Source organism: Polypterus senegalus, chromosome 4 (genome assembly GCF_016835505.1).
Source record: "Polypterus senegalus isolate Bchr_013 chromosome 4, ASM1683550v1, whole genome shotgun sequence".
In the NCBI taxonomy this organism is placed as follows: domain Eukaryota; kingdom Metazoa; phylum Chordata; class Cladistia; order Polypteriformes; family Polypteridae; genus Polypterus; species Polypterus senegalus.
The window spans coordinates 247,748,449-247,803,768 of NC_053157.1; the positions used below are offsets into that span (position 1 = coordinate 247,748,449).

General features: G+C 42.3%; 1 protein-coding gene across 1 annotated transcript; it reads right to left on the reverse strand.

Annotated features, from left to right (window-relative positions):
* Positions 1-218: 218 nt before the first annotated feature.
* LOC120529012 (tripartite motif-containing protein 16-like) lies at positions 219-43,408 on the reverse strand. The gene is made up of 6 exons (XM_039753072.1): positions 42,830-43,408; positions 36,298-36,393; positions 30,091-30,182; positions 26,377-26,501; positions 9,636-9,701; positions 219-754 (listed from the first exon to the last, which is right to left on the reverse strand). The coding sequence occupies exons 1-6, from the start codon at positions 43,406-43,408 to the stop codon at positions 219-221; spliced, it is 1,494 nt and encodes a 497-aa protein (XP_039609006.1).
* Between the last annotated feature and the right edge of the window lie 11,912 nt (positions 43,409-55,320).

Genomic DNA, 55,320 nt, shown 5'->3' on the forward strand with positions numbered 1-55,320 from the left:
GACAAATCTGGGGATAAGGAGGAGGTGCAGTTTAAAGTTTAATGTGACATCAACTAAAACACCAAACTCTGTCAGTATGGCTGACATCTGACTGACCAGTGAGTTCTTGTCTTCAGACATTCACAGAGAAATAACTCTGAAGTGAAGGACCATTTGAGTGACCAATGGAGGGTCACAACATGTCTGGTGAGGAGACAACAAGTGACCGGTGGAGGGTACTAGTCAGTGATCACATGGCTGATTGTTACACTGCAGTGAAGATCAAGATAAAACCCTGGATAGAGCGGCTCAGTGAAGGAGGTGTTGAACCTGTGCAGGAGGGTCATTGTGTGTGAGACGCTATAAAATGACAGAGAGCCAGCAGGCCAGTCCAGATACACACCTATTCTGGGGCTGTAGGGGGCGCTGATTTCCGTCTCAATGTTATTGTGACACACAATGTACTGGGAATGAGAACACAGCAAACTCCAGGACTTGTCGTTGTTTCCAAGGCCGCACTCCATGCCCACTCCTTTCCTGCCCAGTCCTTTATATGCGACTCCAATTTCCATGAAGTCTCCACTGCACTTCACCTCCCAGTAACAGTGAGTCCCAGTCAGAGCCTCCCTGCACAGAACTTGAGGCCACCAGTTAAATCTCTCAGGATGATCAGGATATTCAGCCACTGTCCACTCATGTGTCACCTTCTTGTTCTCTTCAGACAGATGAAGGTCTCTGTGTGCCGTGTTGATGTCAAGTGTGAGGGGACAGAAGTCTGAAAGGAGAGAAAAGAAAATGAGTGAGGAAATCTTGGAGTGTGTAACGGGACTTTGCACAACACAGACAATTAACAGAAATAGCTGAAGTCAAAAAGACAAACTTCAAACCAAGTGGTAGAATAATCCAATTACAAAGGAGATGTGCTGATAGTGATGTGCCAGTGAGAGTGTGAGTGTGTAGTGTGTATTCCCGTGTCACACACACACATGTCCTCACACTGTACACACACACATACCGTCACACAGTCTCTGACAGAACACATGAATACACATAGAAGACGGCTAAGTCACTGCTGGGAGAGGCTGTCACTCTGGCTAAGAAACTCTGGAGGTGTCTGTTAGTTTGAGTTTCAATTGACTGAAGCGTTTGGGAGTTTGTGTGAAGAAGTGATGAGCTGATGAGATGAGTCCGTGGTGGTCCTTATGACACGGTTAATGACACGAGATGTCTACAGGTCTGCACAGATGAAGAGCACAGCAGACCTCACACACACTCTCATTTATTTATGGAGTGTGACATTGGTGAGCCAAACCAGACACCAATGGAGAATGTGATTACACTTTCAATTATGGCTTTGTGAAACTGAACGAGGATTGGTTCTGAAATATTTAATTTCTTTATCTGGCGTAAGAAGTCCAATCACCGCTGTGCCTTCTTAGTGATGTGGTGGTGTTCATGTCCCAGCTGAGAGTGTTTGTGATTGTTGTGCTTAGAACTCTGAAGAAGTCCACATGATTGACTACTGAATCCTTCATTTCTATTGTTAGAGGTTGTGACTGCTGTTTGTGAGCAGCAGGGTGTTGAAGCTCACCAAGACACAAGACGAGACCCCTCTTGCGTAGAAGGTGTTTCATTGCTGTTAGAAATTAGACCAATAGTGGTGGTGTCATCAGTGAACTTAATGATTTAACTGAAGGATCAGTGGACCTGCAGTCATTGGGGTACAAGGAGTAAAGTATGGGGGCCGTCCACAGCCTTGAGGGACACCTGTGCTGATACAGAGACAGTCTGAGAGGTGGGAGTCCACACAAACATACTAATGTAGTAGCAGACTCCTGCGCCTTTGACTTGGTGTGATGATCAGCATCTCTAACTGCTCTGTAAAGCAGAATCCCCAGCAGTTCTAATGTGGAGTCAGGAACTGATGCAGTAAGCCAGGTGTCCACACAGCAGTACACTGACCAGAGAGAATAATCCTTACTGGGGCCGAGAAGAAGATGAAGTTCATCTGTTTTGGGCCTCAGTGGTCTGACGTTGATAAAACTAGTAAGGGAAGGGGCACTCGACAAGCGTAGCTCCTGAACCCCACCAGAGATCCTGTGCGTGTCCCCCTTCTCCTCTTCAGGTGGGAGTTACCTGGCTGGGAATCCGAGTCTTCATTCAGGGGTTCATAAGTGCTAAATCTGTATGAAAGTGTCCTTAAATCAGTGGAGGAGAAATGAAGTCCAATCCCAACAGACAGGAGCTGATCTCATGTGTATGTAATCCTCATATTGTTACAAAAGGCAAAGTTAACAGAGAAAAACAACACATCAGCAGCGAGGAAACAACTGTGGCTGCGCTGATCAGCTCCATCATTATGCTCACAAGGTCACCATCGAGGTCCGAGTTCTAATGGACTGTCCACACGGACCACTGGCTTTATTAAATGACACTTTTATTGTCACAGTCCACCTCAATAATTTAAAATCAATCCACTGTCACACTTCATCACAAACTGACAGCTCAATGATTTACTCATTATGGAGTGAACTGAAGCTTCTTAGTCATTAAATGAGATGATTCATTCAGTAGAAATTAACTTTAAAATCAAAAGATTTGGGATTAAAATAATAAGAAATGTGAAGAAGAGAAACAGAACTGGCAAAACTCGATTCAGGACAGCATGATGGCCCGAGGGGTTGGAGCTGCGGCCTCACAGATTGAGCTTCACGACTTTGAATTTGGCGCCCAGTTGTTGTCTTTGTCAGGACAGCGTGTTCTCCTCGTGTCACTCTTGGATTTCTTCATAAAATCCACAGACATGCATGTTGGGTGAATTGGCGACTCTGAATTGGCCTTGTGAGGTTGTGAGCACCTGACTTAACACAATGTGGCCTGAACTGGATTAAACTGGTTTGACAATGTTGTGTTAAAAATCACTTCAATGTAAACCCACAACGGCCATGATGGTCTGCTGACTTGAATGAATCCTATTTATATCTTTATATGTCACCTGTCACGTCTGTCTCTCTACTGTTTGTGTCACCGACATGCCCCCAGTAGTTTTGTCTCTTTCCACTTTTTAAACAAGAATCCTGATTTTCTGTCAAATAAGTTTAAACTGACCGCAGTGATTGTCATCCGCCATTCTTTATTCCAAAGAGCAGACTCTTTGCTTTTAATTTAGAATAAAAACAATAAAATAAATGACAATGGCATGAACACAATTATTGGGACCCTCACCTAATCTTCTCTAACCCAGCGGTTCTCAAACTTTCGTATTTCGCGACACCCCTTTTCAACCTGGAATAATTCTGCACTACCTGCATAATATAAGATAGATGAGAATAACCCATGATACAACTAACAAAGGTATGATACTCGTGCAGTGTCGCAATATCCTATAATTTTTTTTTATGTAAGATTTGCATGTTTTTGGCTAACTTTGATGAAATATCCATCCATCCATCCATCCTCTTCCGCTTATCCCAGGTCGGGTCGCGGCGGCAGCAGGTTAAGCAGAGAGGCCCAGACGTCCCTCTCCCCGTCCACTTCTTCTATCTCTTCCGGGGGAATCCCGAGGCATTCCCAAGGCCAGCCCGAGAGACATTGTCCTGCCAGTGTGTCCTGGGTATTCCCCGGGGCCTCCTCCAAATTGGACGTGCCCAGAACACCTCACCAGGGAGGCGTCCAGGAGGCATCCTGATCAGATGCCCGAGCCACCTCTTCTGACTCCTCTCGATGCGGAGGAGCAGCGGCTCTACTCTGAGCCCCTTCCAGATGACTGAGCTTCTCGCCATATCTTTGAGGGAAAGTCTAGACACCCTGCGGAGGAAACTCATTTCAGCCCCTTGTATTCGCGATCTCGTTCTTTCGGTCACTACCCATTGCTCATGACCATAGGTGAGGGTAGAAACGTAGATTGACTAGTACATTGAGAGCTTTGCCTTACGGCTCAGCTCTTTTTTCACCACGACAGACCAATGCAGAGCCCGCATCACTGCGGAAGCCGCACCGATCCGCCTGTTGATCTCACTCTCCATTCTTCCCTCACTCGTGAACAAGATCCCAAGATACTTGAAATCCTCAACTTGGGGCAGGATCTCGCTCCCATCCCTGAGAGGGCACTCCACCCTTTTCCGGCTGAGGACCATGGTCTCGGATTTGGAGGCTTCACACTCAGCTGCGAACCAATCCAGAGAGAGCTGAAGATCACGGCCTGATGAAACAAACAGGACAACATCATCTGCAAAAATCAGTGACCCAATCCTGAGTCCACCAAACCGGACCCCTTCAACACCCTGGCTGCGCCTAGAAATTCTGTCCATAAAAGTTAGGAACAGAATCGGTGACAAAGGGCAGCCCTGGCAGAGTCCAACTCTCACTGGAAACGGGCTCGATTTACTGCCAGCAATGCGGACCAAGCTCTGACACCGATTGTACAGGGACTGAACAGCCCTTATCAGGGGGTCCGGTACCCCATATTCCCGGAACAACCCCCACAGGATTCCCCAAAGGACACGGTCGAATGCCTTTTCCAAGTCCACAAAACACATGTAGACTGATTGGGCAAACTCCCATGCACCCTCCAGGATCCTGCTAAGGGTGTAGAGCTGGTCCATTGTTCCGTGACTAGGACGAAAACCACACTGGTCCTCCTAAATCCGAGGTTCGACTATCTGACGGACCCTCCTCTCCAGGACCCCGGAATAGACTTTTCCAGAGAGGCTGAGGAGTGTGATCCCTCTGTAGTTGGAACACACCCTCCTGTCCCCCTTCTTAAAGAGGGGGACCACCACCCCGGTCTGCCAATCCAGAGGCACTGTCCCTGATGTCCATGTGATGTCGCAGAGATGTGTCAAACAAGACAGTCCTACAACATCCAGAGTCTTGAGGAACTCCGGGCGTATCTCATCCACCCCCGGAGCCCTGCCGCCAAGGAGTTTTTTGACCACCTCCGAGTCCCGAGGCTCTGCTTCCTCATAAGAAGGCATGTTGGTGGGATTGAGGAGGTCTTCGAAGTACTCCCCCCACCGACCCACAACGTCCCGAGTCGAGGTCAGCAGCGCACCATCCCCACCATATACGGTGTTAACACTGCACTGCTTCCCCTTCCTGAGACGCCGGACGGTGGACCAGAATCTCCTCGAAGCCTTCTGAAAGTCGTTCTCCATGGCCTCTCCATACTCCTCCCATGCCCGAGTTTTTGCCTCAACAACAACTAAAGCCGCATTCCGCTTGGCCTGCCGGTACCTATCAGCTGCCTCCAGAGACCCACAGAACAAAAAGGTCCTATAGGACTCCTTCTTCAGCTTGATGGCATCCCTCACCGCCGGTGTCCACCAACGGGTTTGGGATTGCTGCCGCGACAGGCACCGACCACCTTATGGCCACAGCTCCGGTCAGCCGCCTCAACAATAGAGGCACGGAACATGGCCCATTCGGACTCAATGTCCTCCACCTCCCTCGGGACGTGGTTGAAGTTCTGCCAAACGTGGGAGTTGAGGCTATTTCTGACAGGGGACTGTGCCAGACGTTCCCAGCAGACCCTCACAACACATTTGGGCCTACCAGGCTTGACCGGCATCCTCCCCCACCATCGAAACCTACTCATCACCAACCAGGTGGTGATCAGTTGACAGCTCTGCCCTTCTCTTCACCCGAGTGTCCAAGACATGTGGCTGCAGGTCCGACGACATGACCACAAAGTCGATCATTGAACTGAGGCCTAGGGTGCCCTGGTGCCACGTGCACATATGAACACCCCTATGCTTGAACATGGTGTTTGTTATGGACAATCCGTGATGAGCACAGTAGTCCAATATCAGAACACCGCTCGGGTTCAGATCGGGGGGGCCATTCCTCCCAATCACGCCCTTCCAGGTCTCACTGTCATTGTCCACGTGAGCATTGAAGTCTCCCAGCAGAACGAGGGAGTCCCCAGAAGGTATGCCCTCTAGCACCCCGTCCAGGGACTCCAAAAATTGTGGGTACTCCAAACTGCTGTTCGGCGCATACGCACAAACAGTAAGGACCCGTCCACCCACCTGAAGGCGGAGGGAGGCCACCCTCTTGTCCACTGGGGTAAACCCCAATGTACAGGCTCCAAGTCGGGGGGAAATAAGTATGCCCACACCCGCTCTGTGCATCTCACTGGGGGCAACTCTAAAGTGGTAGAGAGTCCAGCCCCTCTCAAGCAGATTGGCTCCAGAGTCCAAGCTGTGTGTCGAGGTGAGCCCGACTATATCTAGCCGGAACCTGTCAACCTCACGCACTAGCTCAGGCTCCTTCCCCTTCAGAGAGGTGACATTCCCAAGAGCCAGTTTCTGTAGCCGAGGATCGGACCGCCAAGGTCCCCACCTTCGGCCACCACCCAACTCACACTGCACCTGACCTCCTTGGCCCCTCCCATAGGTGGTGAGCTCATGGGAATTCGATGAAATATTTGCAATTTATTTTTTTTTAAAGTGCTTTAATAACTGTTAAAATGCCTTGTGTGGTTTTTGGTAGTAAGTCGAATCCCAAAAACAAAGAATAAATTATTTATTCTTATTTAATTATGTTTTTATGTAAAGAAATGATTAAATAGGTTTTAATTTTAAAAAATCTCATAAATGAGGACACCGATGAAGTCAATCTGCACGAGACAAACGTATTTTCATCCAACAAATATTATACCGCTGTTAGTTGTATCATGAAAATAACCCAATACGCAGTAAATTATTTAACTCAATTTGGCAATATTGGCTACGCTGCCAATGTGGTGCAGTCACGCCGCTTAATCACCTCATCTACTGTTACCCGAATGTTCGCGACAGATACCAATACAGTGGGATGCAAAAGTTTGGGCAACCTTGTTAATAGTCATTATTTTCCTGTATAAATCGTTGGTTGTTACGATAAAAATGTCAGTTAAATATATCATATAGGAGACACACACAGTGATATTTGAGAAGTGAAATGAAGTTTATTGGATTTACAGAAAGTGTGCAATAATTGTTCAAACAAAATCAGGTAGGTGCATAAATTTGGGCACCACAAAAAAGAAATGAAATCAATATTTAGTAGATCTGCCTTTTCAGAAATTACAGCCTCTAAACGCTTCCTGTAGGTTCCAATGAGAGTCTGGATTGTGGTTGAAGGTATTTTAGACCATTCCTCTTTACAAAACATCTCTAGTTCATTCAGGTTTGATGGCTTCCGAGCATGGACAGCTCTCTTTAACTCACACCACAGATTTTCAATTATATTCAGGTCTGGGGACTGAGATGGCCATTCCAGAACGTTGTACTTGTTCCTCTGCATGAATGCCTTAGTGGGTTTTGAGCAGTGTTTCGGGTCGTTGTCTTGTTGAAAGATCCAGCCCCGGCGCAGCTTCAGCTTTGTCACTGATTCCTGGACATTGGTTTCCAGAATCTGCTGATACTGAGTGGAATCCATGCATCCCTCAGCTTTGACAAGATTCCCAGTCCCTGCACTGGCCACACAGCCCACAGTATGATGGGACCACCACCATATTTTACTGTAGGTAGCAGGTATTTTTCTTGGAATGCTGTGTTCTTTTTCCTCCATGCATAACGCTCCTTGTTATGCCCAAATAACCCAATTTTAGTTTCATTAGTCCACAGCACCTTATTCCAAAATGAAGCTGGCTTGTCTAAATGTGCTTGAGCATACCTCAAGCGGCTCTGTTTGTGCTGTGGGTGGAGAAAAGGCTTCCTCTGCATCACTCTCGCATACAGCATCTCCTTGTGTAAAGTGCTCCGAATGGTTTAACGATGCACAGTGACTCCATCTACTGCAAGATGTTGTTTTAGGTCTTTGGTGCTGGTCTGTGGGTTGACTGACTGTTCTCACCATTCGTAAACTTCTGTCTATCCGAAATCTTTCTTGGTCTGCCACTTCGAGCCTTAACTTGAACTGAGCCTGTGGTCTTCCATTTCCTCAATATGTTCCTAACTGTGGAAACAGACAGCTTAAATCTCTGGGACAGCTTTCTGTATCCTTCCCCTGAACCATGATGGTGAACAATCTTTGTCTTCAGGTCATTTGAGAGTTGTTTTGTGACCCCCATGTTGCTACTCTTCAGAGAAAATTAAAGGAGGAGGAAACTTACAATTGACCCCTTAAATACTCTTTCTCATTATAGGATTCACCTGTGTATGTAGGTCAGGGGTCACTGAGCTTACCAAGCCAATTTGAGTTCCAATAATTAGTTTTAAAAGTTTTGGAATCAATAAAATGACAACGGTGCCCAAATTTATGCACCTGCCTGATTTTGTTTGAACAATTATTGCACACTTTCTGTAAATCCAATAAACTTCATTGCACTTCTCAGATATTACTGTGTGTGTCTCCTATATGATAGATTTAACTGACATTTTTATCGTAACAACCAACGATCTATACAGGAAAATAATGACTATTAACAAGGTTGCCCAAACTTTTGCATCCCACTGTACGTCTCCAACTTTCTGGATTGAAAATACGTGACTATAAAAGCAGCAGCACCGCTCGTCAGTTAGTCATTAGATCTATGCCTTAGAATTGTTTTATTTTAATTTTAGTTATAATGCATTTGTTGTGAAAATGTTGAAATATGAAATAAAAATGTAAAAAATTAATTTTGATGTCTTGCTCATTTATTCGACACCCCCTTGTACAGCTTCAGTGCCCCCCCAGGGGGTGCACCCCACAGTTTGAGAACCGCTGCTCTTACCAACTGTTTTCAGGTGAGACCTGCCATCAAGCACTTCCTGCAGCTCTGGATGAGACTTCTACTCCTCTCACTGACCACTCTTCCCACTCTTCTTCAGCTTTGACAGACTTCTTCTCCCAACTGTAACTTCTAGCTCTTCCCATGGATGTTGACTTGAATTCATTTTAGGGTGTGTGACTGAAGACCCCTGTGATTCTCAGAGTGGACTGATTTTTATTCAGTGATGTCTTTTAACATCTAATGGCTTCCACAAAGTTTTACATGCTATTTTCTTTGGGTTTCATTCCTACAATGTGTTAAGCCATGAATAAATAACAAAGTTTATTTTTATGGAGAAAAGAATGGAGGATGTCGAGTAATTTTGTCAGCTTTAACTTATTTCACTTAAATTTGTGATTCTTTTTTAATCCAATGCTTGCTGCTGAGTCTGTATATCCATATACTGTACATGTACAGTATATGTTAATGGTGGTGGACATTGTGTTTTTATATGAAATACACTGAGCTGTTTTCATTGAATGCCATTTGCTGTATAAATGGATTATTAATATCAATATTATAAGGGAATGACTGAAGAAGAAAAGCATCAGAAATAAGACAGTGGAATACAGAAAGAGAAAACAGGAAGTGCTAAGAAAAAAAAAAATAAGAGAATAGAAAAAGGACAAAGGACTCTGGAGGTTAGACTATTGTTAGAGGTGGATATGGCATAGTCAGCTGGATATCATTTTTATTTCCCATGATTCCACTTGACACTTAAGTCTAACAGACTTCTTTGGTGCTTCCCTGTCCTGAATCTAAATATACCGTAATGCACCAGTCACAGGACCCCTGTCATTTTCAGCTCACATCAAACTCACATAATGCTTTCTGCTGGCTACACTTTCATATCATAAGCCTGGCATGAGATATTAAAAGTGAAATGATTATAAATTTAATGAATTGACAGACTCACATTGTAAAAACTCCTCTCTGTTCTGAGGTTCAGGAGGCCGTAGGGTGAAGATTGGAGCTTCATGACCTGAAAATACAAAGAAAAAAGAAGAATGGAGAATGTAAAGATTACGGTTGTCAGTAGATTAATATTTTATACTAGCCAACTCATGGCGTAGTATACGCTGCATAATTATTTATTGATGGGTGAACACTTCCTGAAAGACACAGTTGTCCAAATGTGGTGGGTTTGAGGATACAACTGTGAGTGAATGAAAAGACGGAACTCTGGAGAGAGCAATATACAATTGTCTGTGACTGAAAACTGGTTTTGGCAGATACAGGCATATCTTTTTGAAAGTTTGGCCCTGTGCCTTATTAATTGTCATTGCAAAGGCCAATCTAACAGGAAATTGCCTGCGTGTAAAAGTAAAAGGCAAATTTGAATCTGATGGGGTCAGGGAAATCCGGGGAATAAGGACAGTTTGTGAGGTAGCAGCAGTGATAGTTTTATACTCCAATACATTGCGGTGAATGCTGGTAACAGTCAGACTTAAAAGCCGTGTGCAGCACCTGTCAGATTTGGTATTGACTTGTTTTGCTTTCTCTCTCTCTCAGACTGCCTCTGCTCCTGACACGTATTCATTTGAAGAAGAAGAAACTTACGAAACCCTTAATTGAAAGATGAAACTGTCATCTTTGTCAAGGAGCAAGTTTGAAGTGACAAATGTTTGTTTGCAGTGTTTGAATAAAAATCCTCCTTGTTTCCACGATCTTGAGTGTCTCTGTGCAAATCTGTGACCCAAGCGTGACAAGTGGTACCAGAAGTGGTTGCACAGATGGATGCCGGTGAAGATTTATATCAATTGGCTCAAAATATTCCACTCCCTGATGATCCGGAAGATGACATGCCTACAATTCCTGATATGGAAAATCAATGATATATTCATGATCCGAATGTTCCAATTATTATCCCTCGGCCGTACATCCCTTTACCACCTCTACCTGAAAATGCGAAGAATATACTAAAGAAAATGTGCCCTAACGATGAAACAGAGATGTTCCTAATAGCCTTTGAACAAGTCACAACCATGCTGGGATGGGACAGACGACAGTGGGCCATTATAATCACACCCTTTTTATCTGGAGATGCCCTTTACTCTTTCCGTAATGTGCCCAGAGATAAGCTGGGTGATTATGAGTTCCTGAAGGAACAAGTGGTTTTACGTAAAACTAAGACTTTTTTGGCAAAAGGGTTCGAATTAAACGACTGGAAGCTCAATATGGATGGCCCGATCCATGCGCAAATTCAAGATTTAATACATAAAGTGCACTGCTGGTTTGAAGGAAATGAGATGGAGCGAGTCGTAGAGAAGGTGGTTGTTATGTTGCGTGATACTTTATTTCATAAATACGCACAAACTTTTTCTGTAATGGTGTGGAGTATCCAAACACTCATTTCTTTATTGCATTCACCAACAACAACTCCAGGGTGCACCACATATACTATATCTTGCTTGGTGCCACCTACTGGTTACTATCGGCATTTCGAAACATGTAGTTTAATACAATACATAACATATCTCCTCCCTGTTAAGATTGATTGTCAATAACACAAAGAATTTTTTTTTTTTTTATAACAAATATATCTCAGAACTCTGAAAAAGAATACGCCTCTGAACTTGAACAGTCACACACTTATATGTTCTCCATCTCAGTGAGTGTTCACTCAGCACGGTAGCGTAGTGGTGGTTTAGTGATCCTCACAGGATACCGTCTGACAGTCTCTGTTACCAGAGTATGCTCCGTGTGTCGTGAATCAGTGGACTTGGGTATTCCCGGTGGTATATCTATCTCTGGAACTTGATCATTCTTGTCCTGATGAGATGTACTAGGGTGATGTGTGATACTACTATCACTCTGGGGTAGTAACACGAGGGGGTCCACAGGAGGGTTCACTGCAGCCTGCTGAAGCTCTGGATCAGGACGTGTCAGCATCTGGTCCACATGGCGTTTCCATTCCTCTTGTAGTCCCACATTTATCTTGTATGACACTGGTCCAGTCTTCTCCATAACAACTCTTGGGTCCACTTCTCCTCACTATTCCTATAGTCACGCACGAGGACAGGCTCTCCTACATCAAACTGTCTGTCCTTGGAGCATGGTTGGCGGTGCTCTTGTTGAGCATCTTGTGACCTGTGCACTACACCAGCAACACTGGGTTTCAGGAAGTCCAGCCGTGATCGCAGCTTGCGTCCAAGGAACAACATAGCTGGTGTCTCCTTTGTTGTTGCATGAGGGGTATTGCGGTATGTTAACAGAAATTTATCCAGGCGTTGTTGCACAAGTGCTGTGCCTCTAGAAGATTTTAAGGAATGTTTGAATGTCTGCACAAAATGCTCAACCAAGTCATTGGTGGCAGGATGGTACGGAGCTGAGTGGATGTGTTTTACTCCGTTGGACTTCAAGAATGTATTAAACTTTTCAGAACAGAACTGAGGTCCATTATCACTCACAAGGATGTGTGGAATGCCATATCGACTAAAAAGGCTTCTGAGCACTTGAATGGTCTTACCGGCGGTGGTGTTGTCCATAATATGCACCTCAGGCCACTTGGAATGTGCATCTATCACGACAAGGTACATATTTCCTTCAAATGAACCCACAAAGTCCACATGTATCCTTTCCCAGGGACTAGAGGGCCACATCCAAGGGTGTAAAGGTGCTAGCCCAGGCTCTTTTTGCATACTCTGACAAGAGTGGCAGGGTTTAGCTTGGAGCTCAATTTGAAAGTCAATGCCAGGCCACCATACGTAACTACGTGCCAAGCTTTTCATTCGCACTATACCTGGATATGCTATATGGAGCTCTTTGAGAACCCGGGGGCGGAGTTTTGGTGGAACAATCACTCTCACAACCCAAATGAGGCATCCCAGTTGTATTGTAAGATCATGCCGGTGCAGTAAGTAGGGTGACAGTTCTTTATCTGCATCCTTTGCAGCTGGATAATGCCCAGTGGTGACCATTTCCACACACGAGATAAAATGAGGTCAGACATGGTGTGCCGTTTGATCTCGGTGTTACTAACTGGTAGGGTGTCCAACTGAGACGTGTAAAATACATCTACTATGCTTAAGTTCTCTTTGTGAGCATGGGGGAGTGATAAGCGTGAAAGACCGTCAGCATTTGCATGTAATGCACCTTTCTGATATTGAATGGTGTAATCATGCGCAGACAGGAGGAGTGCCCAACGGTGCATTTGGGCGGCAGCCATTGACGGCGTACTTTTTGATGGGCTCAAGATGGAGGTTAATGGGCGATGGTCCATGAGCAGCGTGAACTTGTTACCATAGAGGTACTGGTGGAACTTGCGTACTCCAAAGACTATCGCGAGCACCTCCCTCTCGATCTGAGCATAATTTTGTTCTGCTTTACTAAGAGTTTGTGATGCATAGGCTATCGGTTTTTCGTTGCCATCAGGCATAACGTGCGAGAGCACAGCTCCGACCCCATAAGGTGAAGCATCGCACACAAGTCGAAGGGGCAATTCTGAATGGTAATGGGTCAATACCTCTTGTGATACTGTAATTTAGCATCCTGGAATGCGGACTCACAGGCTGATGTCCACTGCCATTGCTTCTCCTTATTTAGCAGTTCATTCAGTGGTTTCAAGATAGTCGACAGGTCAGGGATGAAACGTCCGTAGTAGTTTAACATTCCCAGAAAAGAACGTAGTTGACTAACCTTTTGTGGTGCTGGGGCCTCCACAATGGCACGCACCTTTTCTGGTGATTTGTGAAGTCCTGCTGCATCAATTATGTGACCCAAGTATTCCACAGACTCCTGGAAGGACAAGCACTTCTCTTGTTTGAGATGCAGGCCATACTCCTCTAGCCTACCCAGAACTGCATCCAGAGTTTTAAGGTGGGGCTGCTCATCAGGGCCACTCACAAGGATATCGTCCAGGTAACAGTGAGTATATGGCAGTCCAAGGAGCACTTGGTCCATAGCCTTTTGAAATAAAGCGGGTGATGACGCTACACCAAAAGGTAAGCGATTAAAACAGAATAGCCCTTTTTGCGTTGAGATAGTCAGCAGCTCCCTAGGCTTCTCTTCCACCTCCATCTGTAGATAGGCATTTGACAAGTCTAACTTACTGAAGCGTTGACCACCTAGAGATGCAAAAAGGTCCTCAATGCGTGGAATTGGGTACTTATCCACACAAAGAGCTGGGTTGAGTGTGACCTTGAAATCCCCACAAAGTCTAATTGTGCCATCCTTTTTACTTACGGGCACCACGGGTGTGGCCCAGTCACTGTGCTCCACTGGTGAGATCACTCCAAGCGCAGTCAGGCGTTTCAGTTCGGCCTCCACTCGAGGTCGAAGAGCATAAGGGACGTTCCGTGATGGACAGAATTTGGGTGTAGTGTTAGGTCTGAGAGTCAGTCTGGCTGTAATTCCTTTCATTGTGCCTAGCTTTTTAGAGAAAACAGCTGAGTGTCTCCTTAACACAGACTCCAAGTTTTCTTTTTCTCTTTGCTCAATGGCATGCACCATTTTTAAGTCTTTCCAGTTCAGTTTAATAACTCTCAGCCATTCTCTACCAAACAGTGGGGGTGCGTCTACTTTCACTACATACAAAGGCAACTTAGCACACTGATTATTTAATTTGACTTGCACTTTGTCTTTAGCATGACATCCGTGGGTTGCAGAGCCACTTGGCTCAGTGTGCTTCTGTACTGCTCCCAGGGAATCAAAGACACTGCAGCCCCTGAATCCAATGCCATTTCCATTTTCTTCCCGTTTACTATAGGCAGCACGGAAATTTCGTGAATATTTGCCTTTTTGAGACAAAGAATACAGTCCTAACTAATTGTCAGTATCAAATTTATTTTCTTCATTCTCACTTTCATCTTTCCCTGCCTCGACATGATGAATTCTCTTCTTATTTTGCATTCTTCGCTTAATTGCATTATCCTTCTGAGTAAGATTTCCCTCTTTCCATTTCTTTTCTCTGTCCTGATAGCTTTTGGTTTTGTTCCTACGCATGTTCTTGGTGTGTCCTTTTTTTCCACACTGGTGGCAGTCACGGTCTTTATACCAGCAGTCATCATCAGTATGATTCATTTTCCCGCAACAGCGGCATTTGTCACAGTTTTTAGAAAGCACCGCATTCACTTTAAGGGAGGCACTTAACTGCTGCACGTTGCACGCTCTTGTCTCCGCAGAAACTGTGTAATCAACTGCTTTCTGAAACATGAGATCTTTCTCAGTCAACAAGCGCTTCAGAACAGTTTCACACTTTAGTCCACACACAGACCTGTCTCGTAGTGCGTCTTCCAAATATGCACCAAACTCACAATATGTTCCGAAAGACTTTTCAGCACCGCTACGTACTGTGCTATCGTTTCCCCTTCACCTTATTATGCTTGTGGAACCGGTGACTCTCCGCTATCACGAGTGGTTTCGGGGCGAAATGGGCTTGTAAAACCTCCACAACACGGTGATACTCAATCTCCCCTGGCTTCGTAGGCGCTACCAAACTACGTAGCAGTCCGTACGTTTTAGGTCCCATTACACTAAACAACACAGGCAATTTCTTCGTGGCTGTAATGTCATTAGCCAGTATGTAATGTTCAAAACGTTTAATATACGTCGTCCATTGCTCACCAGCGTCCTCGAAGGGACCCATCCGTCCGATTACTCCAGCCATGTCATCAGCACCTTGCACTCCACGTTAGACTCAGAGGCGGAAAAAGAGGGTCCTTTAAACAGTCTACACCAGCTCACTAGCTAGCCACTACACAGTGCGGTCGGTTCTTCTTGTTCACACAGCTCGTTGCCAATTTATGTTATGTTGCGTGATACTTCATTTCATAAATACACACAAACTTTTTCTGTAATGGTGTGGAGTATCCAGACACTCATTTCTTTATTGCATTCACCAACAACAACTCCAGGGTGCACCACCTATACTATATCTTGCTTGGTGTCACCTACTGGTTACTATCGGCATTGCAAAACATGTAGTTTAATACAATACATAACAGTGGTAATGAATATACTGTTGAACGGTATACCTACAGTCATTCAAGATGAATTTCTACGTCATGATATTGAGTCGTTAACGATTATGTCAAGACGACTGGAAGGTTCACAAACCACCTGGAGGAAAAGCGGTGGATTTGGCAATTCTTCGTAAACAGGGAATGAACGTCCTGGACATCCTCGTCACTTCAATCGGCGACAACAACATCGACAAGCTGGTGGACCGGAAAATCGAATGGGGTCAGGTAGGCCTCCGGGGAACCCGGTCGTAACAGAGATGCCAGTTTCTGGGGAAGCTGCACCAGCTGGCTGAGGAAACCGAGGACGTCGCAGAGGATATTTTGGCAGCGGCGCCGACCGTAGATGTTTCCGGTGTGATAAACTCGGTCATTTGGCAAGAGAATGTCGTTTGTCTCCAGCTCAGTCGATGGAAGTTGGACTGGCTGAGGTTTGTTGATCGAATATTACATGTTCGTCGGAAGGAAAAGATGGATTATTTGTCCCGGTTAAACTGGCGGGGAAGAGAAATCTTAGCATTGTTAGATTCGGGGAGTGAACTTTGTATTGTGAGACGAGACTGTCTTGATGAAAGATCCCTTAGAAACTGTGAGACTGTAAAAATACGATGTGTGCATGGTGATGTTAAAGTTTATCAGACATTACTTCTTCCTTTAACTTACAGGGGTCATCATTTTAAAGTCTGGACTGCAGTCTCAGATTCCTGCCCATGGCCATTACTCATAGGACGGAGAAATGCCCTTTTTCCTAAACTGTTTAATAAATGTCAGGGACCAGTAGCCCAGTCCAATATAGAACTTTGTGGGGGGTGAGAAGAAGAAAACCAAGATGAAGATCTCTCCAGCGAGACGGAGGAGGTCACCCCCGAAAATCTTCCAGAATGGGCTAGTCCTTCTACATCTTCCCAGATTGCAAACGCCTCCGAACACAAACCGAGTGTTAACGAACAATCAGATTTTGTGCGTTTGCAGCATACTGATAGCTCATTAGAATATGTATTTAAACAGACTCGCTCTGCTAATGACTCTTATTACCAAGAGCGTAATTCCGGGGGTGTGAAAACTCCACACTTTATAGAAAAGGACGGTTGCCTTTTCAGAGTGATCTTAGATCATTTAAAGGGGGAATTTATTGAACAACTGGTGGTACCTGAAGCACATAGGGAAACTGTTTTGCATCTGGCACATTCACACATCTTGGGGGGGCACCGCAGTGCCAACAAAACTAGAGACCGGTTATCAAAACGATTTTATTGGCTTAATATGGGAAAAGATGTTGAATGGTTTTGCACCTCATGTCCAGACTGCCAGATCATCTCTACTTATAAGTCTCCTCGGGCTCCCCTTTGTCCTATGCCCATATTGGAAGTTCCCTTTCAGCATGTGGGATTAGATATTGTGGGACCTTTACCTAAGACTAAGGATGGGTACCAATATTTGCTGGTGTTGGTTGATTATGCGACTCGATATCCAGAAAGCTATGCAATATATGCAATCATCAGACACTCCCCATCTGCCTGTGTCGCTCAAACACAGGAACATATGTTGGTGTAAAAGTATAACAAAAGTGCACTTTTATTCAAGTGCACTTTTTCCATCGCCTTTTTCTGTAAGAAGCAATGTACACACTTCTCTCTATGCTGTGGTTTCTATTACACACCTGAAATTTTCTGATGTGGAGCCTTCCCCCAGGGAAGAAAGTACAGTGTCAGGTGCTCATTCAGTGTAATAGGAACCATAGCACAGAGAGGTGTGTGCACTGCAACAAGTACACGTGTCGTAAATGTAGGAAGGACGGTCCTTGGGTGTGTGGGAACTGTTAATATTTGAATGTGATGATTTTATATAGCACGGAATGAAAATCAGCACTTCTTAGCATTGCACCATGCAAGCTGTCGTATCAGTCACCTACAGTAACTTGCTTTCTTTTTTCTTCGGTTATACAGGTAGTCTTGAATAAAATTGCACTTGTTTTGTTTGCGAAATGAAGTGTCTGTGTGCACTTTTCGTGGCATTACACGTGTATTTTTTGAGCATGCCCGTTTGATGTAAAAGTATAACAAAACAACGGGCAGATGGGGAGTGTGTGATTATTGTATATAGCGCCGAAGTTACTGCTTTTTACCATTCTGTCCTCTGCATGTCCTGGAGTACAAAAGAAACAGCATACAGCAACATGCGGGGACTGGCAGGGACACTCAATAAAACTGAATAAAAAGAAAAGCAAGTGACGGTGAGATATGAAGAAGGCAGCTTCGCCAGCGTTTGTGTGTCAGAACCCTTTGGGTTGGGGGGCGTTAGTATGCATCGTGGTACATTGCAGAGCTATAGCACATCTTTATGTGAAAACAGCCGTGTCAGATGGGGTTGTATGGATTGATTCTGAACGCGACTGAGAGAATGAAAAGTGAATAAAAAAAAAAAACAAAGCTAACCTTTACAAGGATCATAAATTGCACCGGCTGTTACAGATTGAAATCAAATGTATGCTTTTGTTCTAAAATAGTAAGACTAAGAGCAGTTTACTTTTCAAAACGGAAAGGTACAGGATCGAACTCGCAACCTTTTGATTCCCAGGCAGGAACTGATTCTATTGCACCACGGAGGCAGTTACAATAAATGGCTGTCAATGTCGTATGTTAAGTCGGCTTTTTGTTTCTGCAGTAATATTTTTGAATAAAAGTGCAATTGTTGTGTTATATCTGTACCTTTTGTGAAAATGTTTCTTTGATATTTGGACTTCAGGCTTCATACATTATATAGTTTATGCCTACATTTTGTCATCTACTACTACACTATAAAAAACGTTTCTGTTTTAACAATGTGTTTACACAGATTACTGTAGAAACGGAACAGACATGAAATGCGTGTGTTCCAAATAACGATCTATTATTTCTACTCTAAAACTCCACTTCACTCCCAGATACTCAATCAAGGCATGAGCTGAGAGAAGTTCGTGCATGTTCTAAATTGGTGGGGGGATGGAATAGCCGGCTGCGCCTAGCTTCTCTTTATCAGCACATTTAGAGGACAAAGGACGCTGGCAGAGAGGTGTGAAGGGATTTAAGAAGCGATTTAAGGTGGGACAGAATTACGAGTTTTTTCGTAGGCTCTGGTAATTCTAGTGTTGACCGTGCGATTTAACAAAACTTTGAAACAGATGATCAGACGAGTTGCTCATAATGATCCCACAACCTGAAACACCGTCCTACCTTTTGTTTTGTACGTGGTGCGAGAATCACCAGAGGCGTCCACTGGCTTGAGTCCCTTCGAGATGTTATTCGGCAGGCGGCCGCGAGGCGTCCTGGATGTGGTACGTGAGGAATGGATAGGGAACGAGAGAGCAGCTAAAGGTCCAAGTTCGTTGCAAGACAAAATTTCTATGCTTTCCTCTATTGCTGTGGAACACCAACAACGAGAACAGGAAACTCAGAAGCATTTTTACGATAGGTGCAATAAGCTCTGTGAATTCAAACCTGGCGATCGTGTTTTGGTACTGGTTCCCTCGGATCCACACAAATTCTTAGCTAAATGGCAGGGCCCGCCATTATTGAGGAGCGTGTGAGTCCGGTAAATTACAAGGTTAGAATACCAGGCCGGTGCAAACCATTCCAGATTTTACACATTAACCTCTTGAAGGAATGGCACGACCGACAAAAGGTTAACACTTCCTTGGCTGCTGTTTCTCAGACCGATGTTGCCATTGGTAACGATCTTACTGACACGCAAAAGACGGAACTATTAACATTGATAGAACGGAACACTGATGTCTTTTCAGACTTACCAGGCAAAACCAACATCACAAAACATATTATTACCACTGAACCTGGCGTTCGCGTACAGATGCGGCCATTCCGAAGCAAGACGGTTCGGTTCAGTTCTGTATCGATTTCAGACGCTTGAATAAGGTCTCTAAATTCAATGCTTATCTGATGCCCCGTGTCAATGAACTGTTGAAAAAATTGGGTCAGGCGAGCTATATCTCTACGCTAGATCTCATGAAAGGCTATTGGCAGGTGCCTTTGGAGGCTAGCAGTTGTGAGAAAACAGCATTCGCGGCCCCGGAAGGACTTTATGAATTTACAAGACTCCCGTTTGGTCTTCACGGGGCACCTCTGACTTTTCAACGCATGATGGATCAGATCCTGCATCCTCACTCTGAATATGCTGGGGCATATCTTGACGATGTCGTGATTTTCAGCAATGATTGGCGAACACACTTAGAGCGGCTTCAAGCCATTCTTGAAAGCTTGAAACAGGTTTGCCTTACTGCTAACCCAAAAAAATGTAAACTGGGCATGTCTGAGACACATTACCTAGGCTATTCTATGGGCAAGGGTTTACTTAGGCCACAGTTAAGGAAAATAGAAGAAATGCTTGCTTATCCGAGACCTGGGACACAAAAGCAGGTGCACGCTTTTCTGGGGCTTGCTGGTTACTACAGAAGATTCATCCCAAATAGAAAAGCAGCCGGAACCAAAAAGATTAATGAAAAGTCAAAGTGGCTCAGAGATGCATGTGGACTGTAGGAGAGACGAAAGAGACTGAGGCTGTGTTTGGTGAGGTGTTGCGTGTCTGCAAATGAGCAGGCAGTGTGCATGCCTCGAGAGAGAAGGTGGAAGCGGGAGGAGGGTTAGAGTTGGTGGGCGGGGCTCTGTCATGCGTATCCCATGACGCGGGAAGAGGGTTAGAGTTGGCAGGCAGGGCTCTGTCATGCGTATCCCATGGTCTTAGAGTTGATGGGCGGGGCTCTGTGAGTTGGTGGGCGTGGCTCTGTCGTGCATATCCCATGGTCAGGCGACTTAGCCTATTATATATATAGATTGTGTTTAATCAAACTTTGTTTCTGAAATTAAATCGTGATTAATCACACATTATGTTGCAGGTGTTAAAATGTTTATTAGTATCAGTTTAGATTAGGTGTCCATAATTACGTTGTATTTTACCATGTAACCACCTGTATAATTACAAAGTTACTAGGTGTTATTACCTGTACTTACTATGTAATCCTGTGGTTAAGCACTTAACTGTAATTGTCATTCCACAATTTATGTGCAAACCTCTTTAGAAAAATAGAAAAATTGTGGAATAACAATTACAATTTAGTACTTAATTATAGTGTTACACTGTATTACAAGGTAAGCACAAGGTAATAACACCTATTACTTTGTAATTATACAAGTAAATTCAATGGTACATACAAGATAATTATGAACACATAATCTAAAGTGATTCTGGTTTATTATTCATTTTATATCCTATTAACTACATCATCAGATCAGCTATAAATATAATAATGTCAGTATTATGATATACTTGAAATAATTCTCAGAAGATTTCAGAAATTCCATTTACTGTATTGTTAAAATTATGACAAACAACAGACAGTATTTTGGACATGTCTGTAACAGTGCTCAAGGCCACTTTCATCATTATTTCAACCTTCTTAACCAGTTGCTAAGGCACACAAGTTTGTTCACATTTTCAGATTCCACAGTAAATCTCATTTTGTGCACAATATGAAAAACAAAAAAAGGAAGCTGCACAATGCAACATTGAACAGGAGCATCAAAGACTGATTTGGAAATTAAATAACAAACAACCTGAGTCACAGCATCCTAAGTCTATTGTGAGGTTGTAATCCAAAAGTTTTGCTTGATTGTATTTATTAATAGTTTCTTTCTATTTTCTGAAATAAGTAACATTATTTGGCAAACGATTGAATTGCTTCTGTGGTTAATTGTGTTTATTTTCAACGCTTACAGTTGCAGGAGCTCTAGAATAAATGTCTAATAAAATAAGGCCCTTCGAAGCAACTGTTGTTACAATACAGCTTTAGGCTCCACAGTGTTCTCCACCTTTTTAATGTATGGTTTGAAGAAGTGATCACTTACATAAAATAACCCTGAAAGCAGCAATTTCAATTCTTGGATTAAAAGTTTCAGGATCTGATCTCCTTATACATAATCCACACAAAGAGCTGCCCTTTCTGTGTTCATAGTTAGCTTAATAAATAGACACTTTATCATCACTTCAATAATTACAAGAATAACAACAACACTACAATCCACAAGCAGACATTTGTAAGCTCATAACTTGCCTGCACAGTTCCAGTAGTTACTCCTGCCAGTTCTGTTTATTGAACTCTGCAGATGTTAACATGGCCAGCTCTTCATTGTCGTGTGTGTACTGTATACTACTTTGATATTACACATAGAGATGTCTGAAATGTTACTTTTAAAATGAAAGTTTCCACCAAGAAGAAACACAGATGTCTCCTCCATTGTTACATTAAAGACTTAATTTCACACGAATTGAGAAGTGCAGTTCTCCTGACCATGATATGTATGGGATAAAACATTTGTATATAGTATATAAGGTAAAGTTCAGTTCAGGACATTGCAGCAGACTGCGTCAGATAAGATGAGGTGAGATGAGAGCAGAAGAGTAGATCAGTGCAGTTCAGATAACAAAGAAGTGACAAGAGAAGGAACAAGATAGTAAATTCTGGAATCTCGCCATTACTTTGTGTTATTTTAACAGATTAAACTTAACATGCACACGGTCCAGGTAGATAACTACAATTGGACGACGTCACAGCCATGTGTGCATGCCCCTCTGTCATGCACCTCGACACACTACACATCAAATGAAAATTCAGAGTCTCATCTTTCCGATGATATAAACCATTTTGACACACAACAACCACAGCACTGACACTAAATTGTTTTTACAGAGAAGTAAATACTTTTAAGAGCTGACTTTTCCTACCTTTGACTACCTTTGAAGGCTCTCTGCAAGTCAAACATCAATATTTCTGAGCAATATTGATCTCATTCTGTCCGTAAGGCTCCAGGGAATATAATCCAGTAAAACGATTAGGTCCAAAACACACAATAGATCCTCAAAGGGACAAAAACTTCAGAAAACGTTTCTTAACTTGAGACTAACTCCGACATTTTTTTTCATTCCTAATGGTCATTTCAGACGTAATTTGTTTCTGTCGGCAATAACCATGCTAAAGCATGTTACACGGAAGTGTTAGCTTCTGATTGACACCTAAGTTGGCCAATTACGAGGGGTCCGGGGGGTGACTGGCACCTCGTATAGCCAACGAGTGTCACAGACAGCTGAACGATGATGCACAACTCCAAACCCTGGTAGAATCTACCAGTTTGATTGGACGCTGTGAGTGACACTCTAAACTTACAGCCAATGAGCAGCTGAACACGCCGATATGTAACTTGCCATACCAACTTGTAAACAAAACCGATCGGAGCTGCGCGAAGCTGGCATTTGTGCCAGTCTGCAGACTTGGTGCGTGGTTGTTTATTGTGATTTCACCTAGTTTTTTCGCATTTTAAATATGGATAAACGTACAGATAAACGTAAATACACTCTCGATGAAGTAGTAGAGGCATGTGCGCGGCGTGACAGTTATCGATCGACCAGGAGACGTCTAATGGCAGAGAGCGACATGTGACACGCCCTTGTGCTTTCTGCCTGCTAGGGATTGCTGCAATCAGTGGCACATGGAAAAATGCTGAGCTGTATTGTAACAGTTTGTAAAAAAAATGTATATAGTTTGTGTGCATTTTATAAAAAAAAAAAGGAAAAAATAAAAAATATAAATATATTTTTGGCCCATAACTTGTATTGACTATTTTTACATAGAAATGTGTATTTTTTATTGTTTTTATTATGGAACATGAATTTCCATAACTAATAGAGAGACACTGTGTGTAGATATAGATTCCTTTAGGTGTAAGCTTTCAGTAGAGCCCTCATTGATATCTGTGGGTTGAAGCATTCAAAGTTATTACACTTTTAACATACGGTCCAAAATGTGGATAATTTGAAATGTGAGTAGTCAACAAGTTATTCTGTTGGTACATAGTGTGTTTCTGTCCTCACCTACCTACTGCAGCTATAGAGGCCTTTATTTTCACAAAAAAACGAGAACAAAGAAATTCATTTTTTCTGTGAGTTCTAATGTGCATAACTTTTGATCAGTCACACCTACAGTGATTCTGACTACTAAGGGTGAAACTAGAGAATGTTACCTTTACAAAGAGACCAAACATGTGTTTATACTCCAGATAGTTCAATAACAGCAATGGTTCTAATTTGGAGAGGTCAAATTACAAGCGATTTAGCAAAAATGACCCCGCTTGATAATGGGTTAAGGCTTTTAACTTAAGCTCAAGTGTGAACACATTAATGCTGACAGCTGTAGTTAAGATGGAATTTTATAATGTTAAATTCTTAAACACTTATCACAAATGTAATGTGCTAATCTCTGGAGACTTTAACCATGTAACGCTGGATAAAACATTACCTGCCTTCTTCCAGTATGTGGACTGTAACACCCGAGGAAATAGGACTATCGACCTACTGTATGCAAACGTTAAAGACGCATACAGTGCCACCCCGCTGTCTGCGCTTGGGAAAGCAGATCTTAACCTGCTTCTGCCTCACTACAAATCAAGAGTGAAGGTGTTACCTACAACCACACGATCATTTAGGAAGTGGTCGCCTGAGGCAGAGCAGGCTCTGAGAGACTGCTTTGGAACTACAGACTGGGATATCCTGCTGGGGTCACATAGTGAGAACATTGAAGAGACTGTTGACTGCACACCAGATTACATCAACTTCTGTATGGACATTGTAGCTCCAGTAAGAACAGTATGCTGCTATGCTAACAACAAGCCATGGATTACAAGTGACATCAAAGGGAAAGAGATGGGAGTAGATTCACACCTGGTGGCATGGATCGTGGACTATCTTACAGACAGACCTCATCATTTATGTCGTCATAACTTCATTTGTACACTGAGCAGGCCCTGCCAGTTTAACACAACTTTCTCTTCCTTATCTTATGTTGGTCATTATGCAGAGCAAATGCAAAGAATCCTAATGTGAAATGAAGAAGTAGATTTTAAGAGAGTAAACAGAAAAAGTATCTCTCTATACATAAAGAAATAAACGATCTGACATCTGTGCCAGGGCATACTGTCATCCAGTGTCCACCAGAGGGCAGCAATGTCCAAGGAACAGAAGAAACAAGAAGCACAAAGTAACAGGAATGTTAAGGCCAGCTTATGCTTCAAGCTCAGAACGCATAAGTGCCCGCATCATGGCTGCCACGCGTTCCCAGCGTTCATTTCACGTGTCCTCAGAAATTAACGTGACACGTGCGCGAGTTGCAATACCAGCAGAAAGTTGGGGGGCAAAGTGTGCTATAAGATGGAATGTGACATCAGAGTCTCCATTTACTATCTACATGTGACAGGATCAGGATTCTACAGAATCAATGTGCGTGCTTCGATGTTTGATGAATGGTTCGATGTGTTGAAGCAAAATGCCGACATACAGATGCATTCGTGGTGATTTTATATTCAAACATCGCATATTCCCGATCGTAATGACACAATACATTTAAAAAGTCTCAAATACCATCTTTTTTTTTTTTGCAACTTCACAACAGCAACATAATGTACAACGCTGTATTTGAGCCACAGAGAAAAAAAAACTGAGGACATGTCTAAAACGTCTATTTTTTGATTAAAGTGGAAATTACAGCTTTAACCTCGTAGTTTACTTTATTATTAAAGCAGACCGTCGTAAATGTCATCCCAGTTTTTAATGCTAGATTCTTCTTGAACCTGACAGCATCAGCAAGCAGCAATAGATCACCACAGAGAACAAATTAAATGTAAGATATTACAACTCTCTGCAAATGTAGAATCTTTGGATTATACTTAATATCACTTTCATGATGAAATGCAATAAAGTATGTATGTTACATTTTACAGATAAATTGTTAATTTCGTTTAATTAACGAATACTGTTAAAAATTACACAAATGGGGTGACATGGTGGCGGAGCGGGAGCACTGCTGTCTCACAGGGAGTCACATCACTGGTATTCCCTGTCTGGAGTTTGCATGTTTTCCTGCTGGGTTTCCAAACTGTACTCTGGTTTCCTTCCAAAGACATGCAGATTTGGGGATTTGGTGCCCCTAAAATGACTCCAGTGTATGTGAGTGTGCTTGTATTCACCTTGCGATGAGTTGAGGCCCCGTCCAGGGATTGTTTCTGCCTCATGCCCAGTGCTAGCTGAAATGGATATATCCCTGGATTGATACATTTAATCATTAAACATCCTTTTAAGAGATATTGCAGTAAGGTGTCATCGGAATTTAATAGGAGTTCCAGGAAATTCAAAACACAGGGAAGCTGAACCTGTTCTCACCATGATAATATCTCGCACTGCCAACTGCTGGATTCCTCCAGATTAACGTTAAGTAAATAAACAGTACAACGCTTGCGTAGCAGGATCGTCCGTTGCAGCATGCGTCGCATCATGTGAAGTATAACCCCGGCCTTAGGACTAGCATGTCCGGTGCACAAACATAAATGTACAACATGATCAAAACAGATAAACGTACCATTGTACCATTAACACTGTTTAAAAAACTGGTGTTTCACAATGCTAATAAGAAATCTAATATTTACTTTAAACATTCAAGAACTCTGTTTAATATGAGAGTGTGATATCACTCAGCTAGTCACTGTAACAGTAAAGTCTTAGAGATAAATGGAAAAGAGCAGGCCTTCTTCATGCATCTCACTGTCCCTGTGATTGTCACTCTGGTCCTCCTAATGGAGTTTAACAAAACAAGAAGAGTCACAATACCTGATGGAGTCCATGTCATGATGTCCCATTGGCTGATCTTCTCCAGACTCTTTTTCAGACATGATAGCTCCTTTAGCAGGTACTCAGAAGAAAACTCAGCCATGATGGTGAAGCTGAGTGAGTCTCTATCAGCAGGAAGGACACAGTGAGATGAGAAACTCTGCATCAGGATAGGAGGGGGGACAAGGAGAAATAAAAAGTAAGCATTAATAAGAAGGACCTCCTCTTAACTAAACATCAGTGTGGTGGACATTCATTTTGGGTTTAGATAAAGAGATTCTTTTTCATTCATTCATTGGACATTTATGGCAAAATGTTTTATTATAATGGACCAAAAAATGTCATCGGCCTTGACTTTCAAAATGGTTTTCACCAGTGATATTTTCATAACGAAAATGATAACTAGAAATAAAAATATTGTTTTCTGTTTTACAAGAATGAGAAATGAAATGAAGGTAAACAGAGAAACTAAAACTATATAAAAATAAAAATTTGTGATATGTGGATGAACAAAAATGAGAACAAAAATTGAGTAAAAACAAAAAAAACAGCAATAGCATTTTCGTTCAATCCGGTTCAGTCATGCAGAGGAGTTGTTTGAGCGTTCAGTTACGTTGCACTGTTCACTATGCGGTGATCTTGTAACTTGGGCTTACTGTACTCATGTGGTGCAGCTTCCTAAGGACCACCGTTTGTTTGTTGAGCATATTTGGTTCGTCGGGTTGAAGCAGTCAGGACGTGTGGTTGCCGATGGTGAATTTTACACAGATGTTTGCATTTAGAAAGCAAGAAAGTAACGTGTGGAAATACTTTAATTACAGTGCAGATGATAATAAAAGCAAATTGAGCATGCAAGAAGAAGAAAAGAGTCTCGGAGTTTCAGTGCAGGACCAACTGGATCAGCACTTAGTGGAAGTCCAGCAGTTCTCTGACACCAGAAGTGCACTTCAGTACAGAGACATGTGATCGGGGAAGGCATGAAAAGTAAAAAAAAAAACTAATAATGGTAACATAAAATAAATTTGTCCACTGGTCTGTGCTGTAAATTTGATTTCTGTATGATTTCAATAATTTTTATCTTTTTCACCGTCAAAATCACTGAATTTGCACATTTCCTAATCAAATAAAATGGAAAAACGTGAGGTGCGGCAGCGACGAGCCTCACCTCCCCTCGGACTGCGCTGTTCCTCACACATGGGGTTGATGTCTGCAGTTGGCGTGTGCCTGTTGCTGTCTCTCTGCATGTCGCCAATATATGGTTTGTAGACACGTTTATCATACACCCTGACTTTCCACAGTCTGGCTAATATCTTTAATGAATGTGTGTGACATATTTAGTCTTACTGATCGGACATAAAACCGCAGTGAGAAGGCACAAGGAGAGGCAGACAGTACCATGGCACCCTGAAGGGAGCAGATGTGAGCCTCACAGGTGCTCGTTGCTGCTGTTCTTCTACGCAGAGGCTCTCAGCACCAATAACGTTAGCGATTTCAGAAAGTCAAGTGCACTGCAGCTGGCCGTTTAGTTTTATTTTTTCTTCCAACTTCAAAATGGAAGATTAAGACTTTTAAAACTAAAGGAAATCAAGGAGAACTTGTACAAGAAAGCAACAGAGATTTTCGTGCAGAAGGAGAGGTGCATGGACTTATTTACAAATAAAAGTAAGAGAATAAACAGTTTTCAATTTTATAAAAGAATGGGATCAGACTAAGAAAAAAAATCAAATTTTTAAAGACTAAATTTTGACCTTAAATAAAATATTCATTTGTATTTCCTGTTATCCTTTTGTTGAGCAGTCTGTATTAAAATTGATTAACTCATTAGAATTGCAATCTTTTAAAAACAATAAAATATTTCTATTAAGGTCAAAGTTAAATCCGTTTTAGTACACCTCTCTGTATAAATAAGTATAAATTGTGAAATTGCAACGGCAAATTTAGAGTATATGGAGGGTGAGGAGCAAATGCGCTCTCTCTCACCACTATAAATGTAATGTTGTTTCTTAGCCGATATGTGTGTAAAGAATGCTGATGAGATATTAAAAATAACCAGTAGTCAATGTGCATGCTGCCAATCGAATAGTAAATACGATTTGGGTTCATATATTTGTAAATCTGATTCCGAAGGAGTCAGTGCCTCACGAACATCACCGCACGTCACTGCTTCAATACTGGCACCAGAAATCGTCAACATACAGTCAGCTGTCACAAGTGGCCGAGGACCTCATCTGTGTACCTGCATTACAGGCACTCGTCAAGCGAATATTTTCACTGTGAGGCTATCTGTGCAATGAAGGCCATTTCAACATGAACATATCTCTCAAAATAAGTGCTTGTTTAAAGCTTAACAGTAAGGTGCTTGCACAGACTGGTTTCTTGGGTTCAAACATTTGATCTTGCTGACTACGCTCATTAGGCCACTTCGTCTGTTTGCTCATTGATAGTTAAGTTGTGTTTAACTGCGTTATGAACAGTGAGTGTATTTTGTTGACTGAAACACAACTTGCATTGAAATATGTGCAGGCCAGCATTTGGGGTCTTGTAACAGAAACAAAAGTAAAATTGTACCAATATTATATAAAAAGGCCAGAACTAAATAAAATAAGAACTACAATTTTAAACACAGAATTAAATAAAAATAAAAAAATTTGACTCCACTGAAAACTAGAACAAAATAAAAATAAAAATGAATTTTATAAAATAAAATAAAATTTAAAAATAAAATTAATATCAGAAATAAAATATCACTGCTTTTCACAGTGAAGTCCACAAGAGGCGAGTCATCAGAGTGTAGATAAGTGGACCGAGGGGGCAAGTGAAGAACTGACTTAGCAGACAAAACAAGGTATTGAGCTCTTTAATGTACTGAGATGAAGTTAATTAGATAGATAGATGGGAGGATATTTGTCCCAAAGAAGAAATTTGGCAATTAAATCAAATCCAAAGACTTACACATACTATTCAGTATGATCCTACACTAGAAGGTCCACAGCTATAAAGTGTGTGACTTGTCAGACAGACTTGGGAGCCTTTTGTCCTCATCACAGTTCTGTAATCTGTCCTGTAGAACACACTTGTGGGACCACATCAGGAATATTGTGTGTTAGAGAAATGAGAAAACAGCACAAAAGAAAGTTGAGAAAAAGAAGAGAGACCAGACTGGACTGTGGGGTTTGAGCTGTGAAGAAATGGTGAAGGATGTGAATGTCATGAGTTAAATGACAGAGACATGAGGAGGTGACATGACAGGAGTGACTAAAGATATGAAGGAGTTGGTGTCTTCTTTTCTCAGGTGGCATCATTTTAAAATGACTCTTACTAAGAATAAATGTTATATAAATTTGTTTCTTCAAGCTAACAACTGTAGATTTTCCTCCCAGTCATGTAGATGAAGGCTGAACTTTGAGATTTTACCATAAACTGTGGAAATATTTGACAAAGATGAAATTGGATTGAAAGGCCTGTTCTTGCCATTTGTAAAAACAACTCAGATTATTTACATTTCTCTCTAAATGTTTTCAGGTCCCACACACCCCAGTCTGATCAGACTCCCTGTGAAGTGTCGCTCGCACCTGTAGGAAGTGGAGATGGTCCTTTGTCTCTGAAAGCTCCTTCAGCTCAGCTTCTCTCCTCCTCAGATCCTCAATCTCCTTCTCCAGTTGCTCCATGACTCCTTCAGCCTTCTCCATTTCTCTCTTTTCTTGTTCTCTAAACTTCTCTGTCAGGTTCTTGTGGGTTTCCTCAATGCAATGAATCAGATCTCTGAAGCTCTTTTCATGTTCCTCCATCACTCTTTCCACAGAAAGCTGTTTGGATATGAAAAAAATAATGAATGGAGTCATTTAATTAAAAAAACAGTCACAGTAGTATTTTGAATTAGGAGAAGAGTGGTAGGAGTATTCCCTACCTAATGTTTCCCTGGTACTCTGGGTAGCAGCATCTTCTTAAGCAACTCTATAAGATCTATGAGAGCCATTGGCACAAGCTACAAGGGGACAGCACTATTGTCATGTGAGGACACTGTTAGTGTTGCACAGGGTGGTCTTTTAAAGAGCCTCAACTGGTCATCCTGGGTTTGAGAGTGGAGCAGGACAATGTTAACCTGGTGTGGAGAATGAAAGGAGGACAGGTAAAGAAGAAGAAGAAGAAGAAGAAGAAGAAGAAGAAGAAGAAGAAGAAGAAGAATGATGGGTATTGTTGAGAAAAGCTGGTCTGTTGTAAGGTAATTGTGTGAAAGTACAATATCTATCTATCATCCAACCCACTATATCGTAACATAGGGTCACAGGAGTCTGCTTGAGCCAATCCCAGCCAACACAGCATGCAAGGCAGGAAAAAATTCCGGGCAGGGTGCCAGCCCACCGCAGGGCACACACACCCCCACACACTAAGCACAATTTAGGATCACCAATGCACTTGACTTGCATGTCTTTGCAGGAAACCAGAGCACCCAGAGGAAACCCATGGAGACATGGGGAGAACATGCAACCTCCATGCAGGGAGGACCCGGGAAGCGAACCCAAGTCTCCTTACTGCGAGGCAGCAGTGCTACCACTGTGCCACCCGAAGTAAAATATATATAGTGTCATTTTGCAAAGATTAAAACTAACAAGTTTAACTTTGGTATGGCGAATTTTGAGCAGATGCAACAAAACCTAAGGAGGATAGACTGGGATAAGCTTTTTGGTGTGGAGACAGTCGAGGAGAAGTGCAACAGTTTTAACAATGTAATGCAAAACAGATACAGACCTAAATTTGGAATTCATAGGAAATTTTAAAAATCTCCACAGTTGGTTAATAAAGAGTTAAAAAAGAAGCTGCAGAGGAAATAATAGACAATAAGGTGAATTAAAACTAATAACTCCACTGTGAATTGTAAGGCATATGAGAACATGAGGGCAAACATTAAGAAGGATATCAGGGAGGCTAAAAGACAGTTAGAGAGGAATAGAGCAGATAAGAAAAAAGAAGACCCTAAGAGATTCTTTTACTGTTTTAGTAATAAAGGATCAGTCAAGGAGGAGATGAACTGCATCAGGAATAGTAAAGGGGAATTAAAAAATACAGACAGTGAACATACTGTGGAATTAGAAAGGACTAGAAAATGGCAAATATTATCTCATTATATTTAAAGGGTGACCAGGTAAATCTAAACAATGATAGGCCAGTAAGCTTAGTAAGGAAAATAAATGGAAGGAATTATTAAGGATACGATTGAGCAGCACATGGCAAGACTCTGCATGAATTCAGAACAGGGTACTCGTGTTTTACTTCTTCTTCTTCTTTCAACTGCTTCCGTTAGCAGTTGCCAGAGTGGATCATCTTCTTCCATATCTTTCTGTCCTCGTCATCTTGTTCTGTTACCCCCATCACCTGCATGTTCTCTCTCACCACATCCATAAACCTTCTCTTAGGTCTTCCTCTTTTCCTCTTCCCTGGCAGCTCTATCCTTAACATCCTTCTCCCAATATACCACTCATCTCTCCTCTGCACATGTCCAAACCAACGCAATCTCACCTCTCTGACTTTCTTTCCCAACCGTCCCACCTGAGCTGACCCTCTAATGCCCTCATTTCTAATCCTGTTCATCCTCGTCACACCCAATGCAAATCTTAGCAATTCTAACTCTGCTACCTCCAACACTGTCTCCTGCTTTCTGGTCAGTGCCACCGTCTCCAATCCATATAACATAGCTGGTCTCACAAAGATCAAAGTGGAGCAGATGATATTATTTATCTGGACTTTCAGAAAGCATTTCATAAGGTACCACATGAGGAAGTTGGACATCAAATTAATAGAAGTGGGAGTTCAGGGTGATGTTTTTAGATGGGTGCAGAATTGGCTCAGACACAGGAAGCAGAGGGTGATGGTGCGAGGAATCTCATCAGAACTGGCTGATGTTAAGAGTGGTGACCAGCAGGGGTCAGTGATAGGGCTGCTGCTATCTTTAATATATATAAATGATAGGAATTTAAGTAACAAGATGGTTAAGTTTGCAGATGATACCAAAAGAGGAGGATTAAAAAGATAATTTGGAATCCATTATATCATCACAGAAGGACTTGGACAGCAGACAGGGTTGGGCAGATTTATTTTACAGATGAATGTAAAGAAGTAAGAAATAAATGTAAAGAATTACACATAGGAAGTAAAAATGTTAGGTTTGAATACACAATGGGTGGTCGGAAAATAGAGAGTACACCTTATGAGAAGGATTTAGGAGTCATAGTGGACTCGGTGCTGTCAACTTCCAGACAGTGTTCAGAAGCCATTAAGAAGGCTAACAGACTGTCAGGTTATATAGCGCCTTGATGTGTGGAGTACAAGTCACAGGAGGTTCTGCTCAGGCTTTATAACACACTGGTGAGACCTCATCTGAGGTCCTGTGTGCAGTTTGGGTCTCCAGGCTACAAAAAGGACATAACAGCACTAGAAAAGGTCCAAAGAAGAGCGACTAGGATGATTCAGGGCTACAGGAGAGGAGTTATGAGGAAAGATTAAAAGAGCTGAGCCTTTACAGTTTAAGGAAAAGGGGATAAAGAGGTGACATGATTGAAGTGCTTAAAATTATGAAGGGAATTAGTGCAGTGGATCGAGACAGTGACTTTAAAATGAGTTCATCAAGAACACGGGGACAAAGTTGATAACTAGTTCAAAGTAAATTTCACTCAAATGTTAGTAAGTGGTAAGTGCTTGGGCTGCTGCTATTTTTAATATATATAAATTATTTAGATAGGAATGTAAGTTACAAGCTGGTTAACTTTGCAGATGATACCAAGATAGGTGGATTGACAGATAATCAAGAATCCAGAATCATCACGGATGGACATGAACAGCAGACAGGCTTGGGCTGGTAGGACTTTAGGGACCTTTAAAACTCCACCTTTCCTTGGGGTGCGTTCATCCCCCCTCTTCACAATTACATGTAGCACTGGTGGGGATGGGAAGGAGGGGTTGGACCAGAGTCTAGTGTGTAATAGCTGTTTTCTGGTTTAGGGTGTAAGGTGTCACTTTGTCAAACCTGTGAGACTGAGATATTAAACATGCGAGTCCAGATGTTGATCAAGGGGTTTCTGATTTCATTTAATTTTATGAACTCTTTGCATATTAACCTTCACCATCGAGTTTTGAGTCTTTATATATACCAGTCTGCTGCATTTTTATATCCTTTATATTACTTTTCATTAGATAGATAGATAGATAGATAGATAGATAGATAGATAGATAGATAGATAGATAGATAGATAGATAGATAGATAGATAGATAGATAGATAGATAGATAGATAGATAGATAGATAGATAGATACTTTATTACTACTAACTGTCATTGTCACTATGACTTATACTTTGTAGGGCTCACTCAGGTGTCATTGTGAAGAGGGTTAGTGTGTAATTAGGACACAAAGCCAGCTGTAAATTTAGAGTATGAGGTGCTCACTGTCCAGGATCATCAACCCCAAAGCAGGAGGTGTTCAGCTGTTTTCAAGGCCTTGCAGAGCTGCACAGTGACTGTGATATCTTTGAGACAGTAGGCCGGGATGAGGAGCCCTAAAAGAAGTTATAGTCAGGAATTCAGTTATTTTGAGAATTGAGATGAAGTTTTGCTCCAGATACAGAGAGTCTCATAAGCTGTGTTGCCTTCTGGGTACACAGGTAGAAAACGTCTATGGATGGCTGCCAGAGCAGTGGAGGATCCAGGTGTCATCATCAAGCTTGTCCAGGTGTCATGGAATAATGAAATTGGTGGGACAGACTGCCAGTTCTGCAGGACATATTTAACAATTGAGTGCAAAGCTGAAGAGCAGAACTGACAAAGTGGTCATCTCAGGCCACACCAGTCCACATGAGATTAGCAAGATTAGAAGCCTTAATACACATCTGAAATGTTTTTGTGGGAAGAAGTATTGATGGGTTATATTTCAACTGGAGGGGCATTAATGTAAGCTTAATATGTGTCACAAATAAATGAATGAAAGCAAATATCAGGAAAAGATTGAGGAACACAGATCTAGCTGAGGAGTGGTAGTGAACAGTCAGTGTGCGTTTAGATTGGGGACGTCATGTTTCACTAATGTGCTGGAATTCTAAAATAAAACAAGAAAAGCATAAATTATAAACCAGTATGGAGGCCAGTCTGGCAGGATGGCTCATGTTCAGTCTCTTGTTCATCTTTGACTGTCACTTCTGTGTCTTTACTGGATTGCACCATATTAAGTGACAAGTTTTAACCCACCCAATTACTTTGAACAGAAGGACGCACCCCAGTTGTCTGATTCTGCTGTGCTTATTATTTTACTACACCAGATGATGCTGGACTTTATAATTGAGGTCCGAGCTAAATAAATCAGATTGTAAAAGTTTAGTCTGTCCAGGCACTGAAATGAGTGTAAAGACTTCTTGTTCTTCTGATGAGAACATTCTTATAAATTGATCCTGGAAGAAATGGGTATGAAATAGGAAGCAACTCTGGACAGTGTGCCAGTTCAAATAGAAATTCAGAGTGTAAATCCTAATGAGGCAAATTACAGTCGCTGCCAATTAACCAACCTGACATGTGAGGATGTGGGAGAGGAACTGGAGAACCAGTAGTGGTAAACACCTCATAGACTATTAATGGTGATCTGGAAGGCAACAGAAGAGACCACCACACCACCTTACTATCCTTTACATAAAATATGAATGTTTAAATTGTAGCTCCACTGCATAGAAAATATTGTGTGTTTTCCAAGTGTCTGTCTGGTCTACTTGTGTGGGTATGAAGATAGTCCATACATCCTGTTTGAGGAGTAGACAAGTAATTGAGAGCGGCAGAACACCTGAAATCTGGACAACTGGTTGTAATAGGAATTTGCATTAATCACATCAATTTTATGAAAGGATAAAGAGAACAATTGGAGGAAAAAGAAGGGAAAACTCGCTAAACAGAGCAGCATCTGTAAAAAGAAACTGCGTCTTTGAAGACCTGTCTAAATAGGTGAAGGTCAGCGATCATATCCAGGGACGTGAATCTTGAATTTAATCCCAACTAGAAGACTCGGTGAGCTCACTGCAGTCCTTTTATTATAATGGCTAAGGACTGACTGGGAAAACATTTTACATTTAAATTTTCAGATTCTTTCATTGGCCATCTCGTACAATTCATTTCCACGTTATAGACAGACAACTTGAACTCTGGATTATTGTGTGAACTTCAGAAGGGGCTGAGGTGTGTATTTCACTCTGTATATTTCTATTCACATGTATTGGGGTTATTGTGTGTTGAATTTCATTTTCATCTTCATGTCTTTCTTTTTTAATTTTTTATTTTGTTCCTGCTTTTCTGAAATTGCCTTATGACTGTCTTTTTGACATATACTGTACATATTCATTTGACTGTTTAGAGCTGACGTTATCAATAAATGAATGTACAGCAGGACTCTTCATGGGCTGATACTGGCCTGTCCTTATATTTGTTTAGGAAGGAGACTGGCAGCAATCGGCCCGTTTCAGCAGATCAGCATGTAAACATGTAGAGGTGTGCGTTATCAGCACTCAGTCCAGCAGCCTAACACCTTCATTTATGGAGTCCAGTAAAGCTAGAAATATCAGAATAAACAGAGAAAGTCTATTTGGGAATGTTGTGTCGACTGATCCAACTCAGAACATCAGTGCCAACCTTCATTATGTGTTATTGTTAGGGGGAGTGAAGTCAACTTTAAGTGGAGGAAGGAGAAACCTGAGGACATGAGGGTCTTGTGGTCTGAATTCCTAATGACCAAAACATGAAATGCTGTCAGCAGTGAAACGCCATGAAGGGCACAATGAACCATCTTCTCTCCTTCTCCATTTCCCTGTCCTCACACGCCATCACCACAAACTCTCACAACCCTTTTAGTTTTTATCCTCTGTTTGATACGAAGTGTCATCTTAATTCCACTCACCTTCATCTCCTCAACTGTCCTCCTCATCTCCTTCAGTTTCTTCTCTTTCTCTTCAAGTCTCCTCCTAATTTCACTCTGTGTTGCACCCAGCTGTTTCTGTTTGAACACACAAGATGACACATGGTGATCTCAACAGACTTCACTTCCACTTTCAGAGCTCATCATGTCAATTTGAGTGATAAACTTGTACAACACAATTGTTTCACATTCCATGATACAACTGTTTTTGTCACACTTGTCTTCAAATTGACACAGTAGGTGACACACAGAGGTTTAATTAAAGAAATATGAATATCACACAAACATTCAAATAAAGGTTTAATTTAACAGTTCAATTCAAGATGGAGTCTGGGCTTGAAAAGAGATACAAGCAAAAGAGACAGTCTGAAGGTTCACTGGTGTATGAGTCAGTCCTTAAGATTGAGAGGACATCACATCGACAACCAGGATATCAGATGTTTACACATAAAAACTGAAGAAACCTGCAAACCCAGGAGACCTCGGATGGCTAAAAACTGCAAATGTAGGACCAACAAGGCCATTGTGGAGTTCAGATTTGTGAGAACTTTGTCAAGTGTTTGGTCATTTTATGGAGTCAAGTGAGATAACTGAGGACAGCAAGAATGGTGAATTGGCGTGACATCTGGACAGAGGAAGGAGGAAAAGAAAACCTGGTGGTGGAATGGGGAAGTACAAGAGAGTATACAGAGGAAGAGAATGGCAAAGCAGAAGTGTGATAGTCAGAGAGATGCAGAAAGTAGACAAGAGTACAAGGAGATAAGGGGCAAGGTGAGGAGAGAGGTGGCGAAGGAACGCGCACACGTACCGGTCCCGGGACATAACAGCGGTTCAAAAACGTTACAGCCATGTGTGCATGCCCATCTGCCATGCATCTCGACACCCTACCCATCAAATGAAACTTCAAAGTCTCGTCTTTCCGATGCTATAAACCATTTTGACACACAACAACCACAGCACTGACACTAAAGCCTTTTTTACAGAGAAGTACATACTTTTAAGAGTTGACTGTGCCTACCTTTGAAGACCCCCTGCAAGTCAAACATCAATATATCTGTGCAGTATTGATCCCAATGTGTCCGTAAGGCTCCAGCGAATATAATCCAGTAAAACGATTTAGGTCCAAAACACACAATATATTCTCAAAGGGACAAAAACTCCATAAAACGTTTCATAACTTGAGACCACCTAAGTAATTTTTTTTCACTTATATTGCTCATATTAGACGTAATTTGTTTCTGTCGGCGATAACCATGCTACCGCATGAAACACGGAAGTGTTAGCTTTCGAAAGACACCTAAGTTGGCCAATTACGACGGGTCTGGGGTTGACTGGCACCTCGTATAGCCAACCAGTGTCACAGAAAGCTAGCAGGGTGACGTATAGCTCTGAAATCTGGTAGAATCTACCAGTTTGATTGGACACTGTGACTGACACTCAAAACTTACAGCCAATGAGCAGCCGAGCATTTTGATATGTAACTTGCCATACTAACTTGTAAACAAAGCGATCGGAGCTGCGTGAAGGTGGCATTTGTGCCAGTCTGCAGAGTTGGTGCGTGGTTGTTTATTGTGATTTCGCCAAGTTTTTTCGCAGTTTAAATATAAATAAAAGTAGAAGTTTAAACGTAAATAAACGCTCGATTAAATAATAGATGCATGTACGCGTGAAGAAAGTATTCAACCGGCACACGGGACGTGTAAAAGGAGAGAGCGACGTGCCACGCCCTTGTGCTTTCTGCTTGCTAGTGATTGCTGCCATCAAGTGGCACATGGAAAAACGCTGAGCTGTGTTGTAACAGTTTGTAAAAGAAATATATATAGTTTGTGTGCATTTTATAAAAAAAAAAAGTAAAAAATAAAAAATATTAATATATTTTTGGCCCATAACTTGTATTGACTATTTTTACATAGAAATGTGTATTTTTAATTGTTTTTATTACACATGAATTTATTTATTAACATGAATTTCCATAACTAATAGAGTGACACTGTGTGTAGATATAGATTCCTTTAGGTGTAAGCTTTCAGTAGAGCCCTCATTGATATCTGTGGGTTGAAGCATTCAAAAGTTATTACACTTTTAACATACGTTCCAAAATGTGGATAATGATCCCGCTAAAAAGCCCCTGGACATGCCCACATAAAAACTGGTGTAAAAATGTCATTTTGACAGGTATTCTTTTCAAATTTGAAATGTGAGTAGTCAACAAGTTATTCTGTTGGTACATAGTGTGTTTCTGTCCCCACCTACCTACTGCAGCTTTATTTTCCTTTATTTTCATAAAAAAACTTAGGTGAGAACAAAAAAATTTGTTTTTTTTGTGAGTTCTAATGTGCATAACTTTTGATCAGTCACACCTACAGTGATTCTGACTACTAAGGGTGAAACTAGAGAATGTTACCTTTACAAAGAGACCAAACATGTGTTTATACTCCAGATAGTTCAATAACAGCAATGGTTCTAATTTGGAGAGGTCAAATTACAAGCGATTTAGCAAAAATGACCCCGAATGATAAGGGGTTAAAGAAAAGGCGTATGATGAGTTGTATGAGAGGTTGGACACTAAGGATGGAGAAAAGGACCAATTGGCTAGAGAGAGGGACCAAGCTGGGAAAGATGTGTAGCAGGTTACGGTCATAAAGGATAAATATGGAAACATACTCACAAGTGAGGAGAGTGTGTTGAGCAGATGGAAAGAGTACTTTGAGTGGCTGATGAATGAAGAGAACGAGAGAGAGAAGAGGTTGGATGATGTGGAGATAGCAAATCAGGAAGTGCAACGTATTAGCAAGGAGGAAGTAAGGACAGCTATATAGAGGATGAAAAATCGAAAGGCCGTTGGTTCAGATGACATACCTATGGAAGCATGAAGGTGTTTAGGAGAGATGACAGTGGAGTTTTTAACCAGATTGTTCAATGGAATCTTGGAAAGTGAGATGATGCCTGAGGAGTACTGGTGCCGATATTTAAGAATAAGGGGGATAAAATTGATGAGCCACAGCATGAAGTTATGGGGAAGAGTAGTGGAAGCTAGGTTAAGAAGTGAGGTGATGATTAGTGAGCAGCAGTATGGTTTCATTCCTAGAAAGAGCACCACAGATGTGATGTTTGCTCTGAGGGTGTTGATGGAGAAGTAAAGAGAAGGCCAGAAGGAGTTTCGTTCCTTCTTTGTGGATCTGGAGAAAGCTTATGGCAGGGAGCCTCGAGAGGAGTTATGGTATTGTATGAGGAAGTTGGGAGTGGCAGAGAAGTATGTAAGAGTGGTACAGGATATGTACGATGGAAGTGTGACAGTGGTGAGGTCTGCGATAGGAGTGACGGAGGTGGGATTACATTAGGGATCTGCTCTGAGCCCTTTCTAATTTGCAATTGTGATAGACAGGTTGACAGAAGAGATTAGAAAGGAGTCCCCGTGTATATGATATTTGCTGATGACATTGTGATATGTAGCGATAGTAAGGAGCAGGTTGAGGAGACCCTGCAGAGGTGGAGAAATGCTCTAGAGAGGAGAGGCATGAAGGTCAGTTGGACCAACAAGACAGAATACATGTGTGTGAATGAGAGGAAGGTCAGTGGAATGGTGAAGATGCAGCAGAGTATAAGAATGGTAAGGATGAGTAGAACTGACAAAGTGGATAAGTTTAAATACTTAGGATCAACAGTACAAAATAATGGCAAGTTTGGAAGAGAGGTGAAAAAGAGACTGCATGGAGGGTGGAGTGAGTGGAGAAGAGTGTCAGGAGTAATTTGTGACAGGCGGGTATCAGCAAGAGTGAAAGGGAAGGTCTACAGGACGGAAGTGAGACCAGCTATGGTATATGGGTTGATGACGGTGGCACTAACCAGAAAGCAGGAGACAGAACTGGAGGTGGCAGAGTTAAAGATATTAACATTTGCACTGGGTGTGACGAGGATGGAGAAGATTAGAAATGAGTACATTAGAGGGTCAGCTCAAATTGGACAGTTGGGAAAAAAAGTCAGAGAGGCGAGATTGCATTGGTTTGGACATGTGCAGAGGAGAGATGCTGGGTATACTGGGAGAAGGATGCTAAGGATAGATCTGCCAGGTAAAAGGAAAATATGAAGGCCTAAGAGAAGTTTTATGGATGTGGTGAGAGATGGCATGCAGATGATGGGTGTTATAGAACAAGATTCAGTGGATAGAAAGATATGGAAGAAGATGATCCGCTGTGACAACCCCTAACAGGAGCAGCCGAAAGAAAAAGAACTCCATCAAAAGCTCTTTCCTCACACAAACACGACAGAACCTTTGGAAACTCAGACACTTTAGGGTAAATATATTAAATTCAACAACTGCTGAAAATTTTAAACCAGATGGTTATCTTTGGGACATCTCAGGAATTGACCCAAATGAACAAACAGTTGAAAAATGGATGACATAAAGAGAGCAGGAGTGAAAATCAGATTCTCCACCATGGTCCATCAAAATTGTTAAGTGATTCAAATAAATTTAATAAACAGAAGAACAGCCCATAAATACCACTACTGTTTACATTTTTACTTGCTAAATGTTTTCTTTCTTGGAGTAAAGCACAGAGATCAGAGTCAAATGTCCTGGCCTGTCAACTTAGAATTCTTTGACTCCATAAGTGAAGAAACGTCAGCCAATCAAGAGGCCTTGGAGCAGTTTATGTGAGGAGCTACACAGGACTTCTAAAAATGTGTCTAAATCTTCTGAGATGCTGATATTCAAGAGAGACATAAGTAAGACAAAGCAGCACATGAAGATGAGCAGAGGAGAGCATCCATGAGCATCACAGGACTTCAGGACAAGGCCAACTGTGACAGACTCAGAGAGTTAAACCTGTTTAGTGTGAGCAGAGGAGACAGCATGGGGACCTTATCCTGGTATTTAAAATCCGCAAAGGCATCGATAAAGCAGACCCAGCAACATTCTTTAGGCTTAAGGGTGAATCACACACTCGAGGACATCACTGGACATTAAGTGGAAGTGAGATTAACACTGAAGTCAGGAAGCTCTTCTTTACACAAAGACTTACTGGACTCTTGAACAAACTACTGAGAAATGGAGTTGAAGCAGAAACACTGAGAACATTTAAGAAGAATCTGGAAGAGATATCAGGACAGCTTAGCTATTAGCTAAACAAAAGGACTTGATGGACTGAATGGTCTCCTTTTGCTTTTCACATTTCTTATGTTCAGCTGTTAATTTTTAGACCATCTGCGCCATAGTCCTTTTTTACAACTGAACTTACCAGTTTTTAATTAACCCTCACTATATGATGATTGTGTGTGTGGATGGTGGATTTTTATTTTCACATATATTTGGAAATATACACATTTACTAAATATTCTTTCCAAACTGTTAAAGGTCAGAGTCCATCTCACAATCATACAGCGTAATCACCACTCAAGGAGTTGATTAAATTAAATTATTTCTGATCACTAAATAGGCACAGAATTACTGAATTACTTAATTAAGTGAAAACATCTATACTATAAAGCAGGGGTTCTCAATGTTGGTCCTGGGGGGCACACTGTTGCTGCAGGTGTTTGTTCCAACCATCTTCAATTTTTAATTGGACTCCTGGGCTAATTAAGTGATGTGTTATTTGACAGATTCTGTGTTTTGGGAAAAATGTAGAAATCTGAAAACTAAGGATAAATATAATATAATATACTGTATTATACAGTATAATAAATATAATAATATTAAATATTATATAATATAAAAATGTACCAAGCAGATAAATGAGAATAATGATTTTTTTTCTTTTTAACAATATTTTCATCTTGATTTTCGTTCTATTTTTTGCTGGGTGTTCTTATTGTTTAATTAATTCATTACTTTATAATTGGTGGGTCTAACGCTAAAGTAGTTGCGGCCTTTGATTATTCAGTGTTCCCAGAGTAAGAGCAAAATATAACGAAATCAACAAAAGGTAGTTAAGCATTTAAAATGAAATGTTCCTAAATGGCTTACAAATGTCTTAATGTAGAATAAGAGAAGAGGAAAAAGAAATACCAGGTAATTAATTGAGATTAGTGTAATCAGGTGTTGTCACTGATCATGAATCTGGTTGGAACAAAAACCAGAAGCCATGGTGGGCCCCCAGGACCGACATTAAGAACCCTAGCTATGAAGCCACTTAAAACTTAATGTGTATTATAAGACTTTTAGATCTGATCCCAGACATCAATATTAACTGACATGTGAGTGTAACGTGTCTCTTAGAGAGGCCTGAGGTACTCCAGACACAATTGATCAGAACACAATGAACCTCCGCTCAGTTTAATGAGAGCACTCAGCTCACTCGACTGTCCATGGATCACACTGCGAATCTCATCCTGGACTGTTTCATGTCTTCAACCCAGTCTCACCAGGATAGGCTCCAGCTCCCTGCGGTCCTATATAAGCAAATTCAGACTCCTCAACATGAAGGAATAGATTTCTCTGCCAAACTACATTTATGTATCACTTAACTCCTTTTTTCTAGTGAGGTTCCATTAAACACTAAACTCCACTCACCTGTTTTCCTTCTGTTTCCATCTCCAGCTCGAGCTTTTCATGACTGTTGTGTTCAGTCATTCCACACATCATGCAGATGCAGGTCTCATCAGATTTACAAAACATCTCCAGACATTTGTGATGTTTCCAAAAGAGTTTTCCCTTCAGGTTTCTATCAGGATCAACCAGCTTGTGGTGCTTCAGAGCATCTCCTTCATAGTGAAGCTGCAGGTGAGTCTGACAGTAGGAGGCCATGCAGGTTAAACAGGACTTCACCGCTCTGTACTTCTTCCAAGTACAGAAATCACACTCCACATCTCCAGTGCCGACATAATTTTTAGATGAAGGGGAACTGAGTCTTGTCTTCTTCAGTTTCTTGACTACTTCACTCAGAAGGGTGTTGCTTCGCAGAGCTGGCCTTGTGGTGAAGGTGTGTCTGCACTGAGGACAGCTGAACTCTTGATTCTGATCCCAGCAGTCCAGGAGGCAATTCAGACAGAAATTATGTCCACAGGGGATGGTGACAGGGTCAGTCATGGTGTCCGAACACACCGTGCAGATGAACTCGTCCTGTAATACAAACAGCTGGACTTCAGCCATCGTCAATCTGAGGAGAGGCAGGTAGAGAGAATCTGTCAGGCAAACAAGAAAGTGACTTGTAAAGAAACCAAAGTGAAAGTTTGTCTGTGGTAAGTGAGGTGGAGGAGGAGGAGATTTAAAGAGAAAGCTGAGAGCTGACAGAGAGAACATCTGAGGAGACACTGAGGGTGAACAGTTAATGTGAGACAGGAGCTCACAGAGTGAAGACGTACAGTTAGAGAAGAGATGACCTGTGACAGGGGGTCTGCTAAAGTTTAATTCACATCAGTATTTCTTATTTATTTATTTATTAAACACTTCTGTTCACTTTAGACAGACTTAGAGCTCAGTGCACATTTACAAATGAAATTAAATGAAAATAAAACACAACACATAAATCACCATAAAAAGCAGACCGAGACAGTAAACTGTTAAACTAATCATTCATTCTACTCTTGCTGGTGCTCTTTATTAATCAAAATGTCCATCCCATAGTAAGTTATGTTCTCTAATTTATCAAAGTTATAGGAATGTTAGGATGAAAAGAATCACTTAATTAACGTTAATCTGACAAATCACTCATAACCAGTTGTGCCTTTTGTTAATGCCAGTAATTCATTTTATTATTTAGTAAAGCTCATACTTTATTTTCCTTGACTTTCTCTGCAGTTGAAGTTCCTGGCTGTTCCATCAACACAACAAAAGTCCCCCATTTTAAGAAGCAGAATAATCCATCCATCCATCCACCCATCCATCCATTTTTAAAACTGCTTATATGGTGCAGTGCTATGGGGAAATTGGAGTCTACCTCAGTAACCATTGGGTGTCAAACAGGAACATCCCCTGGATAGGTTGCCAGTTCATCACAAGGTGAACACACACACACTTGGGCCAATTTACAATTTATTATAAACAAGAGGATTATAAAACTATTACCATTCTTAAATATTGTCATACTGTAATTGGGCTGGATGGCGTCCATGTGTGTGTGTGTGAGTGGCCCTGGCATTGGACTGACTTCTTTTACAGAGTTTTTTGGTGTCTTTCACGTGTCCTGCCGGGGTGGGATATTCTTGACCCAGCAGTCCAATAATGGCTAACTATCATCCTGTTCACAAACAAGCCAATCTGTGTCTGAGTCCTTGATGTAATATTAAAAGAACTCGGCTCACAGGTGAACACATGTTTAGTAACCAGCCTAATATACAACAATGAAGTCTATGACATAGCCTGATATTTATCAATTTACTATGAATCAGGTCACTAATATTGACACCTAATTCTTTATCTGTTTATATTTTCTACTGTTTGGCTATCAATTTGATTTGGATTCTTTACCATAAATCAATTCCTTAGATGGGTCTGAAGACAGACATCCACTCAGTATAACACTCTTTATCAGTTTGTGACTGAAGAAGGAGCCAAAACTCAACTTCTTGCAAACTTGATGGACAACACTTAACAGCAATTAGCACCAAAAATGTAATGTTGGATTTCGGTGCATTGAAGACACCTACAGCAGCAAGTCCACTCCTTCCTTTATAACCCTTTACAAGCACGAGAAATCTGATCTCTGCCCCTGGATTACCATCTGCCCTGTAGTAAGACCCTTATTGTGGTCCTCACAAAGGCTAAATGATCTCTTCTACTCCAAAGAGTAACGTAGAGCCAGACTGTAAGAACTGAAGAACACCTGTAGCAAAGTTGGACGTGGATGGCGCATTCAGTCCTGCCTGGTAAAGGAAAGCAAAGTGCACAAGTAAGAAAGACCACACAAACACCATCTCTGTAGAAATATTGAAGGTGGAAATGAGGTGATCTCAGTATACACAGTGGTTGTATTTTTTTTTTGCCAGCAAAAGATAACCGGTAAGTGTGAAACCTCAAAGACATTAAACTGCAGAACAAACCACAGCCACAAAGAGAAAAGGCCAAGACAGAGAAAATAATCTGTTAGAGAAAAAGACAAAGCAATGTTCTTAAGGTGTACCAGAGGAAGCTCTCCATGGATACAGCAATCTGGACAAAGCATCACCTCCACCTGAGTGACCATAAACCAAGGCAGGAGTTCACCTGCTCAGAGTCTGAGAACTTCTGACTGTAACTCAATAGAAAAGATAAAGCCAGGGGGTGAATCCTGGGAATTGACAACACTATAACTGTGTGAAGGAGAAGACTTTGGCTGTTGTAAGGGTCACTTCATTAATTCAATAACAAAACTAAAGTGGGCTTGTATCAGTTCAGAACAACATCACACACACACGCACACACACACAAAGGAAGTGCAAGTGAGAGCAGGAAATCAGCAAGCAAAACCAAGTTGTCATGACTGAGCTGTCTCTAGAAACTCGATAAGTAGCTCAGAACTGAGTCGTCTAACTTTCTGTAAAACCACACCTGTTATGTGGCTTTGTCTGTAAGTACAAGAAACAGAGCCAACTAAGAGAACACAGATATATGTGTTGTGTTGTCTGTTAATGTCAGTGCACTGGCGCCCTGGCTGGGGTTTGTTTCCTGCCTTGCACCCTGAGTTGGCTGGGATTGGCTCCAGCAGACCCTCATGACCCTGTAGTTAGGATATGGTGGGTTGGATAATGGATGGATGTTTGAGAATGTTCTTTGTTCGTATAAACTTGTATATTTACATCTTCAGTTGTCCTTATGTTATGAATGAGTTTTATTTTTTTTTTGACTGAGGTTCGTGTCTTCCAGGTACTCCAGTTTCCTCCCAACAACCTAAAGATATTCAGATTAGTTGCACTGGTGTTGCTAAATTAGAACTATTGGATGTGTGTGTGTGTGTGTGTGTGTGTGCGTGTGTGTGTGTGTGTACAAGTGTGGAGGAAGTCAGGAAGCAGTAGAATGTTTTACATATAATGGCAGTTTGGAATTACTAGGAATTAGTAGAAATTTGGAAATAGTCGGACATTTAAAAAGACACTATAGTGGGTTAAAAAAAAGAGTTAAAAGAAGCTGCAATGGAAAAAACAAATGACTAAGTCACATTAGACTAATAACTCCATTTAATACATATGAAGACATGAGGGCAACCATTCAGAAGGATATTAGGGAGCCTAAAAGACAATTGGAGATGAATAGAGTAGATAAGATGAAAGACGACCCAAATTGTTAAGAAAGTTACTGAGTATGTATATAAAGTCTTGACTCATATTTTTAGAAAGTCACTGTGCACTGAGGAAACTCTGAAGGACTGGAAAATGGCAGATATTATTCCATCATATAAAATGGGTGACCAGGCAGATGTAAGTAACGAAGGGTCAGTAAGCTTAACGTTAATCACAGAAAATTTAATGGAAGTAATTATTAAGGATAAGATTGAGCAGTACATGGCAAGGACAGGAGTTATTCTGAACAGGCAGCATGGGTTCAGAAGAGGGAGGTCGTGTTTTACTAATATGTTGGAATTCTATGAAGAAGCAACCAAAGGATAAGATAAAAGTGGAGCAGATGATATTATTGATCAGGACTGTCAGAAAGTATTTGATAAGGTGCAGCATGAAAGGGTGGGCATCAGCTGAAAGAAGTGGGAGTTCAGGGTGATGTGTGTCGATTGGTCCAGAATTGGCTCAGACACAGAAAGCAGAGGGTGATGGTTCGAGGAATCTCAACAGAACTGGCCGACGTTAAGAGTGGTGACCAGCAGGGGTCACTGCACAGGCCGCTGTTATTTTTAATATATTTAAATGATTTAGATAGGAATGTAAGTTACAAGCTGGTTAGGTTTACAGATGATACCAAGACAGGTGGATTGACAGATAATCAAGAATCCAGAATCATCACTGATGGACATGAACAGCAGACAGGCTTGGGCAGGTAGGACTTTAGGGACTTTCAAAACTTGACTTGATGTTCTTGTAAAAGAATTAAGTGGATTGACCTGGCAAGCTTTATTCGACTGAATGGCCAGTTGTCATCTTGATTGTTCTAATGTGTGTATTTCCCTTGTGATTGACTGCTGCCATGTCCAGGTGTTGTCTCTGCCTTGAGTCCAGTGTATGCTGAGATAGGCCTCCAATTGCTCTTTGACTTTGCCCTAGATAAAACTGTTGTGGAAATGGATAGATGAATGAATGGATGGATTTTTTATTGCATTTTTCACCATGACAGACCGCACTGCGGATGCCGCTCCAATCCTCCTGTTGATCTCCCCCTTAATTCTTCCCTCACTCGTGATCAAGAACCTGAGATACTTGAACTCCTCCACTTGGGGCAGGATCTCACTCCCAACCCTGAGAATGCACTCGGCCCTTTTCCAGCTGAGGACCATGGTCTCGGATTTTGAGGTGCTGATTCCCATCCCAGCCACTTAACATTCGGCTGTGAATCATTCCAGAGAGAGGTGAAGATCACGGCCTGATGAAGCAAACAGGACAACATCATCTGCAAGAAGCAGTGACCCAATCCTGAGTTCACCAAACCGGACCCCCTCAACACCCTGGCTGTGCCAAGAAATTCTGTCCATAATAGGTATGAACAGAATCAGAGACTAAGGGCAGCCCTGCCGGAGTCCAACTCTCACTGGAAATGGGTTCAACTTACTGCCGTCAATGCGGACCAAGCTCTGAAACACAGTTGTACAAGGACTGAACAGCCCTTATAAGGAGGTCCAATACCCCATACTTCAGGAGCATCCCCCACAGGATGCCCCGAGGGATACTGTAAAACACCTTTTCCAAGTTCACAAAACACAGTCGAATGCCTTTTCTGTCCACAAAACACATTTAGACTGGTTGGGCAAACTCCCATGCACCCTCCCGGATCCTGCTAAGGGTGTAGAGCTGGTCCATTGTTCAGCGACTAGGACGAAAACCACACTGGTTCTCCTAAATCCGAGGTTTGACTATCTGACGGACCCTCCTCTCCAGGACCCCTGAATAGACTTTTCCAGGGAGGCTGAGGAGTGTGATCCCTTTGTAGTTGGAACACACCCTCCGGTCCCCCTTCTTGAAGAGGGGGACATCCACCCCAGTCTGCCAATCCAGAGGCACTGTCCCCGATGTCCATGTAATGTTGCAGAGGCATGTCAACCAAAACAGTCCTACAACATCCAGAGCCTTGAGGAACTCCGGGCGTATCTCATCCACCCCCGGGGCCCTGCCACCAAGGAGTTTTTTGACCAACTCGGTGACCACAGTCCCAGAGATGGTGGTGACCACAGTCCCAGAGATGGTGGAGCCCACCTCCGAGTTCCCTGGCTCTGCTTCCTCATTGGAAGGCATGTTGGTGGGACTGAGGAGGTCTTCGAAGTACTCCCCCTACCAACCCATAACGTTCCAAGTCAGGGTCAGCAGCATACCATCCCCACCATATATAGTGTTGACACTGTACTGCTTCCCCCTCCTGAGACGCCAGATGGTGGACCAGAATCTCCTCGAAGCTGTCGGGAAGTCGACCTCCATGACATCCCCAAACTCCTCCCATGCCCGAGTTTTTGCCATAGCAATTACCGAATCCGCATTCCCCTTGGCCTGCCGGTACCTCTCAGCTGCCTCCAGAGAGCCACAGGACAAAAGGGTCCTGTATGACTCCTTCTTCACTTTGATGGCATCCCTCACCGCCAATGTCCACCAATGGGTTCGGGGATTACCACCACAACAGGCACCGACCAACTAACAGCCACAGTTCCGGTCAGCCACCTCAACAATGGAGGCACAGAACATGGCCCTTTCAGACTCAATGTCCCCCACCTCCCTCGGGACATAGTCAAAGTTCTGGGAGTTGAAGCTACTTCTAACAGGGGACTTTGCCAGACATTCCCAGCAGATCCTCACAATACATTTGAGCCTACCAGGCCTGACTGGCATCCTCCCCCACCATTGAAGCCAACTCACCACCAGGTGGTATCAGTTGACAGCTCATCCCTTCTCTTCACCCGAGTGTCCAAGACATGTGACCGCAAGTCCGACGACATGACCACGAAGTCGATCATCGACCTGAGACCTAGGGTGCCCTGGTGTACATATGGACACTCCTATGCTTGAACATGGTGTTGGTAATGGGCACTCCGTGACGAGCACAAAAGTCCAATAACAAAACACCACTTGGGTTCAGATTGGGGGAACCATTCCCCCCAATCACGCCCTTCCAGGTCCCCTTCATAGCCCATGTGAGCGTTGAAGTCTGCCAGTAGAACAAGGGAGTATCCAGAAGGTATGCCCTCTAGCATCCCCTCCATGGAGTCCAAAAAGGGTGGGCACTCCAGACTGCTGTTCAGCACATACGTGCAAACAACAGTTAGGACCCATCCCCCCACCCAAAGGCAAAGGGAGGCTACCCTCTCGACTACTGGGGTGAACCCCAATGAACAGGCTCAAAGTCAATGGGCAATAAGCCCATACCCGTTCGGCATCTCTCACCAGGGGCAACTCCAGAGTGGAAGAGAGTCCAGCCCTTCTCAAAGAGATTGGTTCCAGAGCTGTGCGTCAAGGTGTGCCCAACTATATCTAGCCAGAACCTCTCGACCTCCCGCACTAGCTCAGACTCCTTCCCCTTCATAGAGGTGATATTCCAGATTCTGTAGCCGAGGACCAGATCACCAAGGTCCATGCCTTTGGCCACCTCCCGAGTCACACTGCACCCAACCTCCTTGGCCCCTCCTACAGGTGGTGAGCCCATGGGATCCCTTTCCCCAGACCCACGTTACCTCTTTGGGCTGTGCCTGGCCAAGCCCCATTGGTGCAGGCATGGCCACCAGGTCTGGCTCCACCACAGTGACCCACGTCCAAATGAGGGAAAATGCCATCCAAAGTTTTTCTTTGCCATTAGCAGTTTTCTGAACTGTTGTTTGTCTCATCCCTCACCGGGGACCAGTTTGCCTTCTGTGGCCCTACCAGGGGCATAAAGTCCCCGACAACAGAGCACCTAGGATCATAGGGACAAGTAAACCCCTCCACCACAATAAGGTGGCGGCTTGAGGAGGAAGCAAGTAAACTCCTTCCTTTATAACCCTTTGGAGGCACTAGAACTCTGATCTCTGCCTCTGGATTAGCTCCTGCCCTGTACTAAGACCCTTATTGTGGCTTTCAAAAAGGTTAAATGATCTCTTCTACTCCAAAGGGTAACGTAGTGCCAGACTGTAAGAACTGAAGACAACCTGTAACAGAGTTGGACGTGGGTGGTTCATTCAGTCCTGCCTGGTAAAGGAAAGGAAGTTGCAGAAGTTAGAGAGACCATACATACAGTACAACATCTCTGTAGAATTACTGAAGGAGGACATTACTTGATCACAGTTTACATAATGGTTGTAATTTTTCTTTGCCAGAAAAAGATAACCAGTAAGTGTGAAACCTCAAAGACTTTAAACTGCAGAACAACCCACAACCACAAAGAGAAAAGGCCAAGAGAGAGAAAAGAATATGTTAGAAGAAAGACAAAGCAAACTGAATGTTCTTCAGGTGTGCCAGAGGAAGCTCTCCATAGATACAACAATCTGGACAAAGCATCACCTCCACCTGAGTGACCATAAACCAAGTCAGGAGTTCACCTGCTCAGAGTCAGAGAACTTCTGACTGTAACTTGGTAGTTAAGGTAAAGCCAGGGTGAATTCTGGTAGTTGACATCACCATAACTGAGTGAAGGAGAAGACTTTAGCTGCTGTAAGGGTCTCATCATAAATTCAGCAAGAAATCTAAAGTGGGTTGAATCAGCTCACAGCAGTGTCTCTCTCTCTCTCTCTCACACACACACACACACACACACACACCCCCCCACACACACATACACACACACAGAGGATCTGCAAGTGGGTGTAGGAAATCTGTAAGTAAAACCAAGCTGCCATGAAAAAGCTGACTCTAGAAACTCAATAAGTAGCTCAGAACTGAGTCATCTAACCTTCTGTAAAACCACACCTGTTTTGTGACTTTGTCTCTAAGTACAAGAAACAGAACCAACTAAGATAACACAGATATATGTGTTGTGTTGTTTGTGAATGTTATTTGTTCATATAAACCTGTATATTTACACTTTCAGTTATCCTTATGTTACGAATACGTTTAATTTCTTTTGAGTGAGGTTCGTGTTCTCCAGGTACTCCAGTTTCCACCCAACAATCCAAAGATATTCAGATTAGTTGCACTGGCATTGCTAAATTAGAACTATTGGGTTTGTGTATGTGTGTACAAATACGAAGACAGTCAGGGAGCAGTAGAACAGGTTTAAAAATGTTTTATTTCCGACTATACTTCCTTAGAAGGTTGGTGTCCTTCAACATCTGCAATAAGATGCTGCAGATGTTCTATCAGACGGTTTTTGTAGCGAGCACCCTTTTCTACATGGTGGTGTGCTCCACTGACAGACTGAGGGGACCCCACACTATGTGACTCTTCAATTCCACAAGGGGGGTGTAAACATTAACATTATACAAAGTTATTGTCTTCCTGTTATACCTTCATTGTTTTCACTCTTTAATATTGTTCTTTATCAATATGCTGCTGCTGGAGTATGTGAATTTCCCCATGGGATTAATAAAGTATCTATCTATCTATCTATCTATCTATCTATCTATCTATCTATCTATCTATCTATCTATCTATCTATCTATCTATCTATCTATCTATCTATCTATCTATCTATCTATCTACATATAACAGAAGTTTGGAATTACTATGAATTAGTAGAAATTTGGAAATAGCAGGACATTTAAAAAAAACTCCATAGTGGGTTAAAATAAGAGTTAAAAAGAAGCTGCAAAGGAAAAAAACAAATGACTAAGTCACATTAGACTAATAACTCCATTGGGAATCATAAGACATATGAAGACATGAGGGCAACCATTCAGAAGGATATTAGGGAGCCTAAAAGACATTTGGAGAGGAATAGAGCAGATAAGGTAAAAAATGACCCAAGGAGATTCTTAAAGTATTTTAGTAGTAAAAGGACATTCAAGGAGGAGGTAAAGTGCATCAGGAATAGTAAAGGGGAATTAAAAAAACAGAGATAGTGAAATAGCGAATGATGTAAATAAACTTTTTTCTGAGATCTTTACATGTAAGGAAATAGATAACCTCCTAGTGATAAACTGGACTACTAAGGAAGTACTGAGGGATTTGGAAATTGTAGAGGGAGAAGAGCTGCTGTGATTAAAGAGGCTGAAATCAAACAAAACACCAGGACCAGATGTTGTTTACCCTCAAATTCTTAAGAAAGTAACTGAGTACAGATATAAAGTCTTGACGTATATTTTTAGAAAGTCACTGTGCACTGAGGAAATTCTGAAGGACTGGAAAATGGCAGATATTATCCCATCATATAAAATGGGTGACCCAGCCACAGGGGATGCATAAACCAGTGAGATTCTTTGTGTCAGTCCCAAGCCCAGATAAATAGGGAGGGTTACATCAGTAGGGGCATCCTGTGTAAAATTTTGCCAAATCAATATGCGGACAACAATGCAATTTTCCATACTGGATCGGTCAAGCCCTAAGTTAACAATGACCGCCATCAGTACTGGTAGTCAACAGGGTGCTGCCAGAAATTAAGCTGCTGTTGGCCAAAGAAGAAGAGGAGGGAGACATGTCCGGAGGCAGGAGGAGAGGAGGAAAGTAAAGAGAGTCGAACTGAGGGTAGGAACTTTGAATGTTGGCAGTATGACTGGTAAGGGGAGAGAGTTAGCAGATATGATGGAGAGAAGGAAGGTTGATATATTGTGCATGCAAGAGACTAAATGGAAGGGGAGTAAAGCTAGGTGGATCGGAGGTGGATCAAAATTGTACTATCATGGTGTGGACGGGAGGAGAAATGGAGTAGGGGATATTTTGAAGGAACAGCATGTAAAGAGTGTTTTGGAAGTGAAAAGAGTGTCAGGCAGAGTGATGATGATGAAGCTGGGAATAGGAGGTGTGATGGTGAATGTTGTTAGTGCATATGCCCCGTAAGTTGGGTGTGTGATGGGTGAGAAAGAAAATTTTTGGAGTGATGAACAGTGTACCCAAGGGACAGAAAGTGGTGATTGGAGGGGATTTCAATGGGCATGTTGGTGAAGGGAACAGTGGAGACGAGGAGGTGATGGGTAGGTATGATGTCAAGGAGAGGAATGAAGAAGGTCAGAGGATCGTGGATTTTGCTAAAAGGATGGACATGGCTGGGGTGAATACATATTTTAAGAAGAGGGAGGAACATAGGGTGAAGTACAAGAGTGGAGGAAGATGCCCACAGGTAGATTACATCCTATGCAGAAGAATTGATCTGAAGGAGATTGAAGACTGCAAAGTGGTGGCAGGGGAAAGTGTAGTTAAGCAGCATAGGATGATGGTCTGTAGGATGATGTTGGAGATCAAGAAGAGGAGGAGAGTGAGGGCAGAGCCAAGGATCAAATGGTGGAAGTTAAAAATGGAAGACTGCAAGGTTGAGTTTAGGGAGGAGGTGAGATGGGCACTGGGTGGCAGTGAAGAGTTACCAGACAACTGGGAAACTACAGCAGATGTAGTAAGGGTGGCAGCAAGAAGGGTGCTTGGCGTGACATCTGGACAGAGGAAGGAGGAAAAGGAAACCTGGTGGTGGAATGAGGAAATACAGGAGAGTATACAGAGGAAGAGGATGGCAAAGAAGAAGTGGGATAGTCAGAGAGATGCAGAAAGTAGACAAGAGTACAAGGAGAGAAGGTGCAAGGTGAAGAGAGAGGTGGTGAAGGCTAAAGAAAAGGCATATGATGAGTTGTATGAGAGGTTGGACACTAAGGAGGGAATAAAGGACGTGTACTGATTGGCTAGACGGTGGGACCGAGCTGGGAAAGATGTGCAGCAGGTTAGGGTGATAAAGGATAAAGATGGAAACATACCCACAAGCAAGGAGATTGTGTTGAGCAGATGGAAAGAGTACTTTGAGAGGCTGATGAATGAAGAGAACGAGAGAGAGAAGAGGTTGGATGATGTGGAGATAGTGAATCAGGAAGTGCAACAGATTAGCAAGGAGGAAGTAAGGACAGCTATGAAGAGGATGAAAAATGGAAAAGCCGCTGGTTTAGATGACATACCTATGGAAGTATGAAGGTGTTTAGGAGAGATGGCAGCGGAGTCTTTAACCAGATTGTTTAATGGAATCTTGGGAAGTTAGAGGATGCCTGAGGAGTGGAGAAGAAGTGTACTGGTGCCATTATTTAAGAATAAGGGGGATGTGTAGGGCTGCATTAACTACAAGGGAATACAATTGATGAATCACAGCATGAAGTTATGGAAAAGAGTAGTGGATGCTAGGTTAAGAAGTGAGGTGATGATTCGTGAGCAGCAGTATGGTTTCATGCCAAGATAGAGTACCACAGATGCAATGTTTGCTCTGAGGATGTTGATTGAGAAAATTAGAGGCCAGAAGAAGTTGCATTCCGTCTTTGTGGACCTGAAGAAAGCATATGACAGGGTACCTTGAGAGGAATTGTGGTATTGAATGAGGAAGTCGGGAGTGGCAGAGACGTATGTAAGAGTTGTACAGGATATGTACAAGGGAAGAGTGACTGTGGTGAAGTCTGCAGTAGGAGCAATGGATGCATTCAAGTTGGAGGTGGGATTACATCAGAGATCAGCTCTGAGCCCTTTCCTATTTGCAATGGTGATGAACAGGTTGACAGACGAGATTAGACAGGAGTCTCCGTGGACTGTGATGTTTGCTGATGACAATGTGATCTGTAGCGATAGTAGGGAGCAGGTTGAGGAGACCGTGGAGAGGTGGAGATATGCCTCTAGGAGAGGAATGAAGGTCAGTAAGAACATGACAGAATAAATGTGTGTAAATGAGAGTGAGGTCAGTGGAATGGTGTGGATGCAGGGAGTAGAGTTGGCGAAGGTGGATGAGTTTAAATACTTGGGATCAACATACAGAGTAATAGGGATTGTGGAAGAGAGGTGAAAAAGAGAGTTCAGGCAGGGTGGAATGGGTGGAGAAGAGTGTCAGGAGTAATTTCTGACAGATGGGTATCAGCA

What these genes read in the sequence shown, in the direction of transcription:
- LOC120529012 (XM_039753072.1), bottom strand. Translation starts at nt 43,408, where the DNA reads ATGGCTGAAGTCCAGCTGTTTGTATTACAGGACGAGTTCATCTGCACG. An exon ending in TGGAAACAGAAGGAAAACAG is followed by an intron (nt 36,394 to 42,829) that starts GTGAGTGGAGTT and finishes GTGTTCAAACAG; the next exon opens with AAACAGCTGGGTGCAACACA. An exon ending in CATGACATGGACTCCATCAG is followed by an intron (nt 9,702 to 26,376) that starts GTATTGTGACTC and finishes TTGTATTTTCAG; the next exon opens with GTCATGAAGCTCCAATCTTC.